Source organism: Olea europaea, unplaced genomic scaffold, assembly GCF_002742605.1.
Source record: "Olea europaea var. sylvestris unplaced genomic scaffold, O_europaea_v1 scaffold269, whole genome shotgun sequence".
Taxonomy (NCBI): Eukaryota; Viridiplantae; Streptophyta; class Magnoliopsida; order Lamiales; family Oleaceae; genus Olea; species Olea europaea.
Genome location: NW_019245290.1, coordinates 333,515 through 405,603, shown reverse-complemented (window position 1 = coordinate 405,603; position 72,089 = coordinate 333,515). Strand labels below are relative to the sequence as shown.

General features: G+C 37.8%; 1 protein-coding gene across 1 annotated transcript; it reads right to left on the bottom strand.

Annotated features, from left to right (window-relative positions):
• Nucleotides 1-11,711: 11,711 nt before the first annotated feature.
• Nucleotides 11,712-46,394, bottom strand: LOC111383435. The gene is made up of 14 exons (XM_023007545.1): nucleotides 45,925-46,394; nucleotides 45,689-45,751; nucleotides 44,987-45,415; nucleotides 30,999-31,080; nucleotides 27,830-27,891; nucleotides 27,613-27,707; nucleotides 26,243-26,322; nucleotides 25,748-25,831; nucleotides 23,652-23,768; nucleotides 23,140-23,225; nucleotides 22,930-23,036; nucleotides 21,753-21,844; nucleotides 21,589-21,665; nucleotides 11,712-12,576 (listed from the first exon to the last, which is right to left on the bottom strand). The coding sequence occupies exons 1-14, from the start codon at nucleotides 46,075-46,077 to the stop codon at nucleotides 12,088-12,090; spliced, it is 2,016 nt and encodes a 671-aa protein (XP_022863313.1). The 5' UTR covers nucleotides 46,078-46,394; the 3' UTR covers nucleotides 11,712-12,087.
• Nucleotides 46,395-72,089: the final 25,695 nt, after the last annotated feature.

The window sequence follows — 72,089 nt, the reverse complement described above, 5'->3', positions numbered from 1 at the left end:
TGAAATTTCATGTAGATGACCATTGTGACAACCCAGTTATTCATTAAATCTTCGCAATCAAATTTACTTAAACTTAATTTCTTAAATTATTGGATATTTAATTAACTTATAACTTTGGGCTTTCAAAATCTTAACTGGATTGAGCTTCCATAGCTCGTTTCTTGAATGAGCTAGGCTTGTAGTGCAAGATCATCATAACATAATAGCTGAATTTCATTTTATATTCTCAGGCTTCTACACTTCTGGATGAGTGTTTCCATATTAAGATGATTGATGATTACTATTGATATGTTGAGCTAAGATATAATTGGTGATAAGGGTTATTATGTGATAAATGCAATATCAAAGTTTAATCCACAAGAGCGTAATTAAACACAACAATATATGGTAAGAACTTATGGTATATAAATCACAAAGAAAACAGGAAATGAAGAAGAGATCCAAATCAAGTGAAATATCACTCTTTCCTTAAGACAAACTTGCCACGCAATGGTGTGTTTCACTGCACTTGTCTTCCAAAATACAACGAATTCAACTTAAGGTAGCACTCCAAACCACAAGTTCCAGCGAACTCTAACATAAGTTATCCTTTCTACAAGGAAAAAGATATGGAATAATTTTTGAAGAGTTAATGCAACAGACGCTACACCAAAAAAGGGCTATTGCAACGGCCAAAAAACACTGCAAAAAGTCATTTACAACGCTTAAACGTATGTTGCGAAGGACGATGTTGCCGTTGAGGGAAGAGTTTTTGAAACGCTGCAAAAGGCAGTTGAGGGAAGAGTTTTTGCAACATTTGTTAAACGTTGCAGCGTTTGTTAAACGTTGCAGCGTTTGACAAATGTTGCAATAGACAGGCTTTTGCAACATTTGGCAAACGTTGCAAAAAATAAGTTTTTTTTTTTTTAATTATAACACCAATTTATATAAATTGACTTGCAAAATTGAAAATGACACTTTGTAAACAAATTTTGAAATTGCATAAAAATTGATAATTTCTTTAGAAAGAATGTATACACTAGAAACAAATCCAACTCGTCTAGATAAGCCACGAACTGACTCCATTGCTTGGACTTCCTCATCAAATATTCTCAAACACGAGAGGATTCCGCATTCTAGAACATAAAAGAAAAACCCTTGAACAGCTAAGTTGTGTAATCTAAAAAGAGCAACACCGACAACTCAGCAATTCGGACAGAGAGTTCATACAGCTCTTCCAAGTAGTTCGACCCTCTCTTGAGCTTCTTGTATCTTCTTCTGATGTCTTGATACATATTTATCCAGACTAGCTTTCAACAAGTCGGCCTCTTCAGCCACTTGTTCCACTTTTCTGCGCAAAAAATAAATAAAAACTATGAGTGAAGAACTATGAATGAATATCACTACAACAAAAACTATAAGTGAAGAACTATCACGAGAAAAGCCACACCTGTAAAATCATATGACAATATTTTATAAAAAACAAGACCATCACAATAAATAGATTGATAACAACATGAAGAAGAATGCCTAGCTTGCTATATATATCAAGTTTATCTTTAGAGAGGAAAAGTATAATGCCTAGCTTGCTAATTGTAGTCAAATTTTCTTATTCATATTCAGGTGAGAGCACAACATGTGATTTATAGTAAATATCTTCATTTATTTTTATGAACATCATCTGAAGTTGTTGATGAGTGAAAACCTCATAAAAACTCCATTTAGTCCCATATTCAGCAGAAATATCAGATTTAGGGACAGAGAATGGAGGGAAGGGAGCATGCCTACTGCAAAGCAACAACTAGACAGAATGAATTTAGAATACCTCAGGCTTGACCGTCGGTGTGAGAACCTTGGGTGGACCCCGACACATGTAGCATCTTGAAAATATTCTCTTCATGCTGCAATAACAAAAAAAAATTCACACTGTTAACCACACATAATGTTTAATATAAAAGTGACAGTTGATACTAATATGCATCAATTGATTTTGGCAATATCAATAGGGTGGAATTAAATTAGTCGTTAAAGCTTAAAATATATTTAAACTCATGCTCCATGTAAATGCCAAAAAATTGACCTGTATCCTCATTTCTCTGCTCTATTTGGACTCAAAACCAATTATAAGGTAGCAGTGAAAATATAGGTCATAAAACACATTGTCCAAATGCATGAAAATGTTCCATTCTAGTTCAAGTATCCGCAATTAACACAATTGAATTCGAAAATGAATTAAACGAAGTCAAATCATTCAAAAATCCAATAAAATCATAATTTAACAATCCAAAGCAAACGCTTAAATTTTTCAAGATTTAAATTACTTCAAAATCAAAATTACGCATCAAGTTGATTAAATACAGTTTATTAAATCCCTATAACAGCATAAAATCAAGTAATAACAAGAATACACATGCAACAAATCAATGAGATCCCAAATCAAAAATTCAAACAGAATCCGAAAAGCAAAAAATTGAAAAGCATTAGGGTGCATACTCGGAACTGGAGAACTCAAAAAGCTAAAGACACCTTTCTATAAGATTTTGAACCTGATATTAGAGAAGATTACAAAAGAATAATTATTTCCATATTTCAGCTAAAATGAGATTAAAAAAAATGAATAAAGATAGTAACACTATTTTAATTTAATACCTAAAGAGTATGTTCTATCAAATCCGTTCTTTGCTAAGCATTTGACACATGGCATACTACATTACTTCTCGTTACTTGAACTTATCGCTAAGAAACAATAATTTAAAACATTAATTCATACTTCAAAACTTAACTTACATTAACAGCAAAAACTCACTCCAATTCAATCCCAACATTACAGCACAACTGCAAAATACTAATATCTTTAAATTTTCTTGATCTTAAATAATTGGTATAGACAGTTAACTGTTTCATTACTCAAACAAAACAATCTATAATCTTTACTCACTCAATTCCAGTGAAAATTTAAATAAAAAATTATAATCAGAACTTATTAATTAAAACAAAACAGTAAACTACCCGGCTAACCCTTAACTTGAAAATCAAAACAGCGTCGAGATGTCTGTTCCGTCGGTGATGAATCTTGGAGTAATCAGTGAACTTGAGCTTTCCAGTAATCAATTAGAAAACAGGATTAAGATTTGCTAATTAACCAAAAAATTAAAAACCCTAAAAATTAAAATTCTGAAAGTGACTAATACTCTATAATAAATCATAGCTAATAACTGTGTCGAAACGTAATCAGTAGCAGGGCATGATTATGATATATGAGAGAGGCTGAGAGGTTTTGAGCATTTCTACTTTTTGTATTTATTAATTATAAGTTGATTTTATAATTCCTCGAGCCTTAAGTTTATCTACTGCTGCATCTACATTTTTCTACAAAATCCCTCAAAACTCATGAATACAATATATATTTTTTTAAATGAAGTTCAGCAAAATTCAAGAAATCCGTTTTAATTGAGCACTTATATCTTCAGAAATACATACAAACATCAAGATCTATCAGGACGGCCGGTAAGAAACCCTAGAACTAGAGGATGAATTATCCAAAATTAAGCAAATCAGAGATTGGATCATACTTGTTTGCAGGAGCAGATAATAACAGAGGCACCTTCCAAGCTGAGTCGCACAGTGATGCCGAAGCCGATGCCCTGAGTCGAAGCAGTGACTGTAGCCACCTTCCCTTTCCAATCTTCTCCATTTGCTTTCTTTCTTTTCTTTACAATTAGTTTCAGACAAAAATTCGAACTTCATAATCTGCCAACGGGGAAAACAGTGGTATTGTGCAGAAGAACTTGCTGACGATAGAAAGAGTACTATACCCGGTCTGTCGTCGGAAAATATTTTCACGGCGATGGTTTCATAGAGGAAGACAATTTTCCTGTTAGGGTTACGTGCAATGAGAGTGGAGGAAGGTGATGAGAGGATAAGTAAAATAGTATGATGGATTTTATTTTTATATCAATGGGTCCAGTTCATTTTTATTGTGAACTTTTTGCGACATTGGGAAAAACGTTGCAAAAAGTAATCGATAAACATTACAAAATGTAACATTAGCAACATCTGTTTACAAAATGTTCTCAAAACTAAATTTTGTTAACTAAAGGCAATATTCACTTGTTAAAATATTGCTGTAGATCTTTTTAGCAACACTTAACTACTGAAGTTGCCTTTTATGTATTGCAAATGATTACTTTTGGTATAGTGAGATTTTATGTAATGCACAATGCAAAAATGATATGGGATGCATAATGAATGTCCAAAATATCGTATCTATAGAGGATGAGGAATTGTGGATGAAGTGTTGTGTGTTAAACCTTACAATCTTACAAACAGAAGTATCATTTATTGTTGCTATCCTGTTGCTGACTTCTAGCTCGAGCGCCGATGTCAAAATATTTACAAAAACTTTTCTAAGCGACAGTCTCGTTGCTCAAGCGATAGGCGAGAGATGGAGTTGGGTAAAAATTCATGCCAGTTTTCCTCTATTTTTGTTCTAACTTTGGACCGCAATTTCTCATTTATACAAAATTAGTTTTGAGCTTTCAAATATATCACGATGATCTATTCGAAAAGTAGAACAATAGTCTATTTATATTTGTAATTTAACTACCAAATTCAAATATGTGGCCGAAGTTAACACGAACGTTACTTTTTCCATATTTTTGGTTTTAACACTAAACCAATTTTCCTTTAATTTTAAACCAACTTCCAACAATCCCCCACTAAAATGGAAATTCGAATATGCATATGCAATACAAAAATTTATGATGCATTGCAGAGAGAGTTAAAAAACACTGCATCAGGTATGGTAGCTTTCGGCTTTGAACCTTCCTTGGTGAATTACTATCGAACTTACTTGACTAATTGATGAATGTAATGTCTTGAACCATTCTACCGTTAGTATAAGCCAAGACAACAATACTTACAAAGATATATTTCCTAATTCATTCATAGTTCTCATGACTTGGTTCATTTTTGCCCTAAACTACTCTTGAGTTTCATAAGTGTTCAGAAAATTTTAGCCTCCAACAATTATCATTGAAGTGGCCTCATTTCACACTTACATAGGGAACCTCCTATTGAGAGTATTTCTGCCCTACCGCACTTGACTTAATCAAGTTATAAGATTATCAAAAGAGTATCTTAACCTTTAATCATTATGCAAAAAGCACTTTTATTATCATAAAAATGAGTTATAAAGTAATTTCCTAAGTGCTTCTTGAATCCTCTTAATTTAGTTGTTCATTTGAACCAAGATCTTAAGATCTCCAGTCAACAAAGTAGGGTCACCACTACAAAGACTCTTTACGTAGTAGGCTTAATCTCATTCCTTTCATGTCAGAAATCCAATTTGCGTCACAATATCCTTCCAATACAACATGATATTTTGAGAAGTGTAATCTACATGTTAAGGTATACTTTATGTGCTTAAGAACCCTTGTTAAAGCCTTTCAATGATCATGGCTTGGATTGCTTGAGAATAAATTTAGTTTATTTATAGCGAAAGCTAAGTTAGGTCTAGTACAGTAGACTGCCTATCACCTATGAATGCTATAGTCAAGACGCACATTCACCCATATTGTTTACTAAGTGTTGTGTCAATAGGGGTTTCCACAAGGCATTCCTCAAAAGCATTGTACCGTTTCAGTATATTCTTAATGTAGTGAGATTAAGAAAGTATAATTTCCTCCAATGTTCTAGAGATCTTAATCCCTAATATCAAATCAGTCACACCCATGTTTTTCATATCAAAATGCTTCATTAGTATTTTCTTAGTATTTAGCATCATTTCACTACTATTGTTCATTATCAACATGTCGTCTAATAAAGATGTACAATCACATATACATTTGGTGTATGTTTTATATATACACACTTGTTACACTTGTTTATTTTATATTCGTTTGACAACATCGTTTTGTCAAACTTTTGGTGCCACTGTTTAGGAGCTTGTTGATCCAAACAAGGATTTAACGAGTTTACAAACCTTTTGTTTGTAATTAGGAGAAATGAACTCTTCAGTTTGTTCTATGTATATCTCCTCTTGTATCCCACCATTTAGGAATACCGTTTTTAAATCCATATTTGATGAATCTCAAGGTTGTGTATTGTCGCAATTGCAATTAACAACCTTATCGAAGTGATTCTATTCACTGATGAGTAGGTGTCAAACAAGTCAAGTCCTTTTTTTTGTCTATATCCTTTGGCAACCGATCTAAACTTATATTTGTCAATGGATCCACCAGGTTTTAGTTTTTTAGAAAATTCATTTACACATCCTAAAGGATTGTTTCCAGGAGGTAAATCAACCAATTCCTAAGTATGATTTTCCATTATAGAATCTATCTCGCTATTGATAGCTTCTTTCGAAAGCGGTGCTTCCCACGTAAACATTGTCTCATCGAAAGTCTTTGGGTCATTTTCTACCATAAAGGTTAGAAAATCTAGGCAAAACGTTATAGATATCTTAGCCCTTTTACTACGCATTGGTTCTTCCTTAATTGAAGTACCTTTTTCATTTTCCTTGTCTTTACATGGGAAGACATTTTCGAAAAATGGTGCATTTCTTGATTCTATTATGGTTCCCTCGTGTAAATTTTGAACTTCGAATTTATGTACAAGAAAATAATGTGCACTACTATTATTGGCATATCCAATAAATATGCAATCAATCATTTTGGGACCAATCTTCACTTGCTTAGGTTTAGGTATTTCAACCTTAGCCAAACACTCCCACATTTTCCATAATTCATATGGAGTTTATCTTGTTAAGAATACTATTTGTCGTTAAAATAGCTTTCCCCACAAATTGTGAGGTAAACCCGAACTTAACAACATCACATTCATCATCTCTTTAAAAGTCCAATTTTTGGGTACCATTTGATTCAGGAGAGTATGGTGTTGTTGTTTAATGAATAATTTCATGTTCAGTACAGAATTCTACAAATTGTACCACGTATTCACGTCCTCTATTATTACGAATATTCTTTATTTGGTTACCGAGTTGAGTGTCAACTTTCGCATTATAACATTTAAATGTATCCAAGGCCTCGTCTTTACTTCGTAGTAGAAAGACATAGCAACACTTTATACAATCATCAATGAAAGTTATAAAGTATTTCTTACCATCTTTAGTTTGAACAGATTTCATATCACACTTTGTAAACAGTGTTTTTGCCAACTTGGCTTCAACATATACTTCACTCTTATGATTAGGATCAATTTTAAACGTCGATATTAAACTTTGATTCATAAGTTTGTGCAAAGATTTGTAATTTACATGTCCAAATCGACTATGCCATAAACAAGACAACTCAAGCTTGTAAACGGAATTAGAATTTTTATTCATAATGCTTTGTCTTCGTACAATTGTAAGAACGTTCATTTTGAATAATCCATTACACATATATCCTTTTCTTACATATGCCTTATTCTTAGTAAGTACAAATTTATCAGATACAAATACAAGGTTAAAGCCATTTTTGCTAAGTAGAGACTCAGATACAAGATTCTTGTAAATGTTCGGCACATGTAGGACATGGTTGAGGACAAATTCTTTATCAGAAGTCATCTTCAAAGTAACTTTCCCTCATCCTTCAATTTTGGAATTTGTCGAGTTTCCCATGAAGAGTTGTATCAATTCTTGGTAGTTAAAGAACATAGCTTTATCTATACATACGTGACAAGTAGCACCAATATCAACCTACCATTTTCTTGAATTTCCAACGTTGTTACATTTAGAAACAACTGCAAATAGATTCATTTCTTGTATCCCTTCAGACAGGATGTCTCTTTCAATCATGTTTGCTTGTATGTTCTTCTTCGACTTTTGACATTCGCTTGAATGATGTTCGACCTTTCCACAATTGTAAAAGTTACCTTTGAACTTCTTGGCTTTCTTGGAGTTGCATCTTCTAGGTGTATCATCGAAGATCTTATGCTTCTTGTTAACAACCTTCGAACCTGTTTAACAAAGTTTTCTCCAAGTTGGACAATAGATCTTCTCTCAATTTTCCTATTGTCTTATTGAATCCCAAAACGAACTATAAGTTCCTCCAAATTCACCTCTTTATGTTTGTGCTTGAGATATTTTTTGAAATCTCTCCACATAAGAGGGAGTTTCTTAATAATAGCTGCAACTTGGAAAGATTCACTAAATTCCATCTTTTCAGCATATATGTCGTGTAATAGAACTTGAGGTTCTTGCACTTGACCTATCACTATTTTGGAGTCTACCATCTTGTAATCCAAAAACTTGTCGACATGAACTTTTTTGTTCCAGGATCCATAGCATTGTACTTCTTTTCCAACGAATCCCATAAATCCATGACTGGGTCCTTCGATCTATACAGTCCATATAGTGTATTGTCCAATCCATTTAGAATATAGTTTTTTGCACATGAAGACCGAATACTTCCATGCATCCAATGCAATAATGATTCACGATTATGTTTTCTTTCTTGTACCATTGGTGCAGTCTCTTTTAGAAACTTTGCCAAGTTTAGAGTGGTAAGATAGAACAACATATTATGTTGCCATCCCTTGAAGTATATGCCTTTGAACTTTTTCGATTTTGCACCATGCGGGATCGTAGTATTTTGAAGTGATACAGCCAAAGGCCGAACCATATTATTCGTACCATTGATTGTTTGACTTGAAGTAGTCTCAATTGTATTCATTTCTGTTATGCAAACAAAAGTTCAACGCAAAAACAAAGAGAATAGAATAACCTATTCTAAAGGTGAAGTAGTATTTTGAAGTGGTATAACCAAAGCGAAACCACATTATTCATACCATTAGTTGTTTGACTTGAAGTCGTCTCCATAGTATTCATATCCATTATACAAACAGAAGTTCAACACAGCAACAATAAAGAGGGAATAGCATGTAAAACCTATTTTGAAGATGAAGATCATGGGTTGTTATGGGTTGCAATCCACAAAACAACCACAGGCAGAATTTTATCTTAAGATTGTTGAGCCAAAATATATATGGTGATAATGTAACGCCACGACTTGCATAGATCGAAACGTTACAAGATTTACTGTACTTTAGCCGTAAATTAAAATCTTGTAACGTTTTGATCCATGTGGGTCGTGGCGTTACAGATAAGGGTTGTTATGTGATAAATGCAATATCGAAATTTAATTCGCGGAAGCGTAATTAACACAATAATATATTGTAAGAACTTATGGTATATAAATCACAAAGAAAACAGGAAATGAAGAAGAAGAAGAAGAGATGTGAGGCAAGTGAAATATCACTCTTTCCTTAAGACAAAATTGTCCCACAACGGTGCTCACTATTCATGGCATTTGTTTTCCCAAGATACAATGAATTCAACTCGTGGTAGAAGCACTTCAAACCACAAGTTCCAACCAACTCGAACGGAATTCATCCTCTCTACAAAGAAAAGATATGGATTGATTTTTGGAGAGTTTTTGCAAGAGATTTATGCAATGCTCAATGCAAAACTGATAGGGGATGAATAATAGACGTCCAAAGGATCGTATTCATAGAAGATGGATAGTTGTGGGTGAAGTGCTGCGTGTCAAATCTCGTAATCTTACAAATAGAAGTATCACTTGTTGTCGCTAGCCTGTTGCTAACCTCTCGCTCGAGCGTTAGTGTCAAAATATTTACAGAAACTTTTCGGCCACCTGTCGCTCGAGCGATAGACGAGCAACGGAGTTGGGCAAAAATCTAGGCCAATTTTTCTCTATTTGTTTCTAAATTTGGATTGCAATTTCTCATTCATTCGAAACTAATTTTAAGCTTCCAAATATACCACGATAAGCTTGACAAGTAGAACAAGTTAATCTATTTACATTTAAAATTTGACTGTTGGATCAAGTTCGAATATTTGGTCGAAGTTGACACGAAAGTCACTTTTTCCATATTTTTGGTTTTAACACTTAACCAGTTGTCCTTCAATTTTAAGCCAAATTCTAAGAGATACTACAAGTTCCAGAACAAGAGGTAATGCATGTATTTCATTGAAGTCAATTTTAAAATTTGAATTTGCATATAATCTACATCTCATGAAAAAAGATCTTAAGAATTTCAAATGAATTATTGAAAGCCTCATAAAGGAAATATCAAGATATTGTCAATGCCATGAGATTGGTGAAATTATGTAAAGTACAACTCCGAACCATGATGGATGATGGATGGGATTTTTTTTTTTTTTTTTTCTTTTTTTTAAAGCTCACGAGATCAATGTTCGACATATGGATGATACGTTTATAACTCTAAGTCGTTCATGACATGACACAGTGACAAATTTGCATCACTTTCGCGTGGAAATTTTTATGCCATCTTTAATATGCAATTTCAAGAGTTGAATGAACATTTTTATTAGGTAAATAGTGACTAGCTCCTTTGAGTTATCTATTTGTGTTCTTATAATTCATTTGCTGCTTTTGACAAGAACAAAATTGATTCATTTATTTGAGTATTATTGGATAGATTTTGACACAGTAGATACCTCGAAGCTTAATGATCAACTTGACATGCACATCGGTAAAGATTTTAGAGAATTATAGGGGGGCTTAGTAATCATGCATAGAAGTAGGTTGCGAAAAATAAACATAAAGTTTATCCATTAGTCTACAAGCTTATAACATTAACTTTAATTCTTACCATGTCTACTGCAATAGTCGAGAGAACATTTTCTACAATGACTTGTGTTCTTAATTGTCTGCGCAATCGAATCAGAGATAAGTGGTTGAGTGATAGTTTGATTGTATATATTGGGAATGATGTATTTGATAATATTGAAAATGATGAAATTATGAAATGTTATAATAAAATAAATTATGAGGACGCGTTGAGAACTATTATAATAAGACATAGTAATCTTTTATATTTTTAAAAACATTTTTTACAAGTTTGCCTAACTCAAAATATTTGTATCCGTCACTCAAAGTTAGGAATACAAGTGCTACAATAAATAAAGCTTCTAAATTGACATTTTTCCATCAATGGAAGTACCATGTGCACACTGTTTAAAAGTTCGGGACATAGGTGTCATGAAAGGTAAGTGATATGACTGCGACACTCATAAAAAGTTGGAGAGCCCTAGCGGAATTTACCTTGAATTTAATAACTATACGCAAGTATACTTGGCTAAATCGCTGGAGATCAATTGAGGAAAAAAAAACCAAATTAAGTGTTTATTTGGCACAACTTATTTGAAAATTATTTTTCTAAAACTCTATTTAAACCACATTTTTCATATAAAATAATTGTGCACGAAGACACAATTTTTTCGTAATGTATAATCACACATTCTTCAAAAAATTCATTTTCACTTCAAATAATGTCTCCTAAACAAACACAAATACCAAAAAGTAGATCCCACTATTTAATGCATACGTGAATCAAATAGTGACAAGGAGTACCGAGCACTCCATATTCCAGAGTACTATGCAAATAGACAACATTAATCCCAACAATTTAAACGAACATATAGCGAATGTCAATTTCTTCCTCCCTCACCATCAGAGACTCGAAGCCTACGTACCTGACTTAGCTTGCAAATATGCATCCACGGAATTAATAGTTCAACAAAAAATGGGAAAAGAAAAATAATAAATCTCCCCGACTACATACTTTAGAAGTCATTTCTCTCCAAAATACAGTAAACTAAACATGGAAAAAATAAAAAATAATAAATAAAAATTTAGTGTTCAAATTCCAAGTGAGATTAATCAAATGACTACTGCAAGAACAGCTGGGGAAAAAAAGAAGGGATTTGAACTATCAAGATTGATGTGCAGTTGATGACAAATGTTAACTAACAGGAAGCATTCTCTATTTCAATTCAACTGATTTACACGCTACATGAGATCACTCTTTACTCAAAATTAACCAGTCACATCTACTGTACAGCGGCATAACAATAGCGAATTACTCTTCTGGTCAAGAGCTGAATCCTCGTTCCCTCTTTTCAGCTGAATCACCTTTTGTATTATAAAGGGTATACAAGTACAATTACCTGTGAAGATTAAAACCTCGTGTCTTCAAAAGCTACATAGCTTTGTAACCTCTCTGCTGTATTCTCAAAAATCACGGGATACACAAGTCAATTCTCTCAGACATCTTGCTGCATCATTCATTATGCGGCTCTGTACGATTTTCTTGCCTTGGAGGTTCCGTGAAAACTTGTCCATGCTCTCTGAAGTCTCTAAATATTGACAGAAAGGAGTTGAGACTTTCTGAAGAAGCTCCCCCCAGGATCCATAGTAACAGGGAACTAAATGAGTTCATAGCCCCGGGGTTCCCTCCACCCTCCGGCTGATTGAGGACAGCCTGTCCCTCAATTTCAAGAGGATTCCTTAATCTTTCTGGATTGTCGTTACTAGGTTGTTCTTGAGGACCAGAGAATGCAGTTGCACCATTTCTTGGCATTCCTGTATTAGTTCCAGTTCGAAGTACAGGACCAGAAGCCAAATCTGTGTTAAGAGGCCCAGGGTTTCTTGTATTTAATCTTGTAATGTGTAACGTAGAGGCGAGAATAGTTGAGGAGGTAATGTGAAAATCCGGATGTTGCTGAAAATGTGACCGTCGATTTTGCATAAACCTTTGCAGAGCTGGAACCTGAGATGATAGCAGGCATACAAGTGATGTACAATCCATCTATATATACATGTATGTACCCATATTATGCATGGAATGTATCATATCTCTATCTCTATCTCTATTATGTAAACTAAAAAGTAATGGCATTCTCAGCAATTCCACATCATTCTTTTTTCCCCTTTCCACATAAATATCTGTGAAATGTATCCGGTTTGCTCCACTTAGCAGAACAGGCACAGCTCAAATCTAGAGTGAAGTGTCACAAGTGTAGGCTTCTTTATGAAAATAACATTATTCCCGTGTATGTTTGGATTGTCTTCATTAATAAGAGGATATACAAACATAATAAAAGTTGAGAACAAATACTTTGATAGGTTTAAATATATAACTAGTGAATCCATAACTAGAAAAATACTTAAGAAGGTTACCGACAAAATAGGGACTTATCTTCACATCATTCAAATTAGGGATTAACTTCCTATTTTTATAGATTACCCATAAAGATATGAGCTATGAAAAATAAAAATGGGGCGCGATATAAAAGCTATGAAAATTACAAAAATGGGGTAGGGTTGCTACATTTCAATCTCCTAGTAGTACTGTGCATGTAAAGGACATTGTAAGAAAACACAACAGAAGACGTACAATAGTTTCACATTGTTTGTATTGAAATCTGAATGTGCATTTCTAAGCATCATGGACGCCCTCAAGAAGGCCAAATGTCTACAATAACGATCTTCAGACTTTCTCATAAATGTCTCATACTACTAAAATAGCAATATATTTCATCAATAATATTAGATTTGAACAAGACGCAACTATACAAATCAAGCATGGAAGTCAAAATTTTTCTATCATATTATGATAAAAACCTATCATTTTTTATTTATGTAACTGATACCAATTTAATAATTTACTCAAGTATGGTTGTTTGATATTATCCTGACCCATGTAATTATTTGTGAGAAATCTCGAAGATTCCATGAATTACCATATTTCCACATTACCTTATTTAGACTTGCTGTAATTAAGATTGTTATTTTAGGATTAATTTTCTTCTCCTAATTTAGGAGATTTTTTTCCTTTTTGTCCTTTTCTTCATTGTACTATATATTGAGGCTTGTATTATGAATGAAAACACACAGAAATACAAATTATATTTCTGCTTTCATGGTACTAGAACAGGCTCTCTAAAGCCTAGCAAATCAATGACGGAAGTCCTCGTCAACAGTCGAAGTTCTACGACGTCAGAGTTCTCGCACATTGAGGTTGAAACCACGCATACAATGGGATCGACTGGCGTAGAGAACTTCTCCTTTCAACTCACAGTAGAAAAATTGAATGGAAGAAACTATAGGCAATGGGCTCAGTCAATTAAATTGATAATTGACGGTAAGGGAAAATTGGGCTACCTGACTGGAGCAACAAAGAAACCAACTGACGCTGCTTATCTACCCAAATGGCAATCTGAAAACTCCATGGTCACGGCTTGGTTGGTAAACTCGATGCTGCCATCCATAGGAAAAACGTAACTTTTCCTTCCAACATCGAAGGACGTCTGGGACGCCGTTAAAGAGATGTACTCCAACTCAGAAAATTCCTCCTAAATCTTCGAGATTAAAACGAGATTATGGCATACCAAACAAGGGGAGAGAGAGGTCACCGATTATTACTTGGAAATGTCTTCCCTGTCAAACTGGATCTCAGTTATGAGGAAGTGTGGGAATGTCCTGGAGATTACATCAAATATAAAAAACGGCTTGAAAACGAACGAGTCTTTGAATTCTTGGCCGGCCTCAATCGGAGCTTAGATGATGTTCGAGGACGAATCTTGGGCCGAAAGCCACTGCCTTCCATACGGGAGGTGTTTGCCGAAATGAAAAGGAAGGAAAGCCGACAGGAAGTAATGATGAAGGATGGAGCAACCGGGGTCGGAGACTTGGAGATGTCAGCACTTTTGGGTGAAGGGGGCAGAGCTACGTCGCCTCATCAATTCGGGCTAAATGGTGGACTGCTTCAATTTGGACAAGCTGGGTCTTTTAGTGTTGAGCCAAATGGTGTTGGGCCGAATACTGGGTCTTCTCAAATGGGACAGAATGGGATCTCTAACGTTAGGCCTGGGTCTTCACAATTTAGACCGCCCATGTTATCTCAGCTAGGGCCTACTAAAAACATTGAACTTACTAGTTTATTATCAAAAGGCATAACACATGGATCGGGCCTAAAACAACAAAAGGGACGACCTTGGTGCAAACATTGCCGTAAACCAGGACATAAAGCAGACACTTAATGGGATTTATATGGCAAACCTGTCGACTGGAAACCAAGACAGAATATTAAAAATCCTGGATATAAAGTTTTGGTTGATCAAACTAGAAAATCCATGGAAGAAAAAAATGAAGCATTTAATCCCGAGCAATTAGAACAACTCTTATCAAATCTTCTCTAACCTTAAGTCATCAGACCAGTTTTCCACATACAGTCCTTCGAGCTCACTCGCCCACAAAGGTAGTTTAATGAAAGCATTAAATGTCTTATCAAATCATAAAACACCGCTGGATTATTCATTCAGGTGCTTCTGATCATATGATGGATGATTATCATTTATTCTCCTCATATTCATCCTGTGCAGGTAATATCAAAGTTAAGATTGCGAAAGGATCCCTTTCATCTGTCACATGAAAAGGAAGTATTCATATATCTAAATTTACTACTCTAGAATCCATCCTCCATGTTCCAAACCTGTCATGTAATCTTTTGTCAGCCAATTAAATTACAAGAAATTCTAATTGTTCTGCTAAATTTTCTCCCTCTCATTGTGTATTTCAGGATCTATTATCGAGTAAGACGATTGGCAGTGCTAAAGAGCGCAAGGGACTCTACTACTTGAACGACACTAATGTGGGTAAACATTGTCAAACTGAAGTTCATGATTCTATGTTAGTCTCTAGAGAAAATAATATTCCATTATGGCACTATAGAATGTGCTAGCCACCCTAATTTGCAGTATTTAAAACATGTATTCCCTTCCATTTTTCTGAATAAAACATCTGTTGATTTCCAATGTGAAGTATGTGAACTTGCAAAGCACCGATGCACTAAATTCCCAAAATGCACTAATAAACCATCAAGTCCATTCACAATAATTCATAACTACTTATGGGGTCCCTCCCGTGTTCCTAACCGAACTCACACAAAATGGTTTGTCACGTTCCTAGATGAAACCAGGGTTTGTTGGGTTTACCTACTAAAGGAAAAATCTGATGTGCAATTTGTATTCATCAACTTCAATCAAATGATTCAAACACAATTTCAAACAAAAATTCAAATTTTGCAAACTGACAATGGAACAGAATACTTCAATACAAATCCATGGGACCATCTACAAAAATGTGGTATAATTCACCAAAGTTCTTGTGTCGACACCCCCAACAAAATGGGATTGCTGAACGAAAGAATAGACATCTTCTACAAGTAGCGGGTGCTCTGATATTCACTACCAATATGCCAAAAATGTTCTAGGGAGATGCTATTCTGACAGCAACCCACCTAATCAATCAAATGCCCAGTCGTCCCCTTTCCTTTGAATTACCTATCCAAAGACTTTCGAGTTCATTTCCAAATCTCGTCTAAACTCAAACATACCTCTCAACGTTTTTGGTTGTACTTTATTTGTCCATATTCATCCCAATCGTCGAAGTAAACTTGATCCTCGAGCAATCAAATGTGTGGATACTCACCTACTCAAAAGGGGTACAAATGTTATGATCCATCCACCAAGAAAACATTTGTTAGCCTTGACGTTACATTCTTTGAAATGACACCCTACTTCCAAAAACACTCTCTTCAGGGAAGAGTTTGAATGAACATAGATTTTTTTACTCAGACATCTCTATCTTTCCTTCCCCAAATGTTGACCCTGCTACACAACCTAACTCTAAAGTGCCATATATAGAGGAAAACATAAACTCAGGGGAGAAGTAGAAAAACAAAATGACAGGGAGATGTTGGTTTACTCACGGAGGCCAAAGTCAAAGTACAAGGAGGACCTCACACCCGAAGCACCAAAAAAATCAGAACCGATGATAGCTTCATAATCCTATGAGTTAGAAATCCCAAATATCAATCTACTTATTGCACTCAAAAAACAAACTCAGTCATGTATTCTTCACCCTATTTCAAAGTTCATATCCTATAATGCTCTCTCTAGAAGTTTTCATATTTTTACATCTAATCTTGACAATATAGTGATTCCAAATAATATTCAAGAAGCTTTGAATACACCGAACTGGAGAAGAGCGGTGATGGAGGAAATGAAAGAACGGGAGAAAAATGAAACTTGGGAGGTGATGGATTTGCCGAGAGGGAAGAAACCAGTAGGTTGCAAATGAGTCTTTAATGTGAAGAATAAAGCTGATGGATCAATAGAACGATATAAAGCTCGTTTGGTGGCAAAAGGACACACAAAAATATATGGCATTGACTACACCGAGACATTTGCGTCGGTGGCAAAATTGAATACCATCAGAGTCTTGCTCTCTTTGGCAGCTAACTTAGACTGGCCTCTCCAATAATTGGATATAAAAAATGCATTCCTTAATGGGGACTAGAAGAGGAAATATTCATGACATTACCACTGGGGTTTGAGAACGGTAATGAGAAAAATAGGGTACGTAAACTCAAGAAATCTTTGTATGGTCTAAAGCAGTCACCTAGAACATAGTTTGACAAATTTGCAAGTGTTTAAGGACCAAGGTTACCAGCAAGGGCAATCAGATCACACCATGTTCTTTTGACAATTGGAAAACGGGACTAAGACCATCTTGATAGTATACGTCGATAATATAATCATTACTGGAGACAATACATGGGAGATAGAAAGATTTAAGAAATGTCTAGCAAGTGAATTTGAAGTGAAAGACCTGGAACAAATGCGATACATCTTAGGAATGGAAGTAGCAAGATCAAAAGGGGGAATCAGTGTTTCACAACAGAAATATATTCATAGCCTCCTAATAGAAAATGGTGTGCTTGGATGTAAGCCAAGTCATACACCTATGGAGGCAGGAAAGAAAACAGGAGACAGTGGAAACCCAGTTGAAAAAGACAGATACCAACAACTTGTTGAAAAACTAATCTACTTATCTCATACTAGACCTGACATTGCATTTGCAGTAAGTGTGGTAAGCCAACATATACATAGCCCGAAGAAAAGCCATATGGGACTAGTATACAAAATTCTAAGATATCTCAAAGGCACATCAGGGAAAGGACTATTTTTTAAGAAGAATGAGAGGAAGAAAGTGGAAATATTCACAGATGCAACCTAACCAGGCTCAACAGATGATAGAAGATCCACTGCAGGTTATTGTACATTTGTATAAGGAAACTTGGTGACGTGGAAGACTAAAAAACAAAATGTAGTGGCAAGAAGCAGTGCTGAAACAGAGTTCAGAACAGTTGCTCAAGGAATATGTGAAAGATTGTGATTAAAGAAACTCTTAAAAGAACTGCAAATAATAATAGAACTTCCCATCAAGCTCTATTGTGATAACAAGGCAGCCATCAACATTTCTCTCAATCCGGTTCAACATGATAGGACCAAGCACGAAGAAGTGGACAGACACTTCATTAAGGAAAAGGTTGAAGATGGAGTTATCTGCATGACTTATGTCCCTACTAAGGAGCAAATCGCAGATATATTAACCAAGGAATTGGCCAAACAAAGTTTTGACAATTTCATATGCAAGTTGAAAATGGTCAACATTTACCATCCAACTTGAGGGGGAGAGTGAGAAATCTTGAAGATTTCATGAATTACCATATTTCCACATTACCTTATTTAGACTTGATGTAATTAAGATTGTTATTAATTTCCTTTCCTAATTTAGGAAATTTTTTTTCCTTTTTTCTTTCTTCATTGTACTATATATTGAGGCTTGTATTATGAATTAAAACACACAAAAATACAGATTATAATTGTGCTTTCATTCTCATACATATGAAATTTATTTGTATCACAGACATTAACCCCTCTCACTCATTTAGTTGTCAACAATTCCACAAAGGGTCACATCCTACTTCCTCAAGATTGCTGAACGAAAGAATAGACATCTTCTAGGAGTAGCGCGTGCTCTGATATTCACTACCAATATGCCAAAAATGTTCTAGGGAGATGCTATTCTGATAGCAACCCACCAAATCAATCGAATGCCCAGTCGTCCCCTTTCCTTTGAATTACCTATCCAAAGACTTCAGAGTTCATTTCCAAATTCTCGTCTAAACTCAAACATACCTCTCAACGTTTTTGGTTGTACTTTATTTGTCCATATTCATCCCAACCGTCGAAGTAAACTTGATCCTCGAGCAATCAAATGTGTGGATACTCACCTACTCAAAAGGGGTACAAATGTTATGATCCATCCACCAAGAAAACATTTGTTAGCCTTGACGTTACATTCTTTGAAATGACACCCTACTTCCAAAAACACTCTCTTCAGGGAAGAGTTTGAATGAACATAGATTTTTTTACTCTGACATCTCTATCTTTCCTACCCCAAATGTCGACCCTGCTACACAACCTAACTCTAAAGTACCATATATAGACGAAAACATAAACTCAGGGGGAGACATAGAAAAAACAAAATGATTGGGAGATGTTGGTTTACTCACAGAGGCCAAAGTCAAAGTACAAGAAGGACCTCACACCCGAAGCACCAAAAGAATCAGAACCGATGATAGCTCCAGAATCCTATGAGTCAGAAATCCCAAATATCAATATACCTATTGCACTCAGAAAACAAACTCGGTCATGTATTCTTCACCCTATTTCAAAGTTCATATCCTATAATGCTCTCTCTACAAGTTTTCGTACTTTTACATCTAATCTTGACAATACAGTGATTCCAAAGAATATTCAGGAAGCTTTGAATACAACTAACTGGAGAAGAGCAGTGATGGAGGAAATGAAAGCACAGGAGAAAAATGAAACTTGGGAGGTGATGGATTTGTCGAGAGGAAAGAAACCAGTAGGTTGCAAATGAGTCTTTAATGTGAAGTATAAAGCTGATGGAACAATAAAACGATATAAAGCTCGTTTGGTGGCAAAAGGATACACACAAATATATGGCATTTACTACATTGAGACATTTGCACCGATGGCAAAATTGAATACCATCAGAGTCTTGCTCTCTTTGGCAGCTAACTTAGACTGGCCTCTCCAATAATTGGATATCAAAAATGCATTCCTTAATGGGGACTAGAAGAGGAAGTCTTCATGACATTACCACCGGGGTTTGAGAATGGTAATAAGAAAAATAGGGTATGTAAACTCAAGAAATCTTTGTATGGTCTAAAGCAGTCACCTAGAGCATGGTTTGACAAATTTGCAAAAGTATTTAAGGACCAAGGTTACCAGCAAGGACAATCAGATCACACCATGTTCTTTCGACAATTGGAAAACGGGACTAAGACCATCTTGATAGTAAACGTCGATAATATAATCATCACAGGACACAATACACGGGAGATAGAAAGATTTAAGAAAAGTCTAGCAAGTGAATTTGAAGTGAAAGACCTGGAACAAATGCGATACTTAGGAATGGAAGTAGCAAAATCAAAAGGAGGAATCAGTGTTTCACAACAGAAATATATTCATGACCTCCTAATAGAAATTGACATGCTTGGATATAAGCCAAGTGATACACCTATAGAGGCAGGAAAGAAAACAGAAGACAGTGGAAACCCAGTTGAAAAAGACAGTGGAAACCCAGTTGAAAAAGACAGATACCAACAACTTGTTGAAAAACTGATCTACTTATCTCATACTAGACCTGATATTGTCTTTGTGGTAAGTGCGGTAAGCCAACATATGCATAGCCCAAAGGAAAGCCATATGGAACCAGTATACAGAATTCTAAGATATCTCAAAGGCACATCAGGGAAAGGACTATTTTTTAAGAAGAATGAGAGAAAGAAAGTGGAAATATTCACAGATGCAGACTAACCAGGCTCAACAGATGATAGAAGATCCATTACAGGTTATTGTACATTTGTATGGGGAAACTTGGTGATGTGGAAGAGTAAAAAACAAAATGTAGTGGCAAGAAGCAGTGCTGAAGCACAGTTCAGAGCAGTTGCTCAAGGAATATGCGAAGGATTGTGGTTAAAGAAACTCTTGAAAGAACTGCAAATCATACTAGAACTTCCCATCAAGTTCTATTGTGATAACAAGGCAACCATCAACATTTCTCTCAATCCGGTTCAGCATGATAGGACCAAGCACAGAGAAGCGGACAAACACTTCATTTAAGGAAAAGGTTGAAGATGGAGTTATCTGCATGACTTATGTCCCTACTAAGGAGCAAATCGCAGATATATTCACCAAGGGATTGGCCAGACAAAGTTTTGACAATTTCATATGCAAGTTGGAAATGGTCAACATTTACCATCCAACTTAAGGGGGAGTGTGATAAATCTTGAAGATTTCATGAATTGTCATATTTACACATTACCTTATTTAGACTTGCTATAATTAAGATTGTTATTTTAGGATTAATTTTCTTCTCCTAATTTAGGAAATTTTTTTTCTTTTTTCTTTTTCTTCATTGTACCATATATTGAGGCTTGTATTATGAATTAAAACACACAGAAATACAGATTATATTTATGCTTTCATTCTCATACATATGAAATTTATTTGTATCAGAGACATTAACCCCTCTCACTCATTTAATTATCAACAATTCCACAAAGGTTCACATCCTACTTCCTCAAGATTGCTGTGCCATATGCCCCTTCAAGTCGAATCTGTTTTCTATGTCCATGTCCATGCTTCTACAGTTTTAACAGGATGTACTCCTAGCAAGTAGTGACACTGCCAAGAATGTAGCATATACAACTCAATAAAACCTTCTCAACTAGTTGACTTCAGCAAAAGCATACATATTTGTTGACATGAACTCTAATTTGTAAAGGCAGAGAACATGAAAAGCAATATTTACATGAAAATATGTATCACAAATATAGTACCTCAAAACGGTTCCAAAAATAGAGTATAAGGTGCTGCATAAATGCAGCAGTAGTTGAGAGAGCTAAATAAGAGAAACCTACAAAAGAGTAATTTGGGCCCATCAAAGGAAGAAATAAACCATAGGAGACAAACTTCATGAACTTAAAATCTGCTACATCCTTACCATGAGTATACGAAAAAAAATAGATGTGAAACACCAGAAAGTAGAGAAGAAAGAAGCGAGGAAAGAACTTCATAGATATTGGTGTCCGGACACTGCAAACAAAACAAGCACAATAGTATCAGAAAAGGAAAAGCAAGAACATGAACATGAACAAAGCAAGGGAAGGGAAGGGAAGGGAAGATAAGATATCCATTATAGGAGGCTTTTATCTCTCCCTGTTTTCTAGGGTTTTAAGAACCTTTCAGAAGGCTCCCTGGTTATGTGTTAGACAAGAAGCCCATCTTTGACATCTCATAGGAGAAATAGTAAGAGATCGTGAAGGCAAGATTCCCATTATAGGACCATGCTTTTATCTCTTTAGAAACCCATGTTTTCTAGGGTTTTAAAAACCTTTCAGGGGGCTCCCTGGTTATGTGTTAGACAAGAAACCCATCTTTGACATCTCATACGAGATATAATAGGAGATCGAGGTTGGCTGGATTTTCCTGAGCTATTTATATCCTTGCTTCCATATCCTTTCCCTCAACATCTAAATCCATACAGAGGGGAGAGTGAAGGAACCCTACCAGGTAAAGGTTAGGTGAGTGATGAGGGGTACAAAATATAAAACTTGAAAACACATTCCAAGCTGGCCAGAATGAATTCTTACCACCTCACTCATGGAATACTAAAAGTGTTGCAAGAACATAGAATCATTTATAGGAAGCATTTAGCTCACCTAAACTGCAAAGAGAAAGGAAAGAGTCCAGAGATTGTTCTATTGATTATTCTTTTAGAACTATAAACATCTGTTCAAATTATTTTGTACTGGTAGCATTCAGATTTAGTAGACCATTATGAAGTTTTAGACTTTATCTTTCATTGCTTATAACTTTATGTCATCTGATTTTAGATCAAGCTATAATTGCTTTAAGGTTTAATCGCAATTAAAGTTTGGTCACAAATCACTGTAAATTTCTCCAGGCCAATAATGAATATTTTAGCCCAAAAAAAGAATAGGGCAGATCTTGAAATATACAGCAACACCTGTCTAACCAAAGTGAGAGCTCCATCATATACATCTATATCGAATATGATGGGAAATAGATCAATTTCTGTATTTTATAGAATATCTTAACAAGTTAATATTTTACTTTAGGTTTCTACTGTAAGCGTGTGTTCGCAGTGGGAGACCAACCTGATCAGTGTGAACAATTCACATAGCCAGACAAGAATCAAAACCATGAAAGCCAATAACTGATCATCATAAAACTCGAAGAGGAAAAACAGGATGCCAATCATAATCTGGGGACACAACAATCATTAAATATCAGAGAAGGCAATAAGAATACAGAAAAATAAGAGAGCAAAGTATATAAAGGGGGAAAAGAAAGAGGCTGCATCTAACCGGTACGAATACAAGGGACTCGATTACATGCACGAAGATCAATTGAAATGTTGGAAGCCGATGTCGAGCATGATGCTGGAGCTGCACTGCAAAAAAAAAAAAAAAAAATGAGAAAGGAAGGTGGCAATCAAGATATGATAAATAAGCCTAGAATTCCTAATGAATCACCTAACAGAATTCCTAATGAATCACCTAACAATAACAATTAGACTTCAAAATTAGAAATACTTACTTTTGCTTAAGCCTACTGCTGAAACAACATAATTTTATGACTCTTTGTTTGTGAGTGGATGAGAGTAGGTTTGTTATTTGTTTGGGCAGTGGGGGTGAGTATGGTAGTCAAGTTTATTTATGTTTAGTGCCTCTTTCAGGTGAGGTATGATAAGTACAGGCAAATCACATGGCCTGAAAATAAAACATAACATCTGTAGACATTTTTTGGTGCTTTCATAAACTTTCCTTCTTCAGAGTTGAATAGCAGAGAATTTAAATAAACAATTCAACGTTCAAACCTGTAAACTTTAGCATACGAGTTTGCGTCTCTCTCAATGTAAATGAAACTGACATTGTGGTGGTGAAGAAAACAAAAAGTGACATCATCAGCACACCACACTTGGTCACAAGATAGTCTGCAAGAAATAGCAAACCAAGAAAATCAATCGTGTTAATCCCATATGACATTCATTGTCATGCTAATTCAATATCAGAAAGTTTATGGTCACAAATAACAAACAATGCAAACTGAGACAGTAAATGTATTACCAAGCATATTCGTAAAGCAGCTGAAATAAGCTTACAATTTATGTTTGGTTATGTCGCAAAAACTATCTTTACTAAACCAGGTTGCAGAAGTGTCAATGTTGCATTCACCAGAGAAGCAACTAAGGCCAAAAATAAGTGGGTCAATTTCGAAAATCTAAAAACTGGCTCAGATTCAGTTCAGATCCAGAACTACAGATTCATTTGTGTACAAAATTGATCTGGCTTTAACATCAATTTTCTTGTCTAAAACATTTCCTTACATTTTTGTCTATTGTTATCATTTTTTAAAGTTATCTTGCATGTCAATCCAGGTTCCCTGCCGATCAGAATCCCCTGTTAGTTGGCATTAATCCCAGATACAGCAGAAATTTGAACGACTAGGGTTCAGATTTTAGCCTGTCTCCCTTTGCTAAACCTTGCCTTGGGTTAGCCAGTCAGTACTACTACCTTGTAGAACTGATTCAAGGAGTTCCCAAATGCTACCATTGTCTTGAGCAATCGCTCAACAATTAGGGCCCGATTTGCTTTTGCCTTTTATATAAGAGTTTTATGAGTAACCACCTTAATTCGTGCTTGAAAACCAGTTTCTTTAAGAGCTCTCTTCCGGAAGAGCTTTTGGAAGAAGCTACATTGAACCAGCTTCCTCTAAAATCTCTTCTACCTAAAAGAAGCACTTTTATAAAATTAACGAAACGAGGTCCAAAATCAACTTTTGGGCCTCAAAAACTCCTCTAGACTTCTCAAGTCATGACAAACAGGCCTACACCACCGCGAAAAACTACTTTTATGAAATGGAAACATAATTGTACGAGTTATTAGTATTTTAAGCAGACTTGTAATTCTAGCCATCATAAGTCCTCAATACTTTAATTCCTAGTCAGCATATTCTAATTTGTCTTGGAATTAGTAAGCTCAATAGTTCTTAGGTCACGACTGGTACAGAGAAAGGCAATAAGGCCAGAATGAATAAGTGATCCCAGCTATTCCTTTCTAACTACTTGTCTACTATGCTGAAGCCTGGACAAAGCTCATTCCTACAGAATGCACCTGCAGGAAAATCTGGGACACACCAATCCCACGTTTTATTTATGTAAATATTGGACAAGATAAAAAACCAACCACCCATCCCCTTCATATCCAAATCCACTGTCCCCTGCCTCGGTCAACCATCTCCAACCCTTTTCCACTCAAGTCATGAATTCCACCTTCAGCAGTCATCCTTTCCGTCTTCCCCAACTACCTTTCCACCTCCACCTCCTCAACCTTCTATCCCAATCCAAAGTCTTCCCTCTGCCCCCTCATCCCTTCGCTCATTTTTCCTGCTATTAGGGGTTCATGATCATCTAGCTATGATCACGAAAGTCCTGATTCTACTAATTGGTGGCACTACGAATTTCATCTGGGCTTCATGATTTTAGCTAATATCCTTTTCTGGTTTCTATCAGCTGAATGTAACAAACTGACGCCATTCTGCATAGTACTATAGAAAAAAATTCACCATCTCTTGCTGTTATAATTCTATTAAGTATCTAAGCAACCTCCCCCAATATTGATAGCTATATCCAATTCCAGAAGTAGTGCACTTTTGAGCCGTAGCAGAGAACCTAAAAGCCTCTATTGATAAACAGTATTCTTCCATTTAATACGAAGGGAGATTTCTTAAAAGCATATATCCCAGATAAATTCTTGAATATACATACAAGTTATCAACTTTGAGCAATGAAATTATCGATGAAGATGCTGCTTCACACTTAGATTAACGAACTGTGAAACTACCAGGGAAGTGGAAGATAATGGTTTTGTTGTGCATGAAGCATAGAACAAAATTGCACAAAATGTCACCAACCTCCAAATTTTGCATAACTTTCAGGTTGCTCATGAGCATATGTTAGATTGTAGAACTCCTTTGTTTGGTAGTTATAAAGATAACCTGCATGGATGATGCATATAAATTGTCAGAATGATCAGAAGCACCAGAATATTAGCTTAGGACCCAGCCTCCTGCCATATTTTATTGAGCTCTCTGAATAATGAACTGTGCAGACTTGTTTAATGCTTTGTGTTATGATTCTAGTAGGAACACATAATTAGGCTATTTCACTAACACTTGCACATTAAAGAAGTATACAAAAGAAAAACAATACTGCATAGGACAGAAAGTACATGACAAGGGTTATGGGTTATTTTACTACTAGCAGTTGTCCTCAAGGGATAAGCAATTATCAAACAAAAATGCAATTGGCACGTGGGAATGTCCCCAGTTTTGAAACAGAATATATTTAACCCAGAAGGTTCTATATTTCTAAAAGTCAGGCATTTGCCACCATGGAAATATTAATACCTTGACCCGGAGAATTCAACAAACTATTCATCAGAATAGTATCATATCCAACAAGTCTGTTTATCAGCAGCTGCTGCCACCTACAAAGAGAAGATTTTACTTAAGTTAGTTTTCATTACTTCAAGAGCACACTTCCACTCAATTTTGTGTGGCAGACTTGTTCTTGATGTTTTTCTGTTACCATGTACTAGATATTTCCACTTTTTTTCCTGAGCCAAAAGGATCATTTCCTTCCACCTCTTTGTTTTGCTGGGAGAGTGGTGAAAGAGGGTTCAACTTAGTACATTTCATGAGGTTAATTATGGCTCAGAATATTATCAGTGCAGCAAGTCACTAGAGAATGTGAGTGGTGGGTGGGTAATAAATGTCACAGGTCCATGATAATGAAGAAACTTTTTTCCACAGTTCTCCAGTTGAAGTTTTATGATGTTTAGAGATTCTAAATGTTGAATTCATTATGTGATAATTGCCATAACTAGTTTAAGTACAAAACTATGTTACGGTATCGTATTTGGTATCATATCTATCTTGAAATGATGTTTAAGTAAAAACACGACAAATGTGACATCTGACACATAGCAACATCAGATTGACACTGAGATGTTAAACAGGCAACCAATTCCGTGGAGATTCACACAATGCAATCTGTATTAGAACACATTTACGTTTACATACCATATTTTCACAAATTACAGGTTATGTAATCTAGTGAGTCAAAAAAAGGAAAAAATTGCAGAACACAGCCTGACATCCCTATTTTTTGAAATGATATTTTACATACAAAAAAAATTGGAAATATACAAATAAGTAATTTTTTTACTTATGAAACCAAAATAGTACATATAAGATTCACTTTTATAAAGTAGGTCAAACTATAGAAATTTGAAAAAATACAACCAAATTCTAATTGAAATAGCACTTTGAATGAGCTATATAAAAGGGGTATGGACGGCTAATTGATATCCATCTCTTATAAGTACTACATGAACATCGACGAATGAAATGGATAATAATAGTAGCAGCCTTGTCCGAATTGTAGAAATGCAATCTACGACAGAATATGAACAATTGAATCTGATATATAAATAACTTTCACTTTCTAATATTTTTGTCTTAACTTCATTGTTACTTTCTAAGCAATAGAAATTTTATAACATTACAGTATGAAGACGAAAAAAATGCCGATACAATTTGCAGTCTTCTGGTGAAGACTTCGGTAATTATTGATTCTTAGTGCAGCCTTCTAAAGACCCTAGAACACTCTTTCCTTGATGAAATAGAACCAACGAGGATATTTTTATGCATAGGCTCATCACAGTCATCAAAAGTGAGAAAAGAGAAGGGGGAGAGAGAGATAAGCGCATAATGACCTGTTTCCAAAGCAAGTATGTCGGGCCGAGATGCTAATATTAATTGTACGAATGCTATGCCTTGATTTGGCCTCTTCAGGCAATAAGAAATAACCCTAACAAGAAATAATTTACAGCATCATGAATAGTTGAAAACCAAGAGATGCATCAGTACTACTATGAGTCTAATGGAAAAAAGGAGCCACCTGAAGGAGTGAACTAATAAAGTAAAGCATACCTTCTCCATCGTATAAAGGTAAGTCGGCTCAAATGCCTTGCTTCTCTTTTCAAGCCACTGCACTGTGACATTAACATCAATCACAATCTAAGATTACAAATAAAAATGACAAGATTCCAATCACAAAGCTTTCACACTGATATCAAACATCTTCATATACTCTTATCTCTATATCCACAGAATAAAAAGGTAGCCCATACTAGTCACTCAATATATGAGTACCTGTTTCCTTGGTATAGTCAACAAAATTCATTAAAGTAAGCATTTCAAAAAATTAAAATGCTGACCAACTTGAATTGAAAAACTACATTAGACAATAAGGTAAATAAATTGATACACTGATATCAGATGGAAACTTAATTCATGGTGTCAGCTGAATGGTCAATAGTGTAATGGGAAAAGTCTCTTACAAGATAAGCTAGGAATATGATAGTCTACCATAAATTTACAAATGTCAACCTCTGAACCTTCGCTTTTCACATATATTATCAATTTATCATATACCAAAACCCAGATAAGCCATATAAACAACACCATGCATGGGTATTTTGCTTTCTGCATGACGTAAGAACACAATAAGATTAAATTTTTCTGAAATAAATATTTTTTCAGATGTTATTTCTTTTGGTGCTAGCTAAGTGGAAGCCTATGATATAATGTCAAAAACATGCATCACCAACCAAACAGTCAAGCCTCTGCCAACTTGATGCACAAAATAAATAAATAAATAAAAATTGGAGCATCGAATTTGTGAAGTCCAGAAAATTTTCACATACTAGAATTTATTTATTTTAAATTTGAAAAGTTGGGAGATTAAAATGATAAATATATTGAATTCAATTTTTAAATGGGGTCAAATACTTAAATATTGATTGAGTAATCATGTTATAATAGAAACCTATAGAAAGTGGGGATTAGGGCAGTAATCCCCACTTTCTATAAGTTATTAAAGTACAACTTTTCTACACTATATACATTCACGGTAAACACAGTACAGGCTAGAAAAAAATAAGGGAATGTGATTTTGTTGTTATGTCTTCCAAAAATTAAAGCAAGTTTACAAGGTAGGATATCGAGGTACATTGTATTCTATCTCATTCAAATTTTTTCATGTTGATGAATTATTGTACTCATGCAAGCTAAAGATATGATACGATATGAATGATATGGCCATTCCGGTACAAATGATATGATATAAGCTCTTACTGATATCTAAAGATATGAGACGATATGATTTTCGAATACATGTTTTAAAATTTTTACTCGGGATTGCACCATTAAGTTTTATGTCCTAATGAGTATTTCCATGTATTCACCATTTTTTCTTAAACCTCACAAGTTAGAACGGATCGTGTCGAAGCGTGGCAATTCAATTGAGTGGTTGTGCCTCATTTCGCTGAACGAAAATCTAAAGAATTTGGTACGGAACTTTATTTCTTTTAATTTTTTTGCCATAGACATTTATTTTTAATTGAATTATTGTATAAGTTTATTTGTTACATGGCTTTTTTAAATTACGCTTTTATTTAAAGGTTTGAATTAAATTGTTGGATTTCCGTTAAGTGTTATCTTATATTAGTGGAAACAAAATTTTATTTAGTGATAATTATTATTCATTCGTAAGTAGTCAAAAGGATTTGCAAATAAAAATTTTAATTTAAACTTTTGGCAGCGACTTATAAATTTTTGGGGTTGTTATAGAATTGCTTCTCTTACTGATTGCATCTAAATATATATAGCCTCACAAAATCCACATGAAAAAAATATTAAATAAATTTAAATTCCTTTAAAAACTTCAGATTTACAATAGTAAACATTTTGCATGATAAAGTTTCCAATAATTATGCTCTACGTCTAGCCTCATTTGGAGTAAACTGCCAAAGGAAATGAAAGGCAGAAACAAAAAAATAAATTTCTATCATGAAATAATTCATTCTTAATCAATGGATTATTATAGGGAAAAAACTGATAGCAGGCGAATAATCACAAGTATCCCTCTCTAATGGTTACTTTTGCAGCCAATTTTCTGGATTCGGTTCCAATCAAGAAATCAACATCATAGTCATATTACTCAAGCCATAAATAGTCTATTGACAATTAGACGATGACATTACTAAAGAAATACACCCACCAAAATCAAAGACAATGGGTTGCAAATTTACGCTTAACGACAATTATATTACTCCTTCAATAGCCAATTTCAAAGTTAAAATTGCACATAAATCCGATATTTGAACTATAGCCATCACGAAGTGTTGGAGATAAAATATAAATAAATTACCCCCTCCTCTCTAAAAGAAATCTCAAGCTTTTAGAAGATGTGGTTCAACATGGTATGAAAACAAACAAATATTTTAAATTCAAATCTCTCTGACACCCAATTGTAAAAATGTATGTGTCACACATTTGATAAAAAGATGAATCGTATGGGGGGTTGCTTTGAAGATAAAATATAAATAAATAAATTGCTCCCTATCCCCAAAAAAAAAAAATTAATAATAATAATAATGGCACAAAACAAAAATAAATAAATAAATAAAAATTAAAGTGCCATATGAAGTTTCAACACGAAGCAATAGCATAGACTTCTTATGCTCATAGCAAACTAATGTTGAACCACCTCAGCTAAAATCTCAAGCTCTTGTGGAGAATTTTTTTATTTAAATTGTCTTAAAGACCCCATCATATGCTAGCTAGATTCCTTTTTCCATCAAAAGCATGACACATGCACAATTTAATAACTTGGGGAGATGAAACTTGAACAGTGTACCTTTGCATGCATTAGATAATATGTTGAATCGTCTTCTCTAAAAGCTAAGCTCTTAGAGATGACAAATTTATTTATTTGAATTTTGCCTTCAATAAACATAAACAATTTAATTAGGATAATTCTGCTAAATTTTGGCACACTGGATAATGGCCCCCAACAACTTCGAGAGCATGGAATGAAATGTATAATAAACAGTTGCCTTAAATACAAAATTTATATGTCAACAATAATTCCCCAAGGAATGAGAGAGTTCCTAAAATGGCTTTGCAGCTTTCTCATGAATGGACAAACTACAAACGTAGACTACAAATGAAAGAATCTGACAATTTCTGAACATTTATAAGCTTATAATATGGCCTTGTATAGTAAGAAAACAGAACAAGAAGATATAAAATTTACCTGCAAAGGAGTTCAGCCTATCAAAATGCAAGATTTTTAGCCACTTGGGAATATCAAAATTCAAATTAATACCAGCAACATCCTGCAAAGAGACCAAGAATTAGTTTATTAATTACCAAAGTTTTCGCCCAAAACCTGTAACATTTCAAATATAAAACTGGTAACCAAGTTTACAACTGCAAATCCTAGCCTGGCTAGTTTTCTGCCATTTTGGAGGAAGAAAACCATTGGGCAAGGGACTTTCACTTTACAGCCATCTACCATGCATTTCATTTTTTCTTTCTAAACGATCAGAACAAAGTTACTTTATCCTTCCACCCTCCTTTTTGCACACCTCCAATTCAGCTCTTTCAAGATACTAAGATCCAAAAACTTAAAAGAGGTACAAACATAATACAGTTTCTAATACGGTAAGGAGGTCAGCTTCACAAGCAACATCCACGGAAAAACAGATAATGTTGTCAATATATTGTTCTTGATCTACGTTCTAATTCTCAACTATGGAATAATTAATTTTCACGTGTTAAACCCAATTAGCCTCCCTCAAGCAAAAAAAGCAAACAAAGTCACTTGAGGAAATCTAAAACCCCAATACCAAGAAAATTGGAAGGAAGGAATGATAGAGTTTAATATGGTAAAATTCCAATCTTCAGATAATGCACGCAGAAGACAGCACAAAGGTGCATAAATAAATGTGCTAATAGGATATAATTTGTTTCCACATTCTTTAAGATGATGAGTATAGCTTACGAAGAAAAGATGCAGAGATGATTCTAATTTAAAACTCTTTAAAGAAATTTAAAACAAATTGCACAGTTGGTTTGTACTTCCCGAATTATGAGTGACCATATTTATTTCACGTGCATAACATAATACAATTCCTTAAAAACTTCAACTTTTAATAATGATTTTAAAAGTAATGCACTAAGATCCCATTCTTCCATTTAATTTGGGTACAGAAAAACATCGCGAACTTTTATATCTCAATTTGATTTCACATCCCACGCTTTTGGTGGAAAAATTTTAATCAATGGTCACTGAATTTTACCATAGAATACTACTTGTTCATTGATCTTTAAAAAATTAGTCGTTGCTCACTTAACCTTGCTGTTGCGTGTTGTCACACCTGTCCTACCCACCTGGGCCAATGGCCCACTCATCCTGATCCACGTGGCATTCCTGCCGAGGTGGGTTATATCCGAAGCGCTTCAAGCCGAGGCCCATGACCCGAGGCATGGAACCTGTTGGATGTAGCTGAGGTCCTCAAGTGGAAGTATTTGTCAAATGGGCGAAGCCCCAAAGTTGATGCACGAGCCTCTTAACCACAAGGAAACATCCTCCATGGTCACTTCTCCCAGGAGATCGCCTGCACAGATCTTATTTGAATGATTGATGGAACGTTTGTCATAAGCATAAAGGTCAAGTCTTGTCACTAGCATCGAGGCCCTGCACAAGCAATAAATGCGCCGCAAGCTAGCAAGTCAAGCCCCATACCTAGGAAAAGATGTTTAAACTAAAGAGATGAGGCCACGTGCCACTTATCCAAGGGCTCCCATTTCATATGTATCACTATAAATACTCTCATTGTGCAATGTCAAAGGCTAATGCAAGAATCAATACTAAAAACTACATTTACTCAACTCTCTCAGTTACTTGCAATACACAAATCGAGTTTATACACTTTCACTTATACATTTACGAGCACCGATTGATAATTATTGTACAATCGAATTACGAACAACCCGCCGGATTCCGAACGTCAACGTCCAGCGTCGTTGGGCTACTCTCACGCCCCTTTAAACCGCTAGTTTTAGACCGTTCACGTGTCTTAGCGTGTTGGACATTCGCCCACGCAAGCGCGGGGGGGACCGACATCTGTTGGCGCACTTTTTGGGGTCAACAGATTGGCGCCGTCTGTGGGAAACCATACCATAACCACGAGCAACCTTGTGGTAAAAGCTTACTAAAAAACATTTGGGCAACTCCCCTTGAAAAAGGATTTGTTCTTGAAAAAGAACAGGAGGAACCCCTATCACTTAGAGAAATCTAAGTTTGATAAAAGAAAAATGAGTTCTAACGAAGATACTCCCCCAAGGAGGGTAAGAGAAAGTACGAATGTGCCTCCTTAGCCTACTGCCCCAGCAGCTCGACCGAGGCTCCACCACAACCAAAGGAGAGGTGGGATGCGTGTGACAGCACGACTATCAAAAGAAATGGCTACCATGGCAGCCAACATGAGGGATATAGCCAACCAAAACTTGGCCATGAGGCAAGGCCAGGGGGCTTCCCCATTCCTCCATATGCTCCCTATGGGCACTATCAACAAGAGGACGAGGTCCAGAGTCATAGGGTTGCCTCGCCAGACTATGGCCGAGGTGAAAGCCCATTCGAGAGGGAAGTGGGAGTCGACATATCCTCCAACTATGCATCTGGCCGACCCACCGAGGTCCAAATGAGCCATGATAACTTCCCACCTCCATATGAACAAGACCCAAGACAAAGGAGAGCAGGAAGTGTTTTTGACAGAATCAGCCCTGCAGAACCGAGGCCCAGTCAACAGCAGGCTCAGCAGCCTCGGACGAGGCCACAGCCTCCACCTCTGATGCCCCAGCAGCCTGAGAGAAGGCATGAAAATGCCCCCCGCGCTGTCCCGCCTAGAAGTAAGCCGCAAAGGAGGGAGGAAGAGGCTAGGAACCGGCCTGGACCCTCTCACCAACAACCGAGGTACGAGGCCGAAGACTACGATTCTGATGAGCAGCAAGAGGTCCTGTGACTTGGATGATGATGATGATGAGAACCTGCCATTCTCAAGAGAACTAAAAAATGCCCAGGTCCTGAGCCACTATGTCATGCCAAAAATACCAAAGTATGATGAGAGAGGTGACCCAGAAAAGCACCTCAACGCTTACAAAACTCACATGAGCCTGAGGGGCGCAACCCCAGCCGTAAAGTGCAGAGCATTCCATTTAACCCTCAGTGGAGCAGCTGAAATCTGGTATAATAGGCTACCATCTGGGAGCATCCGAAGCTGGCCCGAGTTCAAAACTACCTTCTTGAAGAGGTTCGCAGTAAGCAAGGAAGGAGAGGCCTCCATCTAGCGCCTTCAAGATATGAAACAGGCGCATGGCGAGTCCTTGAAAAGCTTCCTATCCCGCTTCACAGACGAGATGACCTACTGTGTACAAGTCACCGACAGAGAAGCACTATCTACATTGAGAGGAAGCTTAAACATGAACACCCTATTCTGGAGGGATGTGCAGAATCAAGACCCAACCACCTATGACGCCCTACTAGAGATGATGAGAAGGGAGATAATCAATGAAGATTTGATTGAGCATAGGAACAGGGCAAGCAGAGGCCTCCCACCTCCTCAAAGATAGCGAGGTAGGGGACCGACCTCCCACCTCATGGACTACCAGATGAACCGAGCCGGAAATGAGAACTCCGGCCAAGCCCTGGCCACCACAACTTTGAACGCGGTTCCAACCTTAGCATATGAGGATGTCAACCCAACTGCTGATGCACACCCGACCGAGGCCCAGCAGGGACCCCATAGAGGGAGAGGGAGAGGCCGAGGCCGAGGTTTTGCACCTAGAAATAGGTCCAATCCGAACCTCCCTAGATACTGTTTGCACCACAGGTCCTATGGGCACAACACCGCGGATTGCAGAGACTATGCACACCGCTCCCGGCAGGAACCCGCCATAGAAAGACACAACTCGCCCCAGGCAAACAGGCCCCCGCCCAGGCACGACAACCGACATGGGCGTGAGGCGGCCGCTCCTCGTCAAAGGGATGTATCCCCAAGGCGAAGAGAGCAAGACACAGAGAGGCCCAGAGAAGGGCGTAGACACCGAAGAAATAGGCAAGCTCAAGATGAGGCCCCAATCCACGATATAGATACCATATTTGGAGGCCCTTATGTTGGAGTGAAACACGAAACGCCAAAAGAAATTATGCTAGGGAGGCAAAGCACCCTCCTCTGACGAGTTACATTGTGGATAGTAGCTCTAGAAGAAACCAAGTACCACCCATTGTCTTCGCCCAAGAAGACGCCGAAGGAGTTCATTACCCCACTGCGATGCGCTGGTGGTTAGGGCTGTCATAGCCCGAAATGGGCTCAAACGAATGCTAGTTGACAACGGCAGCTCCATCAACATCCTATTCGGGTCCGCCTTTGACAAGATGATATTGGACCATCAGTTAACGCCCACCACCACTCCATTGTACGGATTTACCGGAGATAGCATCACTCCTAGAGGAAAGATAACACTGGCAGTGGAGATGGGAGAATCTCCTCAAACTACGATGAACTTCATGGAATTCCTCGTAGTTGACAGCCGGTCGGCTTACCACGGAGTCTTGGGCAGACCGGCCCTAAAGGAATTGGGAGCAGTCACCTCCATCCACCACCTATGCATGAAGTTCCAAACAGAGAATGGGGTGGCAACGGTGAAAGGCGACCAGAGAGGTTCGAGAGAGTGCTATCTGAGCTCCATTAAAAAGGTAGAGCCCCGGGACGTCCACGTGATCATGGCTGATGTGGTCATGGCGAATATCCCAGGTGACGCTCCCACTGACCAGGAAGATGTTGATATGATCGACGCACCGCTTATTCAGGAGGTATTGATCGTTGATGAGATCGACCCCCGCATAATGGAACATGAGCCTCAGGCATCCCCTGTAGAGGAACTTGAGAGCTTCTCAACTGACCCCCGAGATCCGTCCAAGGTGTTGAAAGTAGGCAGAGGCCTATCCAACATTTTGATAGAAAAGATCAAGGACTTCCTAGGCAAGAACCTTGACGTCTTTGCTTGGAGGCATGAGGACATGGTGGGCATAGACCCCAAGATCAGCTGCCACCACTTGAAAATTGATCCTAATGTTGCCCCGCATAGACAAAAAAGGATAGCCCTCAACCCTGAGAGGTATGAGGCCCTAAAGGAAGAGGTTCAGAAGCTCATCCAAAATGGCTTCATCAGGGAGGCCACCTACCCGAGGTGGGTCTCCAACCCAGTATTGGTTAAGAAACACAATGGCAAATGGAGGGTATGCATCGACTTTACCAACCTTAATAGAGCCTGCCCGAAAGACAGCTTTCCGCTTCCAAGGATTGACCAATTGGTGGACTCCACGGCTGGGGCACGGGTTATTGAGCTTCATGGATGCATACTCCGGCTACAACCAGATCCCCATGCACTCGGCCGATGAAGAGCACACCTCTTTTATCACGGACCGAGACCTCAATTGCTATAGAATGATGCCCTTTGGGTTGAAAAACGCCGGAGCAACCTACCAAAGACTCGTGAACAAAATGTTTACCGACCTCATTGGCAAGACAATGGAGGTCTACGTGGATGACATGCTGGTGAAGAGCTTAGAGGCAGAAAACCACGTAGCGCACCTCAACAACACCTTCCAAATCCTGAGAAGGTACAGGATGAGGCTCAACCCCTTGAAATGTGCCTTTGGGGTGGCTTCCGACAAGTTCTTAGGGTACATGGTCAACCAGCGAGGAATTGAAGCAAATCTCGAGAAGATTGAGGCTCTGTGCCAGATGAGGTCCCCTCAAAAGCCAAAGGAGGTGCAAAGCTTAACTAGACGAGTGGCAGCACTTAGTCGCTTCGTCTCCAAAGCAACTGACAAGTGCCTCCCATTTTTCAAAGTGCTCAAGGCTGGGAAGAAATTCCAATGGACTGAGGAATGTGAAGAGGCCTTCCAAGGACTGAAAAGGCATTTGGGGCAGGCCCCCCTCCTCTCCAAGCCGAAGCCCGACGACATCTTGCAACTATATCTTGCCGTCTCCAATGACGCCATCAGTTCGGTTCTGATACGAGAAGGGTCCACCCAACTTCCTGTCTACTATACGAGTAAAGCGCTCCTATCGCCGGAGACCCGATACCCCGATATGGAGAAGCTTGCTTTGGCCTTAATCTCGGCCTCTAGGAAATTGAGACCTTACTTCCAAGCTCATACCATCCATGTACTTACAAATTTTCCCCTGAGGCAAGTACTCCAAAAGCCCGATGCCTCGGGAAGATTGTTGAAATGGGCTAAGTGAATTTGACCTTGTGTTCAAAGCTATGGCAGCCATTAAAGGGCAAGCTTTAACTAACTTTGTTGCTGAATTCGCCAACCTACCCGAGGTGGATGAAATCATGGAGTCCGTCGAACCCCCCACGTGGAGCCTCTTCGTCGATGGCTCAGCTGGGGAGGTTGGCTCAGGTGCCGGGGTTGTCCTCATCAGCCCCGAGGGTCACAAACTCACCTCGGCCGTGAGGTTCGGATTCAAAGCCACCAACAATGTTGCAAAGTATGAAGCACTCCTTGCAGGCCTCAGACTGGCCAAGGAAATGCAAGTAAAGAAGCTACTCGTCAGTAGTGACTCCCAGCTGGTTGTTAGCCAAGTCAATGGTAATTTCTCAGCCAAAGACAAAACAATGGCCTCCTATCTGAAAATGGTGATGAGCATCATCCCATCCTTTGAAAAGTTGGAGTTAACCCAAATTCCCCGCATCGAAAATGCTCATGCGGATGCACTCTCGAAACTGGCTAGTAGCAAAGACTCAGAGCTACTCACTGTAGTGCCTATCGAGCACCTCCTATTGCCTTCTATCGAGGCCCCTAATGTCATGTGGGTCGGTGGAACTCTCACCTGGATGCAACCAATTATAGCATATCTAAAAGACCAGGTGCTGCCCACCAACAAGAATGAGGCTTATAAACTGAGAAGGAGGTCAGCCCACTTCCTCTTCATCGATGACATTCTCTACAAGAGAAGTTTCTCCTCTCCACTCTTACGATGCGTCGGAGGAAAAGAGGCTACCTACATACTGAGAGAAGTCCACGAGAGAGTGTGCGGCAACCACTCTGGAGGCCTATCTCTGGCACAAAAAATACTAAGGCAAGGGTACTACTGGCCTACCCTGAAACGGGATGCCCTCGAATTTGTGCGAAAATGTGATAAATGCCAACGATTCTCTCCCGTTCAAAGACGACCATCACAGGATCTGACTGCAGTCTCCAGCCCCTGGCCTTTCTCAAAGTGGGGTGTGGACCTCATAGGCCCTCTACCTAAGGGAAGAGGAGGTGCAAGTTTTGCAATAGTGGTCATTGATTACTTCACAAAGTGGGTCGAAGCTGAACCACTGGCAAAAATCACAGAAGCCAACACCTCCAAGTTCCTATGGAAGAATATAATTTGTCGGTTCGGAATTCCCTACTCGATCATCTCAGACAATGGCAGGCAATTCGATAACAAGAAGGTTAGAGAACTGTGTGAAGACCTTGGCATAAAGAAGCACTTCTCTACACCTCACCACCCACAAGCTAATGGCCAAGTTGAAGCCGTAAACAAGACAATCAAGCACGTCCTGAAAAGGAAGCTCGATGTATCCAAGGGAACTTGGGTTGATGAACTGCCCCAAGTACTTTGGGCAATCCGAACCACCACCAGGACCCCAACGGGGGAGACCCCTTTTCTCATGGCTTTTGGGACTGAGGCAATGAGCCCCGTTGAGGTCAGACTCCCATCTCCACGTCGTCTGCACTTCAACGAAGTGACCAACGACGAGCTCCGGAGGCTCGACCTCGATTTCATTGAGAAGAGGAGGGATGACTCCCAGCTGAGACTAGGCACCTATCAAAGAAAGATGACAAGGTACTTCAACTCCAAAGTGAAGAAGAAGTCATTCCGAATCAACGATCTTGTGCTCAGGAGGGTCTTCCCATCTTCAAAAGAACCTGGTTCCGGTTCCCTAGGGCCAAACTGGGAAGGTCCATACAAGATCAGAGAAGAAATCCGACCTGGAACCTACTGGATTGAAGACATGGACGGCAAGGCACAACCCTGTCCATGGAACATTGAACACCTCAGAATCTTTTATCAATAAATTGTATCATGCTGGATGACTTTCCCAGCCTTTGTAATATTTCTATGGCTCAATAAAATGCATTAATTAAATCGTGTCTTACTGCATCGTCACCTCGGAGGAGAGGCTCGGGACCCACCTCTAGGCCACCTCGCTTGAACTCCGAGGTGCTAGCACATGCCTCCCTTTGGCCTTGCTGAACGCCAAGGGGAGAAGCCTCAACATGGCTTCACCATCCACCATGTCTGGGATGCGTCGTCACCTCGGAAGAGAGGCTCGGGACTCACCTCTGGGCCACCTCGCTTGAACTCCGAGGCGCTAGCACATGCCTCCCTTTGGCCTTGCTGAACGCTGAGGGGAGAAGCCTCAACATGGCTGCACCATCCACCATGTCTGGGATGCGTCGTCACCTCGGAGGAGAGGCTCGGGACCCACCTCTGGGCCACCTCGCTCGAGCTCCGAGGCGCTAGCACATGCCTGCCTATGGCCTTGCTGAACGCCGAGGGGAGAAGCCTCAACATGGCTGCACCATCCACCATATCTGGGATGCGTCGTCACCTCGGAAGAGAGGCTCCGGACCCACCTCTGGGCCACCTCGCTCGAGCTCCGAGGCGCTAGCACATGCCTGCCTATGGCCTTGCTGAACGCCGAGGGGAGAAGCCTCAACATGGCTGCACCATCCACCATGTCTGGGATGCGTCGTCACCTCGAAGGAGAGGCCTGGGACCCACCTCTGGGCCACCTCGCTCGAGCTCCGAGGCGTTAGCACATGCCTCCCTTTGGCCTTGCTGAACGCCGAGGGGAGAAGCCTCAACATGGTGCAGCTAGCACATGCCTGCCTATGGCCTTGCTGAACGCCGAGGGGAGAAGCCTCAACATGGCTGCACCATCCACCATGTCTGGGATGCGTCGTCACCTCGAAGGAGAGGCCCGGGACCCACCTCTGGGCCACCTCGCTCGAGCTCCGAGGCGCTAGCACATGCCTCCCTTTGGCCTTGCTGAACGCCGAGGGGAGAAGCCTCAACATGGCTGCACCATCCACCATGTCTGGGATGCGTCGTCACCTCAGAGGAGGCTCGGGACCCGCCTCTGGGCCACCTCGCTCGAACTCCAAGGCGCTAGCACATGCCTCCCTTTGGCCTTGCTGAACGCCAAGGAGAGAAGCCTCAACATAGCTGCACCATCCACCATGTCTGGGATGCGTCGTCACCTCGGAAGAGAGGCTCGGGACCCGCCTCTGGGCCACCTCGCTTGAACTCCGAGGCGCTAGCACATGCCTCCCTTTGGCCTTGCTGAACGCCAAGGAGAGAAGCCACAACCCTAAATCCGAGGTTCACACTGTTCATCTCCTTAAGTCATGTTAATTTGCTTAAGTCCAAGGTTCACACTGTTCATCTCCTTAAGTCATGTTAATTTGCTTAAGTTCGAGGTTTGTACAGTTCATCTCCTTAGGTCATGTTTATTTGCTTCAGTCCGAGGTTCGTACAGTTCAGTCACTCAAGTTATGCTCATTTATTTAGTTCATGCTTCTATCAAGTTCCAGTAAATTTGTTTAAACGAGGTATAAAAACTTAGACAAAAAGCAACAACGAAAGAAGAAAGGCATTGTATTGATATTTCAAAGCATGTTACAAAGGAGGGCCTCTGGCCATTACATCCAAATTACTGAAAAATAAAACCTAGTCTATGCCTGGCTAGATGACGGAGGAGCCTCGGCACTGAGGCCTTCAGCAACTTGGGCATCAGTAGTTGTTTTCTCTGCCTCAGCACCAAGGGCCTCAGCATCAACTTCTTCATCACCCTGGACCTCCTCAGCTGGGGTCTGAGGTACCTCATCCACAAATTCGGACCTAAGTTGAGCCAAGTCCAAGTTGGGATAGAGCTCCTCTGCCCTCTCCAGCACTTCGGCATAGGCGAAGTTCCTCCAGTACGAGCTGAAGCTTTTGTACTCCTCCGTAGTATGGAAATTGGCGATGTATTCCTTCACCGCCTCCTCCCTTGCAGTTCGGGCCTCTTCTCTGGCAACCGAGGCGTCATTCATGTACCACTTCGCCTGGCCTTCGAGAAACTGATAGGCATCTCGAGCACCGGCCAAGGAGAGATTCGCCTGCTCAAGAGCTTCAGCAGTCACCTTTTGGTGCTCATTGGAGACCTCCACCTTCTTTGTTAAGGAGGCCACCTCGCACTGTGACTCATATACTTCCCTCTTTAGGGCCTCAATTTGGGCCAAAGCAGACTCAAGTTTCGCCGCTTCTTCAATCCTCTGGGCTTTGGCTTCTTCAGCCTCGGCCTTAGCAGCTTTAACCTCCTCTGCAAGGGAGGCAGCCTTCCCCTCCGAGGCGTGGGTCCTTGTCTGGAATTCGCTTAATGCCTCCCTGCATTCGAGCACGAGGCCAAAGGTCCGGGCGCTTTGGCTCACCAGTGCCCTTGTGAGGTAGGTGGCATCACAAGACGAGGCATGTAGCTACCACCTCTCTGTCCAGAACTTGTAAAAGCTCTCGGTGGCACTTTTGATTTCCTCAGGGAGAGCCTCCACCAAGGCTGGGGCCAGCTCCTCCTCCCTCCCAGCTAGAAAGTTTGGAGACTTCCCCTTCTCCTGAATCGGGTTCTCCTTTGCCGCCTCTTCTTCGGCGGCTTCTGCAGCTCGCCTTGCAGCCTCTACTCTGGCCTCTTCAGCCTCCACCTCTCTTACCATCTCCATTTTAATGGCCTTAGAGGCTGCAACAAGAAGCTTCGACTCTCCAGTCTGTTAAGCCCTATGGGACACTGAGGTCCCAAACTTGCCAGCTGAGCTGGAGATGTGTACCAGCTTCCTCTTCTTAGTCTCCTCAGAGACTTTCTCCTTGCCCCGAGGCTCCTTAGGCTCCTCTGGCCTATGAGTAGTTGCCTCCTCCGAGGCCCTGGGAGTGCAGTCCTTGGACAGGCGCTCAACCCTGTCTCGGACTTCCTTTGCTCCACTGGACCCAGGCTTCAGGGGCCTCGCCTTCGCAGTAGAAGTGGCCTTCAAGATGGAGGCCATGTCCGGAGCTGGGTACTCCCTCTTCTTGAATTTGTCTGCACAACATGTCAGATCAGCATCAGCATAAGAAACATTAAGGATAAAAACATTAAGTGTTGGGGCCTCATACCTCTTGATGCCATCAGCTCGAAATCCAAGAAGTATCTGCTTCTATCAATCAAGTGATCGAAGTGCCGAAACTTCAGAGGCCTCTTGTAAATGTCCTCTATCACCTCGAATTCCTCCCTACTGAGCTCGAACCTCATACTACTATCTGCAAAGGAACCTCCAACAGTTAGACGAATTCAGATTCTGACTTCAAAAGACAAGCAGAGGTCGGGAGACTCACGAGCTTCGTAGTACTGGGTCGGCACTGTGCATGACAGGGCTGTCACCCTCCACTGCCTACCATTTACCTCGCACCCAGAACCAGGACTCCTTCCACCCCTTGATAGAAGAAGGAAGTCCCACCACAAAGGGTGCGTGAGCCCCCCAAGGCGTGAGGTAGTACCACCCCCTTGACTCCTTCCCAATTACCCGGGGCTGGAACAGGGTCATGAAGACATGAAGAGGCATGTCCTCCCCAAGTGACACTTCCTTCCACAGGAAGTACGAGCCGACCAGCTGGCTCCACCCATTCGGCAGAACCTGGGTCGGCGACAGCATGAATTTCCTAAGCACCGCTCTAAAGAAGGGGTGCAGAGGAAGACGCATACCTGCCTTGAACAGGTATTCACTCACGGCCACGCAGCCGGGCCTCGGATAGTAGGCCCGCTCGTTCGGCTCGGGGACTAACATCTCTATGTTATGAGGCACACTGTACCTTTCCCTAAGTTCCCCCAACCTCTTCCCCGTCATATTCGAGGGCACTCTAGAAGCCCCCCACTCCTGGGTATAGTCCACAGCCTCCTCGGCCATGGCATACCTATCCACCTCGGACATCCCCCCATGACCTACCTCATGGTCTAAAGACGCCACTATAACAAGCTCCCTACCCGAAGTGGACTCCATTTTGTCAGTACAAAGACAATAACAAGGGTTTTTTATGCAAACAATACCTAAACGAGTTCGACACAAACGGAGACTGGTCGGAATTTAATCACAGACAACCTCGACGAAAATGGGAAATTTGAGAGAATTTCAGAGTGCAAAGTGTTCAAAAATCCTGAAAATTGGGATTTTCTCGCCTTTTATAAAGGTCCAAGACGAACCCCAGCCATCAGATCAAATCTCAGTCAATCCGAGCCCTCCATTTCAGATCCAATCCGAGGCGTTGAATTCAAACAGTTTTTTAAATCCTACGCCTCCGATCTATGCGTGCCTCCCACGCACCTCTCCAACGCGTCTGCTTCTAGAAACGCCAGCTGCCCCTCATAATTGCATTTTTAATTCGACGGCGCCAGCGCCTTGGAAGTCGTAACGGTTCAGCTACCTTTCCTCGAAAATAAGCACAAAACATCAAATCATTGGCACAGCGACCAACGCACAATCATTACCATTGGACCTCGGCAAGCCTCGCAGCGGTCCCTCAAACACCTCGGCTTCCTCTTCGCCATTCAGCAATCAAGCCTCGCAGGTTCGGTTCCTCAACCATCTCGGCTTTCTCCTCGCCATTCAGCATTCAAGCCTCGCAGGTTCGGTTTCCTCAACCACCTCGGCTTCTCTCCTCACCATTCAGCCTTCACAAGCCTCACAGGTTCGGTTTATTCAACCACCTCGGCTTCTTCATCATTCACCCACAGCAACACTTCTCAAACTCCAACCATGATATAAATATCTTTGGACTTGGGGGACTATTATTTGGGGTTCAAAAATTCTTTCAACTTTTACTCCATTTAAGTCCACGCATTACATTAATGATTATACTTGGACTTGGGGGACTATTGTTGCGTGTTGTCACACCTGTCCTATCCACCTGGGCCAATGGCCCACTCATCCTGATCCACGTGGCATTCCTATCGAGGTGGCACACATTGCCGAGGTGGGTTATATCCGAAGTGCTTCAAGCCAAGGCCCATGACTCGAGGCATGGAACCTGTTGGATGTAGCTGAGGTCCTCAAGTGGAAGTATTTGTCAAATGGGCGAAGCCCCAAAGTTGATGCACGAGCCTCTTAACCACAAAGAAACATCCTCCATGGTCACTTCTCCCAAGAGATCGCCTGCACAGATCTTATTCGAATGATTGATGGAACGTTTGTCATAAGCATAAAGGTCAATTCTTGTCACTAGCATCGAGGCCCTGCACAAGCAATAAATGCGCCGCAAGCTAGCAAGTCAAGCCCCATACCTAGGAAAAGATGTTTGAACTAAAGAGATGAGGCCACGTGCCACTTATCCAAGGGCTCCCATTTCATATGTATCACTATAAATACTCTCATTGTGCAATGTCAAAGGCTAATGCAAGAATCAATACTAAAAACTACATTTACTCAACTCTCTCAGTTACTTGCAATACACAAATCGAGTTTATACACTTTCACTTATACATTTACGAGCACCGGTTGGTAATTATTGTACAATCGGATTACGAACAACACGCCGGATTCCGAACGTCACCGTCCCGCGTCGTTGGGCTACTCCCACGCCCCTTTAAACCACTCGTTTTAGACCGTCCACGTGTCTTAGCGTGTTGGACATTCGCCCACGCAAGCGCGGGTGGGACCGGCATCTGTTGGCACAATTTTTGGGGTCAACACTTGCTATAGGTGGTTAGTACTTGCTCGCCGAAATTTAAAAGGTTACTCATTGCTCACCTAAATTTGAACAAAGTTGCTCCCTGAACTTTGCTATAGATAACATTGATGGAAATGATATGGGTGATTAATGGGTAATTTTGTTCAAATTTGGATGAGCAATGAGTAACCTTTTAAATTTCAGCGAGCGAGTAGTAACTGTAGGAAAGTTCAATGAGTAAAGAGCAACTTTTTGAATTTCGGCGAACAAGTAGTGACATATAGCAAAGTTTAGTGACCATTGATTAAACTAACTCCTTTTGGAGTTCCATGAATGCATATTTGCACACATACACAAAAAATTTTCAATTTTTCCATGACAAAAAAGGAAGAGGGAAAATTAGGCATTCACTTCGATAAATTTCAAATTGACATAGATTCCTTACCCATAAACCTCCAAGAATTCTCTTTGCCAATCTCCAAAAGAAAGATATACGCCCATGCCACTTTCTGCCAAGGTGAACTATTGCTGCCTTGGTTGACTCTTTGGGTGAGAGAAAGAACCTGCCGCGTGATCCATCTTTAATTTTTTTCACCACCATGTCATCTGCAGCTGTCTTAAAGCTTTCACTGCTGACGGAAGCTTCTTGCTGAGATTCTATAACATCATTGTCAGTGCTCCAAAATTTTAACGGAGATTTCCCCATCTTTGCACCAGAAGATATCCAAGTCAACCATGATTTTGTTCCAAAGAGAGGTAATCCATCTCCATCAACATTTGTTGCCTTTAAAATTGCATTTTCAGTTTCTCTTTTAGGAGCATCCATTGCATCATACCCGGGCTTATTTTGTGACCACAAGCCAGCGCTAGCGATCTGCATCAAAAAGCGGGATGTGCCTTTAATTTTAAATCTGAATTAGCAAAATCCAATGAATCAGCAATTAACAGAAAACATATTTCCCGACTGTAGAGTACGCATTCCTATATTTCCAACAAGAGTTAACCACAATTTAACTTAAATTACACCCCAGAAACTTAATTCTTGAATTAAACACTTATCACAAATTGAATTTGATGTAGAACAATACGCATTAGAAATGCCATAAAAAATAGCTTCTCATGAAGAGTTACACAGACAATCACAAACCTTAATATAAATAAGCTGGGCCTCAGACGTCTCCACTTCAGACAGCTCACTTGAACAACCAGGCTTCACCATCAAATTATGAACAGTGAATATACAAAAATATATAAAGAATAATTACAAATTCATCAAAAATCCCTTTGGGAAATACCTAAGTAGTATGTAATAATACTCAATAACACAAATAATAAACATAAAGCCAGAAAGGGCAATTCAAACAGAAAAAGAAAATGGAAAACCTGTTGAACATAATTGGCGTGCATAACAATGAGAACACAGAAGAGGGTGATGGCCAAGAAAAGAAATAAATACTCCAGCATGACTCTGACTTTGGGCGTCAGCATCTCTGAGAATCGCTCTTGAACTCGTATAAACGTCTGCTCTGGGTCCATTTTACGTATATTTTTCCAATAAATATAAATACGAATAAAGATTATTTGCAAAATACGTAGCCAAAGGATAGAATCAATTTCCGAAACAAAGAAGAGGTCAAGAGGGAAATTCTGATTTTTGGGCTTTTTGTTTTTCGAGCTTTGAATCTATGAAAACGGTGATTGATGATGAGAGTACAATAATTTCAAGAATAACAGCGTGGGCTTGAAAATTTCCATAATTTCAACGATGCTTTTGATTGTCGACCTTGTCAAATATGGATGCTTTAATTATACCATTCCTATGAGTAGAGCATTGAGATATTATCCTATAAATAATACACCTATTATTTAATTAGTCGGCGGGAGTAATAACTTCTTGTACCGAAACTTTTTCCACAACTACCCAGATTTGGTGAAGTGGCATAACATTGGACCCATTATATATGAATAATAGGATAATTATATATGTACACATACACAATGGATTACACTTTCCTCATACGAAGGTAAGCTCATAAATATTTTATTATATTTGAACCATCTCCATGTGAGAGAGGTGTAATATTGTGTGTACATTATTATATACACATTGCATTGTCCTTATTTATATAGGTTTCGATATTAATTAAATGGTGACATTGGATATGAGATATGTTTCACTTTGAATTTCCAAACATTCGTCCAATCAAGATGATATGCAAAACATACCTTTATGAAGTTAAACAATCTAAGCCCCTGTTTGTTTCCTATTCTTTAAAGAAAATTATGGATTTTTTGACCTTTTTTAACAGTAGATGGGACCAATTGTGAGAAAAGAAGTCAACAATGTGGACTGGAGATCTACTAACAGTTCGAAAAGAGAGAAATTTACAAATTATGTTTTAACTATGCACAATTCAAAAGTCAAGTTTTAAGTTTAACTAATGCAAAAATCAGGTTTTTGCTAATTAATTAAAAATATTTATTAATTAAATATAATGAGGTCACATTTATGTAAATAATGGTCAGATGAACATAATTATGGATCACAACTTATTTATTAGTCACATATTATTAAATTAATTGGTTACAAATTATGTCGAGGTCACAAATTAAAAATTTTATAGGTCACAGTTTATGTCATTAGTTACAAATCCAAAAAATTATAAGTCACATGTCACATGTCACATATTTTAAAATTTGATGATCACGGATTACTTTTTTAAGTCACAAATGATCGAATTTTAAGGTCGTAGTTCACAAATCCAAAAAATTTTAGGTCACCAGTTGTGTATTTTCAAATTTGATGGTCGCGAATTATTTTTTTAAGTCACAAATGATCGAATTTTAAAGTCAAAATTTAATAGTCAGTCATGGGAGACCAAATAATTGGTCACGAAACCAAACGCTTGATCCCAATCCACCACAATACTTAGTCACAAACACTACCCCACCCTGTCACAACCACTGCCAGCACCACCACCACTCCAAAAATCGACAAAAATATCTCAACAATAACCACTGCACTAAGCCAAGCAGGGCATCCAACCGCTACCATTTGACACCACCATTACCATCCACCACCACTCCAAAAACTAAAAAACACCTACACACCGCACAAATACACTTCCACACAAACACGAGCGGCGATCACACCACCAACACTTACACTCGCAACCACCGCCACTTTCCACCACTTTCAACTTGTCACTGCCGCCACCAACACCACCACTAACACCACGACATCACTACCACCAAATCCAATCAGCTGCCAACAAAAATCACAACAACCGACTCCATCTGCTCTCCAGCTATCAACAACCACCTCCACCACCAAACGTACCAACAATACTCAACCCACAACATCTCCAGAACCACAACCAGACATACCCAATAATACACCACCTTCCAACCTCACCAACACCAGCCAAATCATCACTGCCAAGTGCCAACAAAAGCATCGTCACTACATCACCACCATCGCCGTCCTACCTAGATCAATTGCATCACCATCACCACACTTTCACTGCACCGTCATTGCATATACCACACATAAAATTGCAAAATACTGCACAGAACCGCACATTCCTTTCTTTATTCGGCTATTATCAATGCTGATAGTGGTAGCTTGGACATTGTAGGTAGTATGTGAGTAGAAAGAGAAAATGTGTAAATAGAGAGGGGTGTGTCATTCTCATACACCTGAAATTGTTGACCTAAATGTGATAATCGTCGGTGATCTCCCATGGTGATATCCCACTATGAAATTGCCAACGTAAATGGTGGTGACTTGACGCGCGGAGAGCGAAGGGAGAAAGCGTGGCACCGAAGACGGCAATGATCAGTCAAAAAGAATAGAGAAGTGAGAGAGATGTAGAGAGTGAATGAAGCTATGATTCAATACCTAAGGTTTGGGGGGTGGGTGGGTGGATATATTTAATATTTAATTATTATTTAATACCTAATTTATGTATAATGAAATTTCAGCACTGACTTCTAAATTGTGATGTTTAAACACCTGGCATTATGTAATTTTCCCGTCCAAAAATTCTTTAAAATTGGGTTGAAAAATTGGAAAAAAAAAACAGAGTCTAAGTTCACGTGACGGTTTAGCAATACTTGGAATCATCTTTGCTATCTATGACTAATTAGAAATCATTAATACAACTTTGAAGATCAATTTGACCATATTTAGAAACTTGAGAAAAAAAAAAAAAAAAAAAAAAGGACATGAGCTTTAAAAACTTACTCTCGCGTAAATTATTTACCACTAAATAAGTTAGATTTTATTTTATACAATTTTAAATGAATGATTTTTTATTATTACTTTTATATCTTAATTTAGAAAAAGGTATAGCTTTTCATGAAGCCAAAAACATACATAATATGCAAAAGTTGATATCTTATACCTAGTGCATCTTTTTTATTTTAAAAAAAAAAAAAGATTAATAACAATTAAATGGTGAATGAGATGTAATAACAATTTTGATTTCAAATCCTCTTTCCGGGAACCCATAATATGATGATTCTTTCATATGATTTTTTTTGTGAATTCGACATCGGTGATCTACGATGAGATGTGATAACAAATTTTATTTTAAATTCTCTGTTACTAGTCGAATATGAAATGCCTCACGGAGGCACCACAATAATACACGTGGAATGCATGGATGAGTTGAGGCTCTTAAGGGTGTAAACTCAACTCTTAAGGGGGTCAACTGAGGTGCTTCCAAAGCTCAGCTGAGGTGCTTACAAAGCCCAAACCGAGACTCTCCAAACGGTAAGCCATGGTGCCTTCAAAAATGGCTGAAGTGCCTGCTGACGTGCCTTCGAGGATGTCTACCAAAGTTTAAGAAGAGGTCCACGTCTCAAATCAAGGCTCAAGAAGTCCTTAAGCTAAAGCCCTGAATAAGTGGCTGAGGACCTAAAGCAAAGCACTGTGTAAATAGTCAACGACCGAGCTTGTTGCACTGAACTTCGAGGTCGTTTTAATAGAATTCTTCAAAGTGGTTTTGATCTTGTTCATCCAAAGTGGGTTGACGTCTTCCTGCTGAGCCCCTTGGCACTGAGGTCCTTGACACCTAGAGGGTCTGACAAACATATCTTAGGAACTGATTGATGTGACCTTTGTTATAAGTATAAATATCTTGTCATGTCAATAGGATGACTTCTATGTGTAAGAACATTAAATGCACCACAGGTTAAGAAGTGAAAAACGATGTCTAGGATTAGATGCTTTGGTTAAGGAGATGAAGTCACATGGCTTCTCATCAAATGGATAACATCTTATGTGTAACATTATAAATACTCCCCTTCTTGTATTGTTCAAAGGATGGATCCTTGAATAGAAAAGAGAACATAATATATTGTCTCTATCTTCTTCTTCTTCTTCTACAAACTTATTTACAGTAGAAAGACTACAAAACTGGTCCACATGTACACTATCTCCTAGCAACACCTGTTGGCCATTTTTGGATGTCCACATATTGGTGCTATCTGTGGAAAACCACACTATAACCACGAACATCCCGTGGAAAAAGCTTGCCATTAGAGAGTTGGGCATCTCCCTTAAAAAAAGATTTGTTCTTGAAGAACGAACAAGTGGAAGCCTTAAGAAAAAGCTTTGGAGTTTACATTGGTACATGAATTGTTGATAATTGTTAAAAAAAAAAAAAGGAATATGTTGAGATAGAAATCCATTTGTGTGACCCTCATATCTTTGAAGAAAAGATTTGTATGAAAAAATGAGTTCAAGCAATGAGGTAATCCCACTTAGAAGAGATAGAAAGACCCCTGACGAAGAGGTCTCCTGAAGAACCTCCCCAGTGAGTTATCACTGACCTCATCATTAGCATAGACGAGATAGAATGAGAGTAACTATCCAATTCACTTGGGAAGTAACTGAATGGCTACAAACATAAGAAGCATCATTTAGAAAAAGATCTTATACAACAACTCCAAATGCAAAGAAATAAGAAGAAGACCCCGTGAAAAGGGGAGGTCCCCAAAAAAGATGCCATGAAGAAGAAGACTCCCTAAAAAGGGGAGGCCTTTGAAGAAGAAGCCATGATGAAAAAGACCCTCTGAAAAGGGAGAGGCCGCTAAAGAAGTGGCCTTAAATAAAGTAGACCCTGATAGGGGAAGGTCTCCAAAGAAGAAGCCATGAAGAAGAAGACCCCCTGAAAATGGGAGGCCTCTGAAGAAGTGGCCTTAAACAAAGTAGACCCTTAATAAGGAGAGGTCCACAAAGAAAAGGCCATGAAGAAGAAGACCCCCTGAAAAGGGAGAGGCCGCTGAAGAAGTGGCCTTAAATAAAGTAGACCCTTAATAAGGAGAGGTCTCCAAAGAAAAGGCCATGAAGAAGAAGACCCTTGATAGGGGAAGGCTTCTAAAGAAGAGGCCACGAATAAGAAGACTCCCTGAAAAAGGAGTTATCACTAAATAAGTGGTCTTGAATCAAGCACCCTCAAAAAGGAGGAGGCCTTAAAGAAGAGACCATGAATAGGTAGGACCTCTGAAAAATGAGAAGTCTCTGGTGAAAAGGCTATTGGAAGACCCATTTTACAAATGGAGCCCTCTAAAGGAGGGGAACAATACAAAAGAAGGTAAAAGGACTAAAAACGTACAAAAGTGTGAAGTTGGGGATTGAAGTGTAGATATTCTGAAACTTGAAGCACCATGAATGCAATATATCAAGGATATGATTGAAATAAAAGGCAATATATGAGGATCAAATTGTACCAGATTTTGAGAGACCTAGGCATGAAATTACTGAAGAACTTAAAGGCAATTTTAATATTTTGCCTATGTATAAGCATGCACCATACCTAAACCCCAGTACCTCAACATGCAAGGCCTTATCTTTGCTTATGTTTCAATTCCTCAGCATTCAATGCTTCATCCTTGCCTATGCTTCAAGCTCACCATATATGACCTCATTTTTGTCTATGCTTCAGCACCTCCAGTACGTAGGACATCATAATTATGAGGCCAGCTTATAAGATTCTGATGGTTTGAGAGCTATACGAGGGATATTTATTCCTCGCCTGACGAGATGTTTATTCTTTGTCCTTTATTATCGTCAAGCCAAGCTATAAAACCTCGTCTATCCGAGGTCCACTCATAAGATTTCGATAGTTCGAGCCAAGCCACTAGCTCGATATTCATTCCTCGCCTTGCGAGATTCCTTACCATACAAAATGTTGCATTACAATTGCACTTATCTTTAGAGAGCTCATTACGCCTCTACTTTAACTATACCATGCCTATGATTATCTTCAAAAAGCTTATATAGTACCCTGAATGGATGAACCATCCACTAAGCAGGAAGCTCTTGACATGGATGAGTCATCCACCATGTAAGGAGGTGAAAAAAGAAAAAGAGAGAGAGAGAGAGAGAAGAGAAACCTTCCATGGATGAATCAAACACCATGGATGATGCCTTTTCACAGAAGAGTAAACCCCTTGCAAAGAGGTAAAAGAAAAAAATAAATAAAAATATATATACATATATAACAAGCCAAAGAACTTCGAAAAATAGGAACCCCGGCTCCCTTCATAAAATTCTGGAAAAAAATCAAAGTAAATAGCCTCGAGCAATAGGGACCTCAACTCCCTCCCTCGGAAATTCAGCAAAAATATTTGAAATAAATAGTTTCGGCCCATAACTTCAGTTCCTTCATCAACACTTCAAAGTCAAAGACTTAGCTTACTTCAAGGCTTCAGACAACGTCCACGATATGTGTTTGTGCAAATTTTCGTCTCACTTTTAAATCCACGTTATGTGAATATCTATGACTAGATTTGGGGACGATTGTGATTACTGTTAACACGCATGTCACATCACTGCTAGCATGCTTCATGACCCATGACATCATTTTCACCAGTGCTGGTACGCATGTCACGTTACATACACTGTCATCAGGCATATGTCCTACTATAGTATATGATAGGCTTCTTGTACATTATATCTTAAAAAAATGTGAGATGCCATTTACGAGTATTTGGAGGGACAAAATGGACCCCTGCTTATTTGATATATATGTAATGGACTAGTCTAGCTCACATTACGAAGGAGATGTTGCCAAAATTTCGACAAAATATGGCATTTTTCGAGGTAATTTCTTCAAAGGAAAAAAAAGTAGCCCAAGAGGCACTTCTATGAAAATTAGTCCAAGAGAAACACTTCAACACAAACGAAGAGCCTTCCCGATGAAGATCACTCTCAAAAAGAAAAGAAAAACACAAGAAAAACGAGCAGTTGAACTGCCAAAACTTCGCAAAATTGCAAGTACAAAGAAGGTCTGACCCATACATGAATGTACGACTTAGACGTGGGGGAGTATTATTACTAGTCGAATATGAATTACCTCGCGGAGGCACCACTATAATACACGTGGAATGCATGGATGACTTGAGGCTCTTAAGGGGGTCAATTGAGGTGTCTCCAAAGCTCACCTGAGATGCTTACAAAGCCCAAACAGAGGCTCTCCAAAAGGTAAGCCATGGTGCCTTCAAAAATGGCCGAAGTGCCTGCTGACATGCCTTCAAGGATGTCCAACAAAGCTCAAGAAGAGGTCCACGCCTCAAACCGAGGCTCAAGAGGTCTTTAAGCCGAAGCCCTGAGTAAGTGGCCGAGGACCTAAAGCGAAGCACTATGTAAGTCGTCAACGGTCGAGATTATTGCACTGAACTTCGAGGTTATTTTAATAGAATTCTCCAAAGTGGTTTTGATCTTGTTCGTCCAAAGTGGGTTGACGTCTTCCTGCTGAGCCCCTTGGCACCGAGGTCCTTGACACCTAGAGGGTCTGGCAAACGTATCTTAGGAACTGATTAATGTGACATTTGTTATGAATATAAATATCTTGTCTTGTTAATAAGATAACTCCTATGTGTAAGAACATTAAATGCACCACAGGCTAAGAAGTCAAAACTTATGGCTAGGACTAGATGCTTTGGTTAAGGAGATGAAGCCACGTGGCTCCTCATCAAATGGACAACATTTTATGTGTAAAACTATAAATACTCCCCTTTTGTATTGTTTAAAGGATGGATCCTTGGATAGAAAAGAAAACATAATATATTGTCTCTATCTTCTTCTTCTTCTCCAAACTTATTTACAGTAGAAACACTACAAAACAAGCCCACGTGTACACTATCTCCTAAAGACACATGTTTGCCATTTTTGAAGGTCAACATTCTCTATTTAATTTTCAATTGAATTGGTGATTACAAAGTCCTAATGGCTATTATAACATTTTTTTTTTGTTAATAGAAAATTGAAACCACCTCATCCTAATACTATATAAAGAGGTATTCTCCTCCTTAATCCACACACCAAAAAATTTGATAGTTCTTTTCCCCTCTCTAAATTTTTCTTCTCTCTTTCTTTTTATAGCTTTGTTCTTAATAACTTAGATAATTATTCCTGGCTTGGTTATAGAATTGTAAGTAGTCTCAATTCGTCTAAAGCAGTGATGAGGTATTAGTAGTTACTTTCAACTATTATATCATATGAGATAAACACCATTAGTCTTCTTGCACTGCAATAGAGGCCCAATTTGGTTGAAGGAAATTCTGTGCAACACAGGTCCCGATTCCTTTCTATTACCGCTACACTTAACGCTAAGCAAATACCAATCCAAATCACTTAACCCGATCAACCTAGATTGAGTTTTTAAGTTCAACTGGGTTGAGTTAGGTTGAAAAATTAAATTTGAGATTTGGCTAAGACTGGGTCTCGAGTTATGATTTAAAACCCAACCCAACCTGATGAATTAAAAAAATTAATATCTAAGATGAGAAAAAAATTCCTAAATAAACACAATACTAAATATATGATGACTTATAATTTATAAACGTCCATTTTATTTACATACCCTAGGAAAATTTTTTAGTTCATGATATGAGATATAAATCTATATAATTCATAAGAATAATATGAAGAGAAGAAAGATAAAACTATTTTTTGGATGGTTGAATTAATCTTCTACGCTAAGTTGCCTTTGCCTCCTTGATTTCTTGAATCTTGCCCCTTTAATTCTAGTTGACAAGATCCAAAATATTGAAAAATCTTTTTCTTGCCCAGTGCTGCTACAATACTATTGAAAATTCAACAATAGTGGCGCTACAATACCCTTTTTTAGGTCACTGCATACCCTTTACTATTTTTATCATAACTTTTTTTTTCTAATATCCGATTGAGGTAATTCAAAGTGTATCGGAAAGATAAAGGGTTCCAACTTACTAAAGATAACTACTTTCAATTCGAATGTTTACTATGTCAAAAATGGGTCTCAATCTCCAACTTAAAATCTGAAACATATTTGTACGATTGGAAATTGATTTGTGAAAATACTTTTATCATGTCTCACTCCTTTTTGACTTTTTGTTGCATTCCATTGACTCATAGCAATCTTCAGTTATGGTTTTGCTGTCCGAATCAATTATAAAAAGTTGCAATTGAATCCTCAAAATTTGGATTTCATTTGTCATTGTTATTCGCTTCTTTAGTTCAATTTAGCCTCTAATCATCAAGTTTCACCAAAACAACATCAACTTTTCTTTGATTCACGCCAAAATCACTCTTTTCTCAAAGTTTCGCATCATTCACATCAATTTACCTAATCTATAAAACAACACAAAAATACAAATCAAAACGTTCTAAAATTCTAAGAATCAAACGAAAAATCAAGATTGAGTTGCATTAATATGATGAATGAAACACGGTCATTAGGGTATCATATATACATATCGTAATGCATTGGTGGTGCTGGCAATGATCTTAGTTGTACGCTTATGGATAATGGGAATTATGTGGTCATTTTATTTGAAAGTGCATTTGACCAAATGTAGGCTGACCATTCCTAGGTACCAATAGTTGAACCTTTAAATAGATCCACTAGTGATAACTTAATTACACGAGGGCAAATTACCTTGACTATAAGGATCCTAGGCAAACCTATCCTAAAATAGTTGAAAGCATTGACATAAATCTACCACCTTTGTATCAAATTTCAAACTCCAAGAGGAGTAGACAATGTTAAAGGTAATCAAGCAGCTACACGAGAATGCTATCTCAATGCGCTAAGAAAACAAGGCTACACAAACCCTGATTTTGAATACCGCAATGGTAATAGAAAATTGGAAAGACGAATTTATGATCCTCATTTAGGAAAAGTTTATATCTAAGTTGTGAATGTTGAAGAGGTTAAAAACTCTTTTGCTAGCAAAGATAGTACAACAAGTACTGGGAGAAATAATGATTACAAGTTCACTAAAATGAGCCAAGTACAAAAAGGGGTTGCATTTGTTAAGCTTATTTTGACAAACGTATGAAGTTTGAAAATGGCGAGTCTATTTCCTCCGATAAAATTTTAGTTGATAGCAAGTCCTTATTTGCCAATTGTGAATTTTTTTAAAAAGACGAGTATCTGTCCACCAAATTTGTAAAATCTACAAAAGGCTAGCCTCTTTTTAGCCTATGAAAAAATGTTGGGAGTGGCAGGTTTTTATCTGCCTAGATTGAAAAACATGAAGAAGGCGAGTCCACTTCCGCCCCTGCAGAAATTCTATTTCATGGAAAGCTTGTGTTTGCCAAAGATGAAAACCCCACGGAAAGTGAAATATCATATGCATACGATGTACCATGGATTAGATGTTTGGATCAAAACAATCCAACAACGAAGGGCATGATTGTAACCATAAATATTGTAAAGAATGCTGCCATCTTAACAAGAGTTATAGTAGTCCACTTATAATTAAAAATTCATTGTACATTCCTCCTTGCATCAATTATATCAATTAAATTTCGAATTTCGGAAGTTATATTATTATCATACAAAATTGCAAGATCTTTACGATGATAAGAAATTATTCCCAGATAAAACACTTCGGATATCGTTTGACATAAAAAAGTATGAATTATCCTCATTGACTGGATTCACTTCGCCTCAGTTTAGCCCCATTAAAATTATAATTCATTTTCGTTCTTATCAATCACATATTCTCCAATAAAATAAAATTACACATAATTTCAAAACGTTTTCTTCTTTTTTAACCACCACATTCTTAAAAAAAAAGAGTATTCCAACTATTATAATTACAAATGATGGGGGCCAAACGGGGGTTTCCCGAGGAGGAAGATAAATGACATTAAAAGTCAGAGGTGGCTCAATAACAGCAATAGTTTCAGTTGCTAAAACAATAACCAGTGGATCACTAAGTTGACAAGTCTCAATTGGGAGTGATAGGGAATCAAGGCTTCAAAAATCAGAGGAAAGGCTTCGGGATATAGGGTTTCATCGAAATCTTCTTTCCATTTAGGATGAAAGCTCCTGATGATGTCAAGTACCTTATTATCCCCCTCCCACATTGCATCTTCAAATAATTTTGGCTTCCGGAGCACTTGCTTCGACGAGGATGGACTCTACAATAGCAAGTTTTGTTTTACTATTCTCTACTTGATTGCATAGTATATCAAAATTATTCATCACTTTCTCAAGTTCTTTAGTTGCAAGGTATAGCTATACCTTTGGTAATCGAACTTCTTCCTAAAGTTTAGAAATTTCATGATAGGACTTCCCAACATAGGCATGATGATTCTTTTTAGCTTGTTCAAGATATTTGGAAGTCCTTCTAATATCGGCCAACAAAGTAGCCTCCTTAGATGCATATCCTTGAGCCTCCTTGGTTAACTCTGTTAATTTCATTTTTTCTTTATCAACTTCATCGGCTTTCTTCTAGAGAGTGTCATACTTTTTTTTCCAGAGATTGCACTTTGTTATTCAAACTGTCATCTGGCAAAATACGAACTTCATATTCTTCTTGCTGACCATGATAAACCATAGCAACTTGCATAAGATAGCATCAACCATATTTTCTAGTTGCGTTGGGGTAAGCTCCTCGATAAGCATTTTTCAAAACTTATTAAAGTACATAAAAATAAACCTTGTCACCCAAAAAACAAAGGTAGGTAAATTTGGAAGAATCCCAGAGCCTAATTTCTCATCAAGGCGGGAACTAAATAATGACTTTGAGTTTGGAAAAAATTTCCTCGACTAATAGGATCTTTTGGGATCCGAAAGCCTTCAACTATGATCATTTGTTTCTTTTCTTTAATAGGGCACTAGAGTGAATCAGCAAAGTGATGGAAGGAGTAGGCTCCGGGGGCAAAAACTCTTGAAGAGGGGAGGCAACAGCGCGAGTAACCTCAGTTAATGAACACTAGGTTCTTGAGAGGAAATACTTTTCTCAGGGCCTCCAAACCTTGGTCCTTGTAAGAGTGTGTCCTTGGATCTTCCAGATCCTATAGTGGGCACCTCAAAAATTCTCTTAGAATGAATAGATGTCAAAGTTTTCTTTTGGCAATTTGAAGATTAATTTGCCATCAAGTTTGCATCCAAATCAATTCGCACTACAAAAATAAAGTAAGGGGTTAACAAAAATACTAAAAACAAGAAAGAATTTCTTTTGATGCATATACTTAGCCATTGAAGATTATATTTCGATACTGTTGAAATTAAAATTTGAATGATGAAGCAATCCCTCCATTTTGCAAGCTTCGGAGTTTATACTAAAAATGGGATTACAAGAATGCAAAGCTCAACCAGTGCTTGACCTCTTATGGAACCTTGTTGTTTTCTTATGAGAGAAGATCATTAAAGTAAGACAAAATAAAAAATTAAACCCAAAAGATAAGCATAAATACAATGCTCATTATATTCTTCATAATATTGAGGCATGGCAACTAACGGGTTAGAATCAGTTGAGCGAAAGCCTTAATTGTCCCGGACAAAGAAAAAACACTTTTTCCAATTATGCACCTTGTTGGGAGCAATTTCAAATTTTGGAAATGATTTGAGAGAGCAAGGAGAAAGATAATAAAAATCATTTTTTTATGAAATGATAAATTGACCAAAAAGAATCTGAAGAAAACTCTCTCATAACCTGTAGAACCCCTCAAAAGAAAAGATCCAATCATATGGGCACCTATTTGAAGTAAGTTAAGTAGTGACAATATTGAAAGAATCAAGAACGTTGGGAAAAAGCGATGAAAAGGAACCCTGAGGCCCATATCCATCGAATATCTATGAATTGCTATATAATCACTGTGAGCATGGTCTATAGTCTAAAACTATCTAGGACATACCAACTCAATCTCAACAAGAATGTTAAATTTATTCCTAATTTCATCCAAATCCCTCTCACTAATATTAGAAAATATTTTCGAGGAATCATAAACAACATCCTCATCACTTTCACTAAGGCTATCAAGCTCACTTGAAGGTTCACTTGATTTAGTCTTAGGTTGCAAACTAGCGTCTTTCCTAAGAAACTGCATATTAGCACATGTATTTGGCAACTGCAGTCCGATGTATAGCACCAATATGTAACACCTTAACAAGCGAAGACGATTTAGTTTCATCATCTCTAAACCGAGAACTAGTGGCCTCAGCACTATGAGACATATTTTGATAATCATTTGGAGAGGATATCTTAATAACAATCTCTCAAAAATCTTTGAATAAAACAACACCCAGATAAAATTGCAGATGAATAGTGAGGAAAGACATGAAATATGTACCCAAGAGATTTTTTGGAAAGTAGTAAGAAGAAATCGGATGAAAGGTCACCGAAAATGCTATTAAAATATGGAACATAGTAATTGTGGAAGAGAGGACAAGCTGAAATAAGAAAAATGGAAGTAGTCCAGGATAGTATCAAATAGGAATATCATATTTATAGGTTCCGACGAAAGAAATTCATCGTTAGATCATGTCGGTGTAATCACTGTTAAAAAGAAATTGAAAACTAGATCATTGAATACAAAAACCAGCCAACAAATATTTCAAATGAATGGATGAAATCATGTGTGTCAAACATGAGCATTAATTAAGCACAAACTACTTACCTAGAAACACACCAATCAATCCCATCAATACATGAAGGATGCATAAGATGACTAGTAAAACATGAACTAATAATAAAATCAGTTAAGAATCAATCAATCAATGACTACCACATGTCATTAAATTAAAAAGACCCATTTACCCGAAAGCTTGAATATAACTCTATAAAAAGACGTGCTTGGAATGAAGAATGGCATGCCGAAATGAAAATATCTTCCTTTCAAATAACCATTTCTCCTATGACATAGCTTAGAAGGGAGCATTAGAGAGGAAACTCTGGTCTGATGAGGAAAATTTGTTATTAATCTTATTTAGGTCAGCAAATAATATAAACCTCAATACAAATTGCTCTCTACAACCAAAGAAGCATGTAAACCAAATGTAATTCACACTTTTGAGCCACATATTGAAATTATTTAGGCAAAAGATGTTTAATAATGAAAATGGACACTAGTTTAACTATACAATCTTTAAAATAAAAAATGTGTGAACATGAAGAATTAATTTACACTTAGATTAATTAAATGATCTTGAAAATATAAATTGTATATGAACTTGAAGAATTAAATTATATCCTAAATTTATATTAAAATCCATCAAAAAATAAATTTGAGTCCAAGTACAAACTACTTATATACTTGCAAATATATTAGTATAATTTGGCATATACTTGAAAAAAACATTTTGGACTTGAAAAAAATAGACAACATTGCGTTCAACATTTCTTTATTTTCAATCCATGATGTTTAATAATATTGAGTTCATTACGTGATTATTATTTTGAGGCTATAGAAAGACCATATCCGATCTGTAGAATTTTAGATTATTATCTAAATTCTATTTCTTTGTTGTCCCAAACAAAGAACCTTAGCCTTAATTCATCTTTTGCTTGAAGACAATGAAACAATCTCTCTAAAAAGACATGTTCATGTGTATTGTAAATTTTTTTTTGTTATTTTCTTATCTATCTACGCATTTTATTCTTTCTGCAATAAATAATAGATTTTACTTTTTGTTATCCCAAATAATGAGAACTAAATGTACTTTGTGTGCGATGTTAGTTTTGAGTTCTCATTCATTGAATTACCCATTTATGCTTAAGAAACTTTTATGCATTTGGTAGATAAATGTGGTCTTAGGAGGTTTTTGTTCTTCATTGTCTAGAACCATTCTTGCTTTTATTTTCTTTACTGATTTTATTATTTGACTCAAAGTGGTATACTTGGCCTACAAGTCACAAGCTCTTCATGTCGTGCCGAGGAATGCTTAATGTAGAAGTCAAACTTGAAATGGGGTCAAGTCCGAGCCTTGATCCATCTTGACCTTATTAAACAATGATAAGATCAAGTACACCAAAGTTAAAAATGCCGTTTACAACTAGATTTTTCGGTCAAGGCATGATTTTAATTAGTCACATGTAGTCTTAATTAGATTTCCTTGCCTAAATAAATGTAACATATCCATATATCTTTTAGTGTGCCTCTGACTCGTAAAGATGATAATTGACCATGATTTTTGGCTAGGTGACATAGACAATAGATGTTGATTCCACCAAAAAAATATAATTTGATTGTGTTTGGAGAAACGACGCATTGGCATGCTATTTTCTACTTGGTAGAGATGTCAAAACCTATTGTAGCGGTCTCTCGTGGAGATGTCAAAACCTATTGTAGTGGTCCCCGTTTCGAGCTGACATTAGGGCGAAATGAATACTCATTTGGTATGGATATTTTTATAATGCATTGACTTTGTGTATGCATATTCATAGATGCAGCTATGATGTGGAGATGAAGTTCCATGTATTTAGGCTGAACCTATTGTGGGTAGAGACAGTTGTGATGTCGAGATATATAGGTGAAGTCCTATGTGTTGTGATGAGGCCTATGCTAGTAGATGCAGCTGTCCTACAAAGATGTAGAGAAGCCTTTGAGGATAGAAGTAGTTGTGATATAGATGTGTACAAGAGCCTTTGATGTAAGAGCAACTATGATGTAGATGTGAAGTACCATGTGTTGGGATGAGCCTCTAAGGGTTGATAAACTTTGAAGTATAGGTGTAGTAGGCCTTTAAGCTAAAAAGATATTATAGGATGCATGCCAATAATTTGAAAGAATGCGTGATTATAAGAAAAGTAAGTTGAGGTGGTTTGTATTCCCAAGCATATGTGTATTATGAGACGACAAGCCCATATGCATGTAGGTAAAGCACTATCTCATCCTGACCATTGATAAATGAGTCTTTTTATTTCAATGGTTTAGATGAAGTTACTAAATGGACATCTCAGATCTCTTTTGATTGATCCAACGGCTGATGTGATTTGCCTCCGCCTATATAAGGCCTCATTTGCTCATTTTCTTTGGTTTCCACTTTGCAAAATCTCAAAAAAGCTTTAACAAACATATTCACTTCTCAAAATCAAGTAGTATATTCTAGTGGTTCTTGTGCTAGTTTCATCAACCAAATATTTGTTAGGTAAACTCTTTGATTTTTTGTAACATCTTTGTGTTTTCTATTTTTCTTCAAAGAAAACTTCCTATCTCAAGCATGGTCTCTGGATTTGGTTGTAGTTCTAGTAGTAGGAATGTATATCCAAATGATACCATCAGAGGCGGGTATTATAAATTTCACGAAGACTAAAGATCTACCTAAAGCCATTGGGTTACAGCAAAGTATATGGGTAATGTAGGAAGGTCCAATAGATTATAGTGCAAAATTGGGATTGTCGAGGTAGGTTCGAAAATGAATGATAATAACTAAGTAGAAAATCAGGGAAAAATATAGTATCCCTAGCACCACAAAGCTGTTGATTCACGAATTGCACTTGACAACCTATCATTCGAGGCCAAGATGTGTCGTGGCTAGCAAAGCCATCTTTAAAGGAGAATATGTCTGCATTTACAACCATTTCTAGGAAAGTGCTAACGCTTTACATGTTAACTCAAATCCAAATGATCTCAAACTCAGACCCATTTTTAGGATTTGCCCTTACGTGTGTTCCAGACCATTTTTACACCTCATGCATTAGATAAGGAGGAATGCTCAAAATAGTGGTATTATATGACCCTCTAGGGCTTATTCATCATTTTTAATAGGTCTCATCTCCTCTATAAATGCCAGAAGGAACTTGGTTCTGGGCAAATTGGAGATGACAAATAGTGGAAGATGATGCAACCTCTGCTATATCAATGTCAACCTAATACTTCGAACTAAGTGAGTCTTGTTTTGTAGGGATTGTTAGTCGCTTTCAACTTCCACCTTGAAGTGAGAGATCATAGAGGACAACAACTTTTCTCTTTCTTCTTCATATGACTTCTCACTTATCATCGAACCACCAAAGCTCTTCGTCAAAATTTGCTAATGGCCTCAAGAGATACGATTCTAAAATCTTATCTTTCAACTTTCTTTTGATCTATAACAAGAGAGTTAAGACCTCATTTCTATTCGTAGAAAATCATACCAAGAAGGTTTATCCAAAAGTCATCATGTTTTCAATAATGAAGGCTGCTCCAAAGTTTAAGGAGTTAAAGCGCCAGATGATGAGATGGAAATAATTAGTAGGGCTCATCGTGGGAAGTCCTTAGCTAGGAAGAAGCCCTAACAAGACTAAGAGAAGTCTCTATTGAAGAAGAGGAAAATGACTCAAGCTCTAGGAGACCTCTACATCAGTTGTGCCAATAGTAGCATGTCGACCACCATCTCTGGCAACGTAGGTATCTGTTGGCATCCCCATGGTAAGTGTATTGATGAGGACGAGGTGAAGGTAAATGAGAAAGCTCTAAAAAATAAAGGCAAGAAGGTCGTACATTCAGGGCATAGTGATAAAGTTCAAAACTTCTTGGGAGACTTTCTAGAAGGGTTAACACCTTAGACGCTTGCCATGCAAACACAAGAAGCTCAAACGACCTATGCAATGTTTCACAAATTTTGGATGGAGAAGTGACAAAATCATGTTGTTTTAGGTAATGTCATAAACAACTGGAGGTCAGGATGAGCTAAATAGTAAGGGCCTTAGGAGTTGGAATCGAGGCAGAAATCGTAATGATGGAGCTTATTTGGATAAATTTTGCAAAAATACGCGATCATTGACAAGTAATAATTCAGTAAGTTAAGAGTATCATCCGAAAAGGAATAAGCTCTAAATTGAATTGTATTAATCCTTTATCAAATTCAAATGCACATAATAAAGGAGAGGTTGTAATTTAATTTTTCCTTCTCCTATATTTACTCCTAAGAAATCTATATATTCTTTAAATAAAACCATTTTCTTTTTACTGATGATTAATCCATGTCTAATGAATTCTGAAAAAACTATTTGTAAATGACCTCTTGACTCAATCTGTGTGCTAAATTTGTTATCATCTTTAACTTACATTGAATTGGTATCTCGTTTCTTGATAAATTTTATGATATGATGTGATTTGAGATATGAGAGAGAGATTTCTCATTGTGTCACCCTTTTTTGTATTTATAGTAATTGAAAATTAGGTCAATGTCGTATCCAAATTGAATCCCATAATCTTTGTGTTAGAGAAGGAAAATTGTCTCATCTTGTAGAATTATCCCCACGTGGGCATGGAGACACAAGCAGCATACAAATGCTGTTCATGCATTTTGTTAGGAGTATGACTCAAATAGGAGTCTTTTGAAGATGTGTATTCGACTTGGATTAGGAGAATATTAATCTAGGGTTTAAGAAAACTAAGTTGAATAAGAAAACAAAGTCCTGTTGAAATTGGGTCTCTTAATTATAATATATTTTCTTGCCTTTTAAGGCTCTTCTAGTGTTAGCTTATAAATACGAGGCTCATCTGGTCAATTTGTAGAGAGTAATATAGAATTAGTATTGCTAGTCTGTCTTGTATTCTCCATACTGTTGAATTAATAAACATCGTTCCTCTGTGTTTACTCTTTGTGTTCTTTCTTTACAAATTCAATCTTGTGTTTTTATGGTGTGATCTAGTATACTTTAATATTGTCATTAAATCTCATTCTTTATAACCCGATTTGAAATCAATGTGTGTTATTGGAGCTTCTGCGCCCAACAAGTGGTATCAGAGCCAGGTTGTTAATATTCTGTGGATTGGTTGAGATTCTTTTGAGATGGCTGGGTTGAAGTATGATGTTCCGCTGTTAGATCGCAATACAAGGTTCTCGTTGTGACAAGTAAAGATGAGGGCTATTTTAGCACATTTGGATTTGGATGATGCGTTGCTGGGTATTGAGAGGATGCCAGCTAGTTGGACGACGAAGGAGAAACAACGGAAGGCTATTTCATCGATTCATCTTCATCTATCTAACAATATTCTGCAGGATGTATTGAAGGAGAAAACGGCAGCTGCTTTGTGGTTGAAGTTGGAACAGTTGTGTATGACTAAGAGTCTTATAAGTAAACTGGCTCTCAAGTAGAAGCTGTATTCGCATCGTATGGCAGAAAGAGAGTCGTAGGAAGACCATGTTGCCGTGTTTAAGGAAATAGTTGCAAATCTGAAGATGTTGGAGATTAAGTACGATGAAGAGGATCTTGCCTTGATCCTGTTGTGTTCGCTGCCTGAGTCTTCTATGTCGTTTCAGGATACTATCTTGTATAGTCGAGATATTTTGACTATAGAAGATGTCTATGATACTTTGCACTCAAAAAAGAAAATGAAGCATTTGGTTGGAGCTACATCAAGGGATGGGGAAGCTCTTGTATCTCACGATGGTCGATGAAGAGGCAGATCGAGAGTTAGATTTAGCAATGTGACTTGTTGCTCCTACAAAAGGAAGGGACATATTCGGAAGGATTGCGATATGTTGCAGGCTAAAGATGATTTAGCTGTAAATCGTGGGGTGCAACCTTTGAATTCAGACGAAACTAATGTAGTTTAGAATTGTTCAGATGGTGAAGATGTGATGTTGACCGTGGTATCTGATGTGGAGTCTAGGCCTGATGAGGAGTGAATTCTTGATTCAGCATGCTCGCACCATATGTGTTCCAATAGGAATTTATTTCAAACATATAAGGATGTTCGGTAAGGTGGAGTTGTAATGAGAAATAACCAATCTTGTCGTATTGCTGGGATCGATCGAGTCAAATTAAGGCTGCGGGATGAAACATTTAGAACAATTGATTAGGTTCGACATGTTCCTGACCTGAAAAGGAATCTTATGAATGTAAAATGGAATAAATTCTTTGGAGGAGGTAGAGTCTTGAATGTTCGAAAGGGAGTCTGAGTTGTAATGGAGGGACGGAAAAGATCCCAGTTGTACATTTTACATGGGAGTGCAGAACCAGTTAAGAGGAGACATCCACAAGTTTAGTACCGTGGTGGAAGTTCAGTTTGGTATAGTACCTCTTGGGTTGGGCTCTGAGTCGATTTAGAACACTCTAGGGAGAGCGATGGTGATTCCGCTTTGCCACCAATTTCAGCAAGTACACTGTGTTCAGTTACTAGGGTAACACTCATCAAGCATAGGTATCATGGTGTCAGCAATGTCTGGGATGCTCCTAGGGATGTTGAAGGCGACAGTTCCAGTAAGGGACTTTCCGATCAAGCATCTGGTTTAGTTCTTGCTACAAGGTGTGCTTCAACCCTGTGTGATCAACATTAATTCCTTGGTGAAATTGGAAACCCTGGGAATTGGGTTCGGGTGTCGGTTGTGGATGCCAGGCAGAGGGCGATGCCGGATTTGAAATCTAGGAGTTTCGTTTCTTGCACCGAAATTTGAGTCAAGGTGAAGATTGTTAGGAGTATGACTCAAATAGGAGTCTTTTGAAGAGGCGTATTCGACTTGGACTAGGAGAATAACCTAGGGCTTAAGGAAACAAAATCCTATTGAAATTGGGTCTCCTAATTGTAATATATTTTCTTGCCTTTTAGGATTCTTCTAGGGTTGGCATATAAATATGAGGCTCCTCGGTCAGTTTGTAGAGAGTAATATAGAAGCAGTATTACTAGTCTGTCTTGTACTCTCCATACTGTTAAATTAATAAATATCGTTCCTCTACGTTTACCCTTTGTGTTCTTTCTTTATAAATTCAATCTTGTGTTTTCATGATGTGATCTAGTATACTTCAATATTGTCATTAAATCTCGTTATTTATAACTCGATTTGGAATCAACGTGTGTTATTAGAGCTTTCGCGCCCAACACATTTTAGCCTCGACTTTGTTAAAACCTAGGCTCTCGCACATGTGCATTTATTGGCTACATGCCAGCCCTTACAAAACTCTTATGATCCTTCATTTCAATCTCTACTTTTATCTAATGTGCATCTTGAATCCTTTCTTGATATGATCTTGATAGTTTATCTTCCAAATGCATCTAACTAGTTAAATGAATTCTTTAATCATCATTTTATGATCCGAATCAACTACTGAATATTTACACTTTGGTCTCCAAACTTCAAATTTCTTCATTTTTTTCGTTCGTTTTTCGTTCATTTCTTATAATTCAACCAATTTCATCGAGTTTAACCTACAAATATAATTATCACATAATTAAGCTGTAATTCATCCAATCAATAACAAATACACCCGTTTAATGGTCTAGATTTGTACACTAATCAAACACCTTCAAATTTGAACATTTTATATCCTCAAACAAAACTGCAGCCTATTTCAACATACAAGCATGAAATGCTAATTACTTAATTTGTGGCCGGTTAATCTTAATGCAATAATTTTATGAGATAACCCACCATTTGCATCATAATTGAAATTATTATATTAAATTTATGAACAACTTCAAAATCACAATATAAAAATTTGCCCTCGTTTGGCCCCCATTTTTTGGTAATGAAATGAGTGGAATAGTATTTTTTTTTTTTAAATGAGTGGTTAAAAAAGAAAGATTTTTTTTGTGTAATATTATTTTATGAAAAATTGTGTAGTTAAAAACAGGAGAGAGAGAGAAATAAAATATAATGGAATGCAATTTAATGGCGGTTAAATGAGGGCTTAATTTCTACTTATCCAATATAAAATTGCTGTGTGTGAAGAACTGGGTAGAACATCATAGATTCACAAGTTGCTTCAATTCCGGTCTTCAGTTACAACCTCTAACTTATCCTTTTAATTTTTTTTTCCCGAGGTGTGATTTAAGGTTTATTTTTTATACTAATTCTTATTCACTCTAGTTTGGATAGATACTAATAATTGCAAGTCGATATCTCAACAAATAAGGATCCTCCTATATTTTGATTCTTCAACATCTAAGAATCAACTAGACTAATAGATATTAAAGGTATAATTATCTCAAACTAGTATTTAGGGCTTAATCAAGGCATGTAGTACCTCTTCTATTTTATGCACCTACTTTTTCAAGTTTGTTGTGTGTATTCTATTTCATGATCTAGATTTACCCCTTTTGTTGAGTTTCATTTTTGGAATTTTCAATAAGTGCCCCTATTTTTTATATGATGGCTTTAGGCAAAAAATATGATTTTTCTATTTCTAATTTTCAGTTCAAAGTCAACTTAATCAAATTGATCTAAGTTTTAATCAAACATATAAATCACTGCTGGCAAGGCTAACTAACCCACACAAGTAAGCAAACTGAAAAGAAAACTTTTTTTTAGAATTTTAAAAATTTTCAATTTTTTATCTATTTCGTATTTAATAAAACAGTAAAAAAAATCACACGAAATAATTGCTAGAAACATAATGTTTTTCCCACTCCCAAACATAAATCAGCCATTGCCCTTAAATGTCTCAAACGATTATCAAGTTAGTAAAATTAAAACAGCAAATAAGGGGGTAAGAGATTCATTTTTTTTTTTATCGATGGCAATAAGAGATTTTTTTATTTTTTTTTTGTTGACAAGGGAACCCGCAGCCGCTACCCGAAGGTGCGCGTGTTTAATGGTGGATGCTAATTTGGAACAAAATTCTTATGCTAGATGATCCTCTTGGCTGCAAGATAAAGCAAAAAAAATAAAAAAAATACCTAATCAATATATAGAAAGCATAATAAATAAAATGGAAAAAAATTGAGTTGCCTTCAAATAAGCTCTTGTTTATAGTCATTAGCTTGATTTTGACAATATGTACTATGGACTTCTAAAGAAAACTTTTGATTCCTTGCCCAGTTTGCTTCTTTTAACTTTCTTATGCTAGATGATCCTCTTGGCTGCAAGATAAAGCAAAAAAAATAAAAAAAATACCTAATCAATATATAGAAAGCATAATAAATAAAATGGAAAAAAATTGAGTTGCCTTCAAATAAGCTCTTGTTTATAGTCATTAGCTTGATTTTGACAATATGTACTATGGACTTCTAAAGAAAACTTTTGATTCCTTGCCCAGTTTGCTTCTTTTAACTTTGCTATACTTTTCATTTATCCTCTAGACTACCTTGCTCCTTTAAATGTAATATAATATGCGTATTCTATGTGAGTCAAAAACTATGCGGACTTTTACCTTCTTTTCGAGTTTAATCAACTTGACTCACATACGTGCTAAAGCACATTACCTTGAATAATATGAAAATAGCTCATCATTGCTCATTTAATGCTCATGTAATGCTGGCATTAAACAATGCGATGCTTCAACTGTCGTTTCTTGGAAAGACTCTACGTTTCCAATCATTACCTCGCATCCCATCAATGTCTTGTTAAGTCAAAATTTCACAGGGAACCTTTTTTCTTAGCATAGAAAGGGGTATCGTGGGAGTATTGTTTGCTCCTGTAGACTATCTTCTACCTTTTCTCGATTGTTTCGGGATGAAAGAATTTGCGTACAATTTGAAAAAATCTTTATTACAAAGAAGTTGAATGCATTGAAAATAAATTGTTAATTGATTGGTGAAAGTAGAAATTGAAAATTCTTGGTGAAGGGAGGAACTCCCATGAGCTTGAAAAAACTTTTGAATACCTAATATCCCATATAATATTTTAAGCAAAAAAAATCTAAGTGACACAAGTAGACATTTAAAAGAAGAAGAATCATATTAAACGTTTACAAATAGCAGGGCAATTTTACAACTGAAATGAACAATTACAATTGAAAGAAAATTACAACTTAAACTAATGATGGGTGGAATAAATTTTTTTTTTTTTGGAAAAATGAGTGGTTAAAAAAGAAAGTAAAGTTTTCGGTTTACATGTAATATTATTTTATGGAAGATTGTGTGGTTGAAAATAGAAGATAGAAAAATGAAAAGAAATTTAATGGGGGCCAAATAAGGCCTAATATTTATAAAGTGCGGTCGAAGTTGGGCAAACTATAGTTACGAGTGGGTCAAGGGGCTAAGGAAAGCGATGGTCCTTGACACAACACCTCGTCTAAAAAATAGTTCAACTTTATCGAAAGCTGCCCAAGTCTCGGAGTCTAGCCCTTACGTAAGGGCCTCTCATCAACAACACTCAGCTTTTATCGTAAGTTATAAAAGTTTTAGAGCCGCACCCTCACGCAAAGGCATCGCATTAACAACAGTCTAGGTTTATTAAAATTTGCCTATCCTCGAGAACCTCGTCCTCAAGTAAAGGACTCGACTCGAGATCACTTACATTCGTACAAGCTGCCACGAACGATCTTTGCACAACATCGACATAGTAAGTCCACATATTATATAAATACACATGCTTCCAGATAGGAAAATATGATGTTACATTATCTCTCCACAACTAAGGGATCATACCAACCAGACAGCTGCAGCCAACACAAAGTATTCCATACTAAAGCATCACTTTCTCAATAATAGGTCACCACATAACATGGATAACGTACCTCAAACTAAAAAATCCATGCATTATATGAATATTCATACATAGACTTGGCACCAACCCAAGCTCGCACTCTACATCATTATCCTATCTGATCTATTTGTAATGTCTTGAGCCTCATGCTCAAATCGTTATATCATATTTACTGTCCACTTTGTGATAGTATAAGCATTTCTTACTCCTCAAGAATTTTTGTCGTCTTCCTTAAAATTCAAACCCAAGACCTTCACCTTATGAGATACTTGAGTTGAATTCTGATACCAATTGGATAACTTGGCCCAATTAGTATTAGGATTGAACTTAAGTTATCAAAGTGATGCACTATGTTGAACCCCCATGTAGAGGTCAAATCCTCCTAGATGAGGTGAGGCAATGTGACATTGTGGCATGCTGTATCATCAATCTGAAGAGAAAAAGCCTTCAGGATATAAAGTACCTTTCCTAGAAGAGTCTTCGTACAAGATGTTCTATAATTGATTAACGTGACCTTATAAAGTCAACTTATCAGTCTATATATGCTAGGCCTAGACCATAGGGTTGCTACTTTTCAAAAGTATTAAATGCCCTTGAGCCTAAGAATGTTATAATTATGCCTATGATAATGGACTTCGATTATGAAGATGAGGCCACATGTCTCTTTATCCAACGGTAATCATTCCACCCACTATAAAGCTCACACTTAGTGCCATTTAAGAGCAGTACAATTTTACATATCAAGTAATATTACTCTCTCGTTTTAATCTCTATAAACCCCAAACACTACGTGACTCAAGTCTTTCGTACTTCCCACACCCAAATACACTTGTACTATTTGACTAACTTTGACCATTGGAGTTCTCACGACTACCTTTCCCATCTTCGGAGAAGGCCACACGATCCTAATGGTTTGTCCAAATGTAAATAAGATACATTGCATAGATGTTAGTGCCTTCAGGATCTCTTGGGCATGTCACCCTTGCAAAAATTGAGGTCATCAGACTCTATGAGGAAAGATGAGGGGGTTGGAAGAGAGGTATGCTATGTATGTGTGAGAAAAAGAGGACATTGGATGAGAGAGAGAGAGAGAGAGAGAGAGAATCTGTGCTTATTTGTGAGAGAAAGGGGACTCTTCGAAAAAGAGGGGAAGAGACAAAGGAGGGTTGAACGACTAATTATAATTCAGTACGTCATCAATATATTTCATCAATTTAGTAAGATTTATTCACGAAGTTGTTATGGCTAATTGTAGATTTAGTGCTCTAGAGAATTTGTGAACCCCCAGACTTATGGATTGTTCATTTTATGTCCTAAAGGACTTCTTAGTGGTCAACTGAAAAGTAACTTTAGGTATTAATTGAAAAAGCACTATTCAAAAGAATTGTAGGTTAACAAGGACTTCGTAGTGGTCAACTGAAAAGTAACTTTAGGTATTAATTGAAAAAGCACTATTCGAAAGAATTGTAGGTTAACAACTACACAATTTTGCCTTTTTTTTCATTCTCCTCAATACTTACCTATATTTTGCTAACTAACTATTGGTCTAAGAAAGAAATGGAGTGTGTATAAAAATATTTGTATTGAGGGTGGAATAATGGCTAGGTGCGTGTCCTACTATTTAATAGTTCACGTTCTGAATTTTAAGTATTTTATATTGTAAAATTAAGCCCTTGTTTGATGGCCATTATTTGGCACAAATAAAGTTTTTAATAGTGAATTTTTGGAGAATATATGACTAAAAAGTATGAAAAAATTTTGAATTTATGTGTAGCATATTTAATCGTGTGAGTGTATGATTGAAAATGAGTGTGTAGAATAAAGAATTTTGAAATAAAAGATGTCAAACCAGGGCTAAGCTGCTTATTTTTCAAATTAAAAAAGAAGCTTTTTGTTATACATACATATATTATATGATCACTTGAATAGATAATAAACTCTATTTTATGAGCTCGAACTTTTTGA

Excerpts from the sequence above, each read along its gene's own strand:
- LOC111383435 (XM_023007545.1), bottom strand. The coding sequence starts at position 46,077 with ATGGACCCAGAGCAGACGTTTATACGAGTTCAAGAGCGATTCTCAGAG. Across the intron at positions 23,769-25,747 it reads AAGTTATGCAAAATTTGGAG|ACTATCTTGTGACCAAGTGT; the intron begins GTTGGTGACATT and ends TATTTCTTGCAG. Across the intron at positions 23,037-23,139 it reads AGTCCCTTGTATTCGTACCG|ATTATGATTGGCATCCTGTT; the intron begins GTTAGATGCAGC and ends TTGTGTCCCCAG.